The sequence below is a fragment of the Sphaerodactylus townsendi genome, linkage group LG06, assembly GCF_021028975.2.
Source record: "Sphaerodactylus townsendi isolate TG3544 linkage group LG06, MPM_Stown_v2.3, whole genome shotgun sequence".
NCBI lineage: Eukaryota > Metazoa > Chordata > Lepidosauria > Squamata > Sphaerodactylidae > Sphaerodactylus > Sphaerodactylus townsendi.
This window is the reverse complement of record NC_059430.1, coordinates 4,111,379-4,182,243: the sequence shown is the minus strand read 5'-3', so window position 1 is coordinate 4,182,243 and position 70,865 is coordinate 4,111,379. Positions and strand designations below refer to the sequence as shown.

Genomic DNA, 70,865 nt, shown 5'->3' with positions numbered 1-70,865 from the left:
TCACCAGGGTGGGATTCAAGGTGGTTATTTTATTTTAAGTGTATAAGAAGTTGTTTTAAAAGGTAGGTCCGGCCTGCCTGGGAACGATCAACTTGGGTGTTATTGCACTCCATTCTCAGCATTTGGCTTTTCAATTGTGTTGTTGTTGTTGTTGTTGTTGTTGTTGTTGTTGTTGTTGTTGTTGTTGTTGTTGTTGATGATGATGATGATGATGATGATGATGATGATGATGATGATGATAATAATAATAATAATAATAATAATAATAATAATAATAATAATAATAATAATAATAATAATAATTACAATTTAATAAACCCCCTATCCCCGAAGGGCTCAGGGCGGTTCACAAACCAATCAACATTTGAATACAACAAATAGTTTCAGTTAAAACAATAAATAAATTAAACATTAAAGCACTAGCAGCAGTGATCTGTTAGATTAACTGAAAACAATCAAAACATCTAGAACAGGGGTAGGGAACATAGGCTCTCAGATGTTCCAGAGACCCCACAGCTCCCATCAGCCCCTCTCTGTCAGCATGGCCAATTGGCCATGCTGGTGAAACTAAGTGAGAATGCCTGTTCTGTTTTAATAAGGATTCAATCTAAAGCATCATTTTCACTTCATTCTGTTATTTTAATCATGTTTGCTTTGCATTTGTGGCAAACTGTACTAGTTTGAATTATAACAAAGATCCCGGTGGCCTCAGATCACCGTGTGTGGGGTCAAATTAAAACCAACCCTCGCCCTACAAAAGTGCCCCCTTTAAATTCTGGATGTGGGTTTTCTACAGGGCCTGCTTTGTTTTCAGTGTGCCAGAGTAGCCAGGATTTGGGCAGGGAATGTTTGTTCTTGGATTTATTTTTGAGTACAGTTTTTAGGTTCCAGAAAAACATGCTTTGTAGAAAAAAACTCACCAAGGGCGTTTTCCCACTTACCTTTTGCTGCGCGCAAGTAGCGCGGGGTCCCCTGCGCCTCCCCACTACAGGGGTGGCGACAACACAGCCGCCCCGACGCTGCTGCTGTCACGCCCCCTCAGCGCGCGTCATTCCAGGCGCTCTTTGCAACGGCGCCTTTTGATGGTCGTGGGGAAGCCGGGGCGCGCGCCTGGAATGATGCGCGCTGAGAGACGCATGCAGCAAAGCGGAGGCGAGGTAAGTGGGAAAACACCCCCTGAACATGAGCAGGAAATCCCCCCTCAAACTCTTTTAAGGGAAAAGGAAGCATGATTTCCAGGCCTTCTGTGGCCACGTGGCAGCTGGGGGCGGAGACTTGGGGAGAGTGAAATTTGGGAAGGGAAAGGACCTCACTGGGGAATGATGCTATACTGCCTACCTTTGTGGTGGCGAACCTTTGGCACTCCAGGTGTTATGGACTACAATTCCCATCTGCCCCTGCCAGCATGGCCAATGGACTATGCTGGCAAGGGCTGATGGGAATTGTAGTCCATAACATCTGAAGTGCCAAAAGTTCGCCACCACTGGCCTACCTTCTGAAGATGCCGTTTCCCCGATTTTCCTTTTCCTAATCAAAATTCCTTTCCTGTTTTAACAGTATGACAGCTATAAGCAACCGTGGTGGTGGATTGATGATTCAGCGTATGATTTTTCCGCATGGGGACCCGGACAACCTGACTTTTCAGCCGGCTACAGTTACTTCTGTGTCAAGAGTTATTACAGCAAAGGTGAGCCCAATCAAGGTGAAGTTGCAGGGCGGAACAGGCATGCGTATCATCTCGTACGGGGACCCTCAACTTGGAGCTCAGGGGCATCACTGTGCCTGCTGTCACCTTTCCTGGTGCCCACAAAGTGTTTTTTAAGTGGGTGGAGCTTGTGCCCAGGAAGGCTTCTGATTGGCCCCTGCAAATTTGATTGACTGTGTGTCACCTCAGCTTGTGGGTTCTGTGGGGCAGAACTTGGAATGAGTTTGCAACAACAAATTTAAAAAACAAAATGGTTTACTTTCAGGAGCAGCAGTGGCGTAGGAGGTTAAGAGCTCGTGTATCTAATCTGGAGGAACCGGGTTTGATTCCCAGCTCTGCCGCCTGAGCTGTGGAGGCTTCTTTGGGGAATTCAAATTAGCCTGGGCACTCCCACACACGCCAGCTGGGTGACCTTGGGCTAGTCACAGCTTCTTGGAGCTCTCTCAGCCCCACCTACCTCACAGGGTGTTTGTTGTGAGGGGGGAAGGGCAAGGAGATTGTAAGCCCCCTTGAGTCTCCTACAGGAGAGAAAGGGGGATATAAATCCAAACTACTCCTCCTCCTCCTCCTCCTCCTCCTCCTCCTCCTGTTCAGGTCCTGTTCAGGTTGCATTTCAAGTCCTTCTAGTTACAGTCTACTGATACAGCCAAGTCCAATTCTTCTTTGCAAGTGGGTTGGCACCTGAAGACTCCAAGGGCTTGATGAACAGGATTCAACATGATGAAGGTTTCCAGGAGAACTCTCACCCATTACAACCACAAAAAGAAACCCTGAAACAACAAACTCCAATATTTACAACATAGCAAAAACAAACAACTACCTTCCCACTAGTTCCCAACAACATTGCAGTTACCTTAACAAGGTGTTCAGGGCTTATACAAACCAAGGTCCGAGTCTGGTAGCCTCGTCTCCTCCAAACTACATGAGCTCTGCAGCCTCTTGCTGCTTTGAGTCTCCACCCCTTACTGGGTCAACCCATTCTGAGCATGGGGGTTACATGTGCACATTTCTTTGGCAGTAGCCACCACAGCACAAGGGTCTTCCCTGTGTGGGCTGAAGGCAAGGGAACAGCCATTTTGTGCTTGTTCCGCCTTCTTCAGGAGCCATTTTGTGGCTTTGGCCACTATTCTGTGTCAGAATTTCCCAAAGTGCTCATAAGCTTGAAAAGGTTGGGGAGCCCTGATCTGTCTCAAAGCTGCCGAGATCTAGTCCAGAGTGGGAAAATCAGACCGTTTCTCTGTTTTTGTTCTAGGGATGTGGTTGTGGGACGACACAGACTGCGACGTTTCCCATCCATACGTCTGCAAATATACGCCTTAGTGCATGCAGATGATTTTCCTGGTTCCCCGAAGGAACTCCACAGTTGAGAAGAACCCACAAAAGAGGAACCCTTTAAGCAAGAGAATCTGCGCAGAGATGGCCTCCTTCCATCAAAAACCCCAAATCAACTCTCCTATACCGGAATTCCCCCACCCTATAGATTGCCTGTGTGTCCGTTTGCTTAGGCCTTCTGGATGTACAATTAGCTGAACCCCAATAAATTCTGTCCTTATCCCTTGGCTCTTGGAGTGAACTTCCTGGTCATATTTCATGGGCACAGCCAACATCCTGTTCGCTGTGCAGACTCAGGGTATGGGACGGGATCGTGAGATCTTCCAGTCTCTCTTCTTTCCCAGAGGCAGCGTGGTCTGCCCATCACTCTCCGCCCTGTTCAGCACTACATAACCCAGAATACTGTGTGGCTGAAGCAGATGGTGTGAGTGTAACCTCTATCTGTGGGTTCTGTGGGGCAGAACTTGGAATGAGTTTGCAACAACAAATTTTAAAAACAAAATGGTTTACTTTCTTAACATATAATATATAACATCAACATTTAACATCACACTTCAAGGTCCTGTTCAGGTTGCATTTTCAAGTCCTTATATTTACAGTCTACTGATACTGCCAAGTCCAATTCTTCTTTGCAAGTGGGTTGGCTCCTGAAGACTCCAAGGGCTGGGTGAACAGGATTCAACATGATGAAGGTTTCCAGGAGAACTCTCACCCATTACAACATAAAACACTTATAAGAACATAAGAACATAAGAAAGAGCCTGCTGGATCAGACCAGAGTCCATCTTAGTCAATAGCACTCTAAGCTATCTCGTAGTGGCCCACTCAAGGTGCCTTTTGGGAGTGCACGTGCAGGATGGGAAAGCAATGGCCGTCTACTTCTGCTGTTGCTCCCGAGCACCTGGACTGTTAAGGCATTTGCAATCTCAGATCAAGGAGGATCAAGACTGGTAGCCATAAATCGACTTCTCCTCCGGCTAAATCTGTCCAAGCCCCTTTTAAAGCTCTCTCTCCCAGGTTGAAGTGGCCATCACCCCTCCTGTGCTTGGCAGCATATTCCAAACACCTCAATCACACGCTAAGTGAAGAAGTGTTTCCTTTTATTAGTCCTAATTCTTCCCATAGCATTTTCAATGAATGCCCCTGGTTCTAGTATTGTGAGAAAGAGAGAAAAAATTTCTCTCATCATTTTTTCTACCCCGTGCATATCCCCCCTCAGACGTCTCCTCTCCAAACTAAAGAGTCCCAAACGCTGCAGCCTCTCCTCATAAGGAAGGTGCTCCAGTCTCTCAATCATCCTCGTTGCCTTGCTGCACTTTTCTGTCTGCCAATATCAGCATTGAGATGTGGCGACCAGAACTGACCAGAACTTATAGAAACTTATAGAAACTTATAGAAATAAGCTTATAGAAATCAAGGTCCGAGTCTGGTAGCCTTGTCTCCTCCAAACTACATGAGGTCTGCTGCAGCCTCTTGCTGCTATGAGTCTCCACCCCTTACTGTGTCAACCCATTCTGAGCATGGGGGTTACATGAACATCACGTTTAGATTCTTTTGCAGCAGGTCCAGACCAGGAATTCTGGACTTCATGGCAGGACATTCGGACGACATCTCTGCTTCCATGAATTAGCAATTTGAAGGCAAGCTGGGCAGAAATATGGTTGGGAAATTACGCTAACATACCAGTTTGAGACTCGATTCCCCTGCCATGCCCTTCAGAAATTTCTCCAGCACAAAGCCTGAAGAGGCGAAGGGAAGCAAGGGAGCTGATGGGGAGGATGAAAAAGCTTCTACCCTGTTTCCCTGAATATAAGACATCCCCTGAAAATAAGACATGGTAGAGGTTTTGCTGAAGTGCGAAATATAAGGCATCCCGAAGGTAAGGCGTAGCTTAGCGTTTTTTGTTTGGAAGCATGCCAGCCGAACAGAACACGAAAATAAGACATCCCTGAAAATAAGGCGTAAGCGCATCTTTGGGAGCAAAAATTAATATAAGACACTGCCTTATTTTCGGGGAAACCCGGTAGTCGTGCCAGTGAACATTTAAAATGAGCCCTTAGTTGTTTTATTCTGGCTACGCAAGGGGGATAAGATTTCTCACATAATGTAGGGAGGTTGCGGGCGGGAGCTTCTTGTTCTGTTCCCCATTATGCCCGAATGCTCATTATTCTCAACTACTTAGGAACACTGACTTAGAAATCATAGGTGTCAAACTCGCGGCCCCCCAGATGTTATGGACTACAGTTCCCATCATCCCCTGCCAGCATCATGCTGGCAGGGGATGATGGGAACTGTAGTCCATTGCTTTATCTCGGAACTGTAGTCCATAGCATCTGGAGGGCGAGTTTGACACCTGAGACTTAGATGGACGGTTACAACAGTTACATGTGAGTTACATCCTTTGCCTATGGCAAGGGTCTCCCATGTAACAAACACGAATGGCAATACCACAAGAAAGTAAGAAGAAAGCGTCAGGCCCCTGGGGCGAGGGCTGGCACAGGGCAGTCTGAGGGCGGCAGGAGGGACAGAGGCTGGATTGGAGGTGGGGATGAAAAGGCAGGAGGAAATACCAAGACATATAGGAAATATTGCAGCGGCCTGGGGCCCTCGTATCTTCCGAGAGACATCTTACTCGTCCCTGTATGCACGGCCTCTTACCGGTTCCAGTGGAAGCCAGCAGGCTGGCCCCTCCATGATCGCGGCTGGCCTCCCGCTGGGGCCAGGGCCTTTACAGCTCTGGCCCCGGCCTGAGGCGCTCTCCACCAGCTGTCCGGGCCCTCGCGGGGACAGAATCCCGCAGGGCCTGTAAGATGGAGTTGTTCCCACTTTGAGGGCCTTTGGAGGGACCAGCCGCTGATGGTGGCCCGTCCTTACCTCTGGGCCTCTTGCCATCTTGGGACTTGCCGCTCCTCCCTCTTGGGAGAGGATTTTTTAAAAAATGGTGTCGCTGGACGCCACTTCGCTTCATAATAATTAGTTGTCATGTTTAACCTTCATTTTATAAGCTGCTTTGAAAGGTTTTAGCTGTTTTTTATTTTTATATGTGACTGTTTGTTTGTACACCGCTGGAAACCCCTTTGGGAATAAGGGGCGTCAAGTTGAAAGAATAAAATAAGTAAGAGCCAAGTAAGTAAGTAAGTAAGTAGTAAGTAAGTAAGTAAGTAAGTAAGTAAGTATTAAGAGTAAGAAAATTAAAGTAAGTAGAAGTAAGTAGTAGTAAATAAATAAATAAATAAATGAAAGGCGTAATAGATGGGTCAAAGCAGGGGTGTAGCTCTGGCTAACTAGAGATGTTCATGGACTACAATTCCCATCAGCTGGTGTACGAACATCTGAAGCGCGGGGTCGCCACCCCTGATCTAAGAGATGAAGCCAATCTGAGACAGAGAACAGGAGTTTGAAAGTTCAGACACGCCTTTTCCCTCCTGTAGAGAGTCTCAACGCTGACGTCCCGTCTTCAACCCGACAGACACCTTGTGAAGTTGGTGGGACCGAGAAGTTCTAGAGAGAACTGTGACTGGCCCAAGAAGTCACCCAGCAGGCTTCATTTGGAAACAGGAAACAAAACCAGTTCGCAGATAGAGTCCGCTGCTCAGGTGGAGGGAGTGGGGGGGATCAAGCCCAGTTCTCCAAGATTAGAGTCTACCTGCTCTTAACCACCACACCACACTGTAGAGGAGGCGATGGACAGGATTGGTTCTGAAAAGGTAGAGGCAATCCAGAAGGAGGCAGCGGATGGAGATGAGAGTTGAGAAAAAGGAGAAGGCAGTCCACGAGAAGAGGAAGCATCGATGGAGATGGTCCAAAGGGATGGGAGGAGGCCATCAAAATGGTCCCAAAGGGATGGAATCCCATCAAAGGGATGGGAGGCCAACTGAGATGATGAAATGGATGGAGATGGGTCTAAAGGGATAAAGACAGTATAAGAAGGAGAGATGGAAAAAATGAATTTATTTATTTATTTTATTTGTTATTTGTTTGTTTATTTATTTATTAATTAGGTTTATATACGCCCTCCCGGAGGGCTCAGGGCAGTTCACAAAGGTGGAGTGAAGGTGGGTATGAACGGGTAGAAGGGATTAACAAACAGGTGAGGACAGAATGATGAGAGGAATTTTGGAATTTGAAGGTTCTTGTAATACTAAAAGTAAAAAAAGACAAAACTGGGGCTATCAGAGCTTTGGCCACAGTATGAGAAGAGAAGAAGTACTGGAAAAGGGAATAATGGTAGGAAAAGCTGAAGGCAGCAGGAAAAAAATGCATCAATGAGATGTATTGACTCCTATAAGCAAATACAGGACCTCTGCTTTAAAGAACTGAGCAAGGTTGTTAATGATAGATGCGTTTGGGAGGACATTGATTCATAGAGGGTCACCATGAGTTGACCCCCTAATCTGTGCACAATGATGCCCCCTCCTTCTTCACCCACAACAAGTGGACCTCACCTGCTGCCTCCAGCAACTGTGAGAGGATCAGCTGCTGGACAGATCTGCATATCCAGCTATGCTGTTTCAAAACTTGGTGTGGTTGCTGCTTCTCTCATGTTACTTTTTCAAGCTAGTGAGGAGGGGACAATCTGTCACTCACAATGTCACGATACTGTGCTATGGCGAGCTTATCTGTTGACCTCCTTCACGACTACTATACAGATAGCAAGATCATATAGGTGTGTATGTTTCCAGATATTAGGCTTAGAGCATTCACAATCTAAGAACACTGTATAAGTAAAAAAAAACCCTTCATGTTTCCTTCCTTCCTTCCTTCCTTCCTTCCTTCCTTCCTTCCTTCCTTCCTTCCTTCCTTCCTTCCTTCCTTCCTTCCTTCCTTCCTTCCTTCCTTCCTTCCTTCCTTCCTTCCTTCCTTCCTCCCTCCCTCCCTCCCTCCCTCCCTCCCTCCCTCCCTCTCTCTCTCTCTCTCTTTCTTTTCTCTTGGGATCTCTTGCTTAATTGCTTATAAATGATTGTATTATGAATTGTATGATAATGAACTACCAATAAACTTTAAATTAAAAATAAATAAATAAGCTGATCAAGGATACAAAAGAAAATGTGAAAACATGTCTTCTTTTCACCATGGGTTCCAAGTTTAGGGAAATGACATAGGAAAGCTTGATGTTCCGGTATTAAAAATCCACCATTACCTTAGACCTCAGAACTGGGACTTCTCCCCACTGTCCCCCCCCCCCCCCCCCCCCTGGACAAGATGGAGGCCCTGTGGAAAGATTCATAAGAACATAAGAACTAGCCTGCTGGATCAGACCAGAGTCCATCTAGTCCAGCACTCTGCTACTCGCAGTGGCCCACCAGGTGCCTTTGGGAGCTCACGTGCAGGATGTGAAAGCAATGGCCTTCTACTGCTGCTGTTGCTCCCGAGCACCTGGACTGTTAAGGCATTTGCAATCTCAGATCAAGGAGGATCAAGACTGGTAGCCATAAATTGACTTCTCCTCCATAAATCTGTCCAAGCCCCTTTTAAAGCTCTCCAGGTTAGTGGCCATCACCCCCTCCTGTGGCAGCATATTCCAAACACCAATCACACGTTGCGTGAAGAAGTGTTTCCTTTTATTAGTCCTAATTCTTCCCCACAGCATTTTCAATGTAACTGTAGTCCATAGCATCTGGAGGGCCGCGAGTTTGACACCTGAGACTTAGATGGACGGTTACAACAGTTACATGTGAGTTACATCCTTTGCCTATGGCAGGGGTCTCCCATGTAACAAACACGAATGGCAATACAAGAAAGTAAGAAGAAAGCGTCAGGCCTAGGGCGGGGGCTGGCACAGGGCAGTCTGAGGACGGCAGGAGGACAGAATGGATGGAGGTGGGGATAGAAAGGCAGGAGGAAATACAAGACATATAGGAAATGTGCCTTACGCGGCCTGGGGCCCTCGTATCTTCGAGACCGCATCACCCCATACGTCCCTGTACGGCCTCTTCGTTCAGTGGAGGCCAATTTACTGGAGGTCCCTGGCCCCTCCATGATGCGGCTGGCCTCCACGCGGGCCAGGGCCTTTACAGCTCTGGCCCCGGCCTGGGGGAACGCTCTCCCACCAGCTGTCCGGGCCCTGCGGGACCTTACAGAATTCCGCAGGGCCTGTAAGATGGAGTTGTTCCAACGGGCCTTTGGAGGGACCAGCCGCTGATGGTGGCCCCCCCCCCGTCCTTTACCTCTGGGCCTCTTGCCATCTTGGGACTTGCCGCTCCTCCCTCTTGGGAGAGGATTTTTTAAAAAATGGTGTCGCTGGACGCCACTTCGATTCATAATAATTAGTTGTCATGTTTAACCTTCATTTTTATCGCTGCTTTGAAAGGTTTTAGCTGTTTTATTTTTATATGTGACTGTTTGTTGTACACCGCCCAGAGCCCTTTGGGAATGGGGCGATATCAAAGTTGAAAGAATAAAATAAGTAAGTAAGTAAGTAAGTAAGTAAGTAAGTAAGTAAGTAAGTAAGTAAGTAAGTAAGTAAGTAAATAAATAAATAAATGAAAGGCATGTAGATGGGTCTAAAGCAGGGGTGGCCAACTCTGGCCTTCAGATGTTCATGGACTACAATTCCCATCAGCCCCAATTGGCCACGAACATCTGAAGCACCAGAGTTAGCCACCCTGGTCTAAAGAGATCGAAGCCAATCTGAGACAGAGAGAACAGGAGTTTGGATTCAGACACCGCCTTTCCCTCCTGTAAGGAGTCTCAACGCGACGTCCCCGTCTTCAACCCGACAGCAGACACCTTGTGAAGTTGGTGGGACCGAGAGAGTTCTGAGAGAACTGTGACTGGCCCAAAGTCACCCAGCAGGCTTCATTTGGAAACAGGGAAACAAAACCAGTTCACCAGATAAGAGTCCGCTGCTCAGGTGGAGGAGTGGGGGATCAAACCCAGTTCTCCAGATTAGAGTCTACCTGCTCTTAACCACCACACCACACTGTAGAGAGGAGGCGATGGACAGAGTTGGTTCTGAAAAGGTAGAGGGCAATCCAGAGAGAAGAGGAGAGGCAGCGGATGGAGATGAGTTGAAAAAGGGAGAAGGCAGTCCACAGAGAAGAGAGGAAGCATCGATGGAGATGGTCCAAAAGGGATGGGAGGCCATCAAAATGGTCCAAAAGGGATGGAATCCCATCAAAAGGGATGGGAGGCCAACTGAGATGATGGAAATGGATGGAGATGGGTCTAAAAGGGATAAGACAGTATAAGAAGGAGAGATGGAAAAATGAATTTATTTATTTATTTATTTATTTGTTTATTTATTTATTAATTAGGTTTATATACCGCCCTCCCCCGGAGGGCTCAGGGCGGTTCACAAGGTGGGTGAAGGTGGGTATGAACAGGTAGAAGGGATAACAAACAGGTGAGGACAGAATGATGAGAGGAATTTTGGAATTTGAAGGTTCTTATGTCCCTAAAAGCTAAAAAGACAAAACTGGGGCTATCAAACTTTGGCCACACTATGAGAAGAGAAGAATTACTGGAAAAGGCAATAATGCTAGGAAAAGTTGAAGGCAGCAGGAAAAAATACATCAATGAGATGTATTGACTCTATAAAGCAAGCCACGGACCTCTGCTTGCAAGAACTGAGCAAGGTTGTTAATGATAGATCGTTTGGGAGGACATTGATTCATAGGGTCACCATGAGTTGACCCCCCTAATCTGTGCACAATGATGCCCCCCCTTTCCTTCTTCACCCACAACAAAGTGGACCTCACCTGCTGCCTCCAGCAACTGTGAGAGGATCAGCTGCTGGACAGATCTGCATATCCAGCTATGCTGTTTCAAAACTTGGTGTGGTTGCTGCTTCTCTCATGTTACTTTTTCAAGCTAGTGAGGAGGGGACAATCTGTCACTCACAATGTCACGATACTGTGCTATGGCGAGCTTATCTGTTGACCTCCTTCACGACTACTATACAGATAGCAAGATCATATAGGTGTGTATGTTTCCAGATATTAGGCTTAGAGCATTCACAATCTAAGAACACTGTATAAGTAAAAAAAACCCCTTCATGTTTCCTTCCTTCCTTCCTTCCTTCCTTCCTTCCTTCCTTCCTTCCTTCCTTCCTTCCTTCCTTCCTTCCTTCCTTCCTTCCTTCCTTCCTTCCTTCCTTCCTTCCTTCCTTCCTTCCTTCCTTCCTTCCTTCCTTCCTTCCTTCCTTTCTTTCTTTCTTTCTTTCTTTCTTTCTTTCTTTCTTTCTTTCTTTCTTTCTTTCTTTCTTTCTTTCTTTCTTTCTTTCTTTCTTTCCTCTTGGGATCTCTTGCTTAATTGCTTATAAATGATTGTATTATGAATTGTATGATAATGAACTACCAATAAACTTTAAATTAAAAATAAATAAATAAGCTGATCAAGGATACAAAAGAAAATGTGAAAACATGTCTTCTTTTCACCATGGGTTCCAAGTTTAGGGAAATGACATAGGAAAGCTTGATGTTCCGGTATTAAAAATCCACCATTACCTTAGACCTCAGAACTGGGACTTCTCCCCACTGTCCCCCCCCGCTGCGGGACAAGGAGATGGGAGGCCCTGTGGAAAGATTCATAAGAACATAAGAACTAGCCTGCTGGATCAGACCAGAGTCCATCTAGTCCAGCTCTCTGCTACTCGCAGTGGCCCACCAGGTGCCTTTGGGAGCTCATGTGCAGGATGTGAAAGCAATGGCCTTCTGCTGCTGCTGCTCCTGAGCACCTGGTCTGCTAAGGCATTTGCAATCTCAGATCAAAGAGGATCAAGATTGGTAGCCATAGATCGATTTCATAAATCTGTCCAAGCCCCTTTTAAAACTATCCAGGTGAGTGGCCATCACCACCTCCCATGGCAGCATATTCCAAACACCAATCACACGTTGCGTGAAGAAGTTTTTCCTTTTATTAGTCCTAATTCTTCCCCTCAGCATTTTCATTTTCAGCATTTTCAATTTTCAATCTTGCCATAAGACAAGAGAGAGTTTTGTTCTCATGTCCTGATCTCCCCTTGGGAGTCCTTCCCCCCTCCTCTGGGGTTGATCTGGCCTTCCTGCCTCCAGAGGAAGAAATTACTATCTAGCCATGTGATGCCCAAATCTCAGTCCCTTGATGCTCTAGCAAGGAGAATCTTCCGCTCTACTTTGGCCACAACCACTAGCTTCTGTAGGATCTAAAGGACTCAGTGTTTGTGGTTTGGCAGCTAATTCTCCTCCACCTTTCTGCCAACTTCAAATTTGCAGTTGGGTTCCAACTCATAAACAGAGTGTAGTCCCAGTGGCTGAGTTACTGTGGTGAATCCTAGAGCCGAGGATATTTTTCCACAAGTACCATCATAGCTAGCCAAATCAAGGTCCAAACAGAGAGAAAGTATGGGTGAGCATTTGAAGTCCCTTTGGGTGCCTGGGCAATCCAGGACACTCCCAGTTGTATTTATGGTCAGACGGCCTTTCCCCACTTACCTTAAGCCCCGCGCTACTCTCCTCAAGTAGCACGGGGTCCCCCGGCACTCCCCATGACAGGGGCGGCGACAATGCAACCGTCCCGACACTGCCACTGTTGCGCCCCCTCAGTGCGCATCATTCCTGGCGCTCTTGTAAACAGCGCCTTTTGATGACCCCGTGCAGAGCATGGGGTCGTGGGGACGCCTGGGCGCGTGCCAGAAATGACGCACGCTGAGAGCAGCGTACGGCATAGGGGGGGTCGTGGTGAGTGGGGAAACGCCCAGAGGTTCTTTTGCCAGGAAACATCTCATGGTTTCAACCAGCTTTCAACAGCAAAACACCTTTCTCCTTTCATTTCTCTCTTCATTCATTTCACCGGTGGCTACGAAAACAATCGTTTTCATGAAACAATAGAGGAGCAATTAGTGTTGCCACCTAATAAAGCGGCAATTAGTATTGCCGCCTAACTCTGTTGCTTAGCAGACAATCGGGCCTTTGTCTCTTGATATAAACACCAACGTCCAATGCTTTACTCACAGGTCCGGAAAGTTCCTTGTTGTTGCAAAATTATAATCTGGCACTACTCCCCCATCCCACTTAGTGTTGTTTAAAGAAAGGGTGTGTAGGTGTTTTTTTGAGTGTGTCCAGGAATGCAGGTGGCAGTAGGTTCTGGGTAGTGTGCGTAGGAAGGGGGGGGGGCTGGGACACGTTGGTTTGTGGGGGCATGAGGGCGGCCAAGACCTCTCAAGACCTGGCCCTGGCCATGTTTTTTTAAAAATAAATACTCTTTATTAAACTCCACAAATAACATTATAAACATCATAGCGATAAACCATAATCACATAATACAAAAGATAATACTATCAACTTCTTGCTAGAACTTAAACTCATTTTCACCCACTTTATGTCTCTGATATGAAGTGAAATAATTTTTACTTGCATCCTACTATATAAAAGACTAGCCATGGTGGTGACGACTCACTTCTAGCCAATCGCCATGCACACGCAGCTTGGGGGGTGGGGCTTACACAGAATGGGTAAAAACCACACAAACAAAACAGCAGAATGTTGCAATTATTCATACTCTTGCACACTCACCCTTCTCCCCCACTGCTGAACAATTACAGTCAACAACACAAGCCTTTATTGGCATACAAAACAGGACAAAATTTTAAAACAAAACAAGGTTAAGAAATGCAGTGAAAATTACTAATTTCCAGTATAAAATTTGCAATGGTTTCACAAAAGAGCACATCAGAGCTGTTCAGGAGATTGGGTATCTTATCACACTCATGCCACTGAGAACATTGCAAGAGAATGGAATTCATGTATTTCATGCGTATCTTATTGTATTTAGGGCATAGAAACAAAGAATGGTCAATTGTTTCAACCATAGTCCTATCACATGAACAAACCCTTTTAGAACGTTCCATATTCTTAAATCTTCCCTCCAGCAGAGCTGATGGCAGCACATGACATCTTGCAGTAGCCGAGGCTCTCCTCTGGGTGGGATTAATCAGCAGGCGAAGATATGCTGCCATAATTCCACGCTCGCATGGGATTAATAATGTAGTCGGAGAACAGGTCGTCTTGGCAGCAAGAGTCAAATTATGAAAAATCAAGATCCAAGAGCCTATTCTTAACTAGTCTGAAGGCTTCCACCTTTGTGAGCATAAGGAGTGATTCCAAGGGGTGAACAATTACAGTCGCTGTACTGTCTGCAGCTCCTCCAGTCTGGCTTTCTTTGCCCTTGTGACTCTGAACCAGGTCAAAGCAGGTGAGTTTTGGGAGGGGCTTTGAATCTGGAGCTCCGATTGATAAGAGGAGGAGCAGGTGCAAGTGTTGGCCACACCCCATGGGACGGTTGTGACTGCTAGTGGCTGCAACTGTGCCGTTAACTGTTGCATGGAGATACAGGTGTCTGGGAAGGGGAGGAGAAAGAGGAGGGAGCTGGTGATGCAGGCCCAAGGAGGGAGGAAAGGCAGGAGGGTGCCATTAACCCGTAAACAGTTTTCTAGAGCCTGTTGTAATTGTTTATACAACAAGCTTTACTGCTTGTCTATATATATAAAAATCTATCAGTTCGTTTTTCTGCTGACAGGTAATCTCCCAAACTACTGGACCGATTGCTTTGAAATTTCCACACAACGTCACATTCACGTGCGGCCAGGTTTTCATGCTGTTTCCACACCTCCTGTTGTGTACATGTCACAACTGTGACAGTTATTGTGTACATGCCACACTTGTGACAGTTGGAACCACAGTTCTGTTCCACAACAGCGCCATCTGCTGGCCATCAAAGCAACACCCTCTGATACAAGGGAACCAACAATGCTTTCCTTGAAAACCACTGCCTTATGGAGTGAAAAGGATGGGGCGGGCTATCTGCACATGGCGGAGGAAGGGGAAGGTGAGGGAGGGTCCAGGGGTTTGCTAGACCAAACACTCTGAAATTTGAACACAACGTAGCTCATGCCTCCCAGTGTGTTTTACGCTACATAATTCGCCTGCAAGGGAAGGGAGTGAAAGGGACAGGACCAGCCCACTTGGACATGGCCCACCCACCCTACCAGAGGAAAGGGAACGTTAGGGAGGGACCTGCAGGGTTCCCATGCAAGGGAACAGGAGAGAGGGAGGGGAGCGAGGGGCCCCTTGCCTCTCTCCTCCCTTGCAATCATTGTGCAATGACACATGTTTGAACCATTCGCTTCCCCTTTTCTTCCTTTTCCACTTCACCAGACTCAGCCACAGCAACACGTGGCCGGGCACGCTAGTTAGCTATAAAAGGCTGCAAGGACCAATGGTCATACTTCAGCACAAGGCATATGTGAACATTGTTTGAACAGTAAGATCTTCAAATGTGAGCTAATACTTTGTGGGCTGGTAGGGAAACCTGCCCTTTTAGTACCCCTTAGACCCCACCCCAAGAACCTTTTGTGTGTACCTGGCAAATCTCTTTGAACTGTCGATGTCCAAGCAAAATGACGTCTGATTCCTACACCTGAGAAAGTTTGTTTTGGAATGATGTCAGTGGACAGCTTGTGTAAACACAGCCGCAAAAACACAGCTTTGCCTAGCCTATAAATGATACACCACCCACCACCGTGGTCACTTTGACAGGTGGCAGAATGTGACCTGCCAGCACACCCAGTCAACCGCCCAGCTGGAAAGACACAAAGGTGAGTTCCTCGCACGTGCTAACTTCCCTTTCCATCTGCACTGGGACTCCCCTTGCAACTGGGGTTCCCAGCTGGGGTGCTCCCTGTCCAGGAGGTATCCTTTCGGTATGATGGACACAGTGGTGGGATCCTAAAACTTTTGTAACAGGTTCCCATGGAGGTGGGATTCAAACAGTGGCGTAACGCCAATGGGGCTGGGCGGGGCACGACGGGGGCGTGGCATTAATAATTTCTCTGTTACTGTAAAAAACTCTTACTGTAAAAAAAAGTTCCTAATTTCCAGCTGGCATCTTTCTGTCCATAATTTAAACTCATTCTAGCAAGTCCTATCATCTCCTGCCAACAGAAACAACGACTTCTCCTCTAACTGACTGCCTGTCAAATACTTAATACTTTCAAATACTTAATTTTGTTTCTAGAAATCAAAAGAAGGATACTTTCCTTAAACAAGGAACTTCACCATATTTCTAAAACATGTTTTTGAAACAGCCCAACAGGGAGAATTATCCCGTTTTCTACCTTCGCTCACCAGCCACATAGGAAACGACAGGACTTTATGATTGTTGGACCTAATGGAATGTCTAACGGAAAAGCAGAGCCAATTAGTAACCCCCTCTCGGCACACACAAATAATTAGTAACCCCCTCTCGGGAACTGGTGAGAACCTGCTGGATCCCACCTCTGGACACCATACTGGTTGTACGGTTCAAGTCAGGGAAAAGTCCATGAACCAGGGATATTGTGGCAAGGGACAGCTTTGACTGGTTGAGTCAGTCTCGGTAACAGGTATGACAACAAATAGTGTTTGTATGTGTGTGCCATCAACTCACAGTAGATCTATGGGGACCCTGTAGGGTTTTCAAGGCAGGAGACATTTGGAGGTGGTTTGCCATTGCTTGCATCTGTGTGGGCTGAGAGAGTTTGGAGATGTGAGCTCCCAATGGCACCTGGTGGGCCACTGCGAGTAGCAGAGAGCTGGACTAGATGGACTCTGGTCTGATCCAGCTGGCTTGTTCTTATGTTCTTATGTTCTTATGACTGGCCCAAGGTGGCCCAGCAGACTTCATGCGGAGGAGTGGAGAAACAAATCCAGTCCTCCAGATCTGAGTCCACTACTCTTAACCGCTACATGATGCTGGCTCCTTATGACAAACAGAGGAAACTGTAGAGAAGAGAGCAGGAGACAGAGTGGCAAGGGCAGGGGACGGTTTGCAGACAAAGTCTCTCTGATGGGAATTATCACAATGGGAAAAGATACCCTCAACTCATTGGGCTGGGCTGGTTTGCCTTTCACCTTGACCTCTTTTGGATTGCAGTGTTTATCCACTAGGGTAGAATTCAGTGTTCATAACACTATTCTTCTTTATCCATTATTATTATTATTATTATTATTATTATTATTATTATTATTATTATTATTATTAGTAGTAGTAGTAGTAGTAGTAGTAGTAGTAGTAGTAGTAGTAGTAGTAGTAGTAGTAGTATTAGTATTAGTATTAGTATTAGTATTAGTATTAGTATTATTATTAAAATGGGGATTAGAGGGGTTCAGAGATGTCCATCAATGGCTACAGGCCAGGGTGAGCAAACAGAACCTCTGAATAATGGTGCTAGGAGGCAAAGTCATGAGAAGACCTTAGTCTCTAAACCAGTGGTGGTGAACCTTTGGCACTCCAGATGTTATGGACTACAATTCCCATCAGCATTGGCCATGCTGGCAGGGGCTGATGGGAAGTGTAGTCCATAACATCTGGAGTGCCAAAGGTTCACCACCACGGCTCTAAATCCTAGTTGTGTTGGTTGTCTGGGGTGATTGATAGGCCACTGTGTGAGATGGGATATGGGACGAGATGGACCACTGGTCTGATCTGAGAGGGCTCCTTTGATTTTCTTAACACTTCATAAGGCCATTAGCTAAATATCCAACTTGGAAGACAGAGGGCCACTGAGGGCAACAGCAGTTGAGATCCCTTTTGAGGAGATGCATCTTATCAGTGACGGGACCATATTTAACTTGTGAGGCTCCTGCAGAATTTGTATAGACTGATTTTTCCCCATAAGGGATTATAGCACTGGCCAGTTACTCACAGTGTTGCCCAAATCCAACACTTCTATCTAAACCAAGTGGAGGCACCAAGCATTTTCCCTAACTGAGCGTGGGAGCTGTGAATGATGTGGTCACTCCCAAGGGGACGTTTCTCTGCCTGACCCATCCTGACCTCCTCTAATTGACTCTCTTTCCTTTCTGCAGGACACAGGAAACAGAGATGGGTTTTTTCTCTTCCAGTCTGGCTTTCCTTGTCCTTGTGACCCTGAACCAGGTTCAAGCAGGTGAGTTTCGAGATGCATAAGAAAAAACTAATTGCACAAGAGTTTCGAGAAGCATAAGAAAAAACTAATAGAAGCATAAGAAAAAATTAATTGCTGTCCTCCTTGATTATAAGCACTATTGTACTTTTGAAAAACATTGACCTGCCTTTAACAGCCTTGAAGTAGTTTACAACAACAACCACAACCACCACCACCTTTATTTGGCATTTAAAAATAGGTTCTAGAGCATTGCCAGACATTTTTGAAATACAAATCAAGAGTACATTCAAAGCGCAGACAGGAAGACTGTATTTAGCAGTATACATTACTTAGAAAGTTCTGTTACTTGTAAAATAAATTTGGCTACTTTTTCCAAGAGCACGACGTCTGTGTTGTTTAACAGAAGCTCCACAACAGAGCAGTCAGAGTCACTTTCAGATTTGTCTAGGGCCAGCCTGGGAGAGAAATTCCTGATGCCCACATATCTCTGACAGTCAAGAATAATGTGAGCAAGAGTCTCCCCTTGATTTTTACAGTGTGGACAAATCCGATCCCGGAGAGGGATGGATAAGTAACGACCCTTTGTAGTGGCCGATGGGAAGGTATTGGATCTGGCCCTTGTGATAATCCATTTCTGTTGGGGTTCAGTTAATAATTTAAGATATTTGGCTATGTGCCCTCCTTGAAGTAGTACAAGGCCAGTTACTTATCTAGAATCTGGCTAGCTGTTATCTTTGTGTTAAGATCATACTGCTGTGCCATTCTAAACTGTATACAAAAAGTTTTTTTTCATTACTCCAGTGGGAGAGATGTAATAATTGTTCCAAAACATCTTGTTATTGTGTTGTAAAATTATTTTGGTTACTTATAAGTAAATTTGGTTACTTATAAGTAAACAGCCGCAGAAGGCCCTTGCTTTGACATCCTGCACGGGAGCTCCCAAAGGCACCTGGTGGGCCACTGCGAGTAGCAGAGAGCTGAACTAAATGGACTCTGGTCTGATCCAGCTGGCTTGTTCTTATGTTCTTATGTTCTTATGCTATTCCAGTGGGAAACACAATTTTTGAAGTAATTATTGTAGCCTGGTTGGTACAAGTTTTTTTCTTTTCACAAATCCAAAACTTCTACATAAACAAGTGGAAGCCCCAAGCATTTCCCCTAACTGAGCATGGGAGCTCTTTCCTTTCTGCAGGACACAGGAAACAGAGATGGTTTTTTTTTCTCTTCCCAGTCTGGTTTTCCTTGTCCTTGTGACCCTGAACCAGGTTCAAGCAGCTGAGTTTCTGGAGGTGCTTTGAATCTGGAGCTACGAGTCAGAAGAGCCTTGGCAAACTTACACAAAGCGCTTCAGAAATGACTCCCAGGAAAGCACATACATGGAAACCATCACATACAAACAAATCAGGCCCCTTCCGCACACGCAAAATAATGTGTTTTCAAACCACTTTCACAACTGTTTGCAAGTGGATTTTGCCATTCCGCACAGCTTCAAAGAGCACTGAAAGCAGTTTGAAAGTGCATTATTTTGCATGCGCGGAATGAGCCTCAGTTTTTTCTGTGACGATCCAGAATACGAGTCTGCTGCGCTCCCGGGCATTCCAGAAAACCACCCTAACCTGATGTAGAGTTTTGTTTTTACCCACTTGAATATGTCTACGCAGGAATTATTCTCAAGAGAAACTTCTGGGTAAGAACATAAGAACATAAGAACATGCCAGCTGGATCAGACCAGAGTCTATCTAGTCCAGCTCTCTGCTACTCGCAGTGGCCCCCCAGGTGCCTTTGGGAGCTCACATGCAGGAGGTGAAAGCAATGGCCTTCTGCTGCTGCTGCTCCTGAGCACCTGGTCTGCTAAGGCCTCTGCAATCTCAGATCAAAGAGGATCAAGATTGGTAGCCATAAATCGACTTCTCCTCCATAAATCTGTCCAAGCCCCTTTTAAAGCTCTCCAGGTGAGTGGCCATCACCCCCTCCTGTGGCAGCATAATTCTTAATTCTTCCCCCCAGCATTTTCAATGTATGCCCCGGGTACAGCTACTAAAACTGGAGTGACAGCTTGTATCTTCATAGAAAGAAGATCTATAGCCATTTCCTGGGTGCTGGTTTTCCGTCTTATATCCTGTGTGTGTGTGTTTCATGGGCCACCTATGAATCAGTCACCTCCAGGTTATGGCAGGCCTATGAATTAAGAGCTCTGGAATGTCCAGCATTAGGGACCTTCCTCTGTTCTTGCAGACTTCAGGCTGTGGTTTCGTTGATTGAGCCAATCCACCTGATGTTGAGTCTTATTCTTCCGCTGCCTTCAACTTCCTCGAGCATTATTGTCTTTCCCAATTAGTCTTGACGTCTCATCATGCAACCCAAGTATGACGGCCTTGGCTTAATCATTTTAAGCTTCTAGGGAGAGTTCAGGTTTGATTTGACCTAGAACTCACTGATGTGTGGTTCTCGTTTTTGCTTTTTTGGGTTGTCCATGGCATCCAAAAAAACTTCCCTCCAATACCATAGTTCAGTACCAGAGCCCTTTGGGGATAGGGTGGTATATCAAATTAAATAAATACATACATACAAAATCAACCATCAACCATCAACCACCAACCACCAACCACCAACCACCAACCACCAATAACTAATAACTAATAACTAATAACTAATAACTAATAACTAATAACAAACAACTAATAAGTAATAAGTAATAAGTAATAAGTAATAAGTAATAATTAATAATTAATAATTAATAATTAATAATTAATAATTAATAATTAATAATTAATAATTAATAATTAATAATTAGTTAACAGTTAATGATTAATGATTAATGATTAATGATTAATGATTAATGATTAATAATAATATGAACAATCAAACAAACAAACAAACAAACAAATAAATAAAGGGATTCAACTCTCGTCCTGTCGGCTTTCTGCATTGCCCAGCTTTCACACCCAGACACAGTAATGGGGAATACTATGACATGAATTGCCCTGATCTGGATAGTCCCAGGTAGCCAGCATGGTATAGTGGTTAAGAGCAGGTGGATTCTAATCTGGAGAACCGGGTTTGATTCCCCACTCCTCCACCTGAGTGGCAGAGGCTTATCTGGTGAACCGGATGCGTTTCCGCACTCCTACATTCCGGCTGGGTGACCTTGGACCAGTCCCAGTTCTCTCAGGACTCTCTCAGCCCCACCTGCCTCACCAGGTGTCTGTTGTGGGGAGAGGAAGGGAAAGGAACTTGGAAACCACCTTGAGTCTCCTTACAGGAGAGAAAGGTGGGGTATGAATCCAAACTCTTCCTCCTCTTTTTATTAGCCGGATCCCATCAGAATTCTGAAAGTGCACAGGTTGGGACCTGGTTAATATTTGGATGGCCAACCTCCAAGGAAAACCAGGGTCAGGAGGAGGAGAGGAGGCAGGCAATGCCAACCATCTCTGAAGTCTCTTGCCTTGAAAACCCATAATCAGCTGTGACCTGACGGCACAAAAAGGGCAGGTATCATCTTGACCATGGGTCTTCAAACTATGGCCCCCAGATGTTCATGAACTACAATTCCCATCAGCATTGCCACTTGACCATGCTGGCAGGGGCTGGTGGGAATCTGTGAGTTCCACAATTTATCTTTGGAGGGCTCATAGTGCCTGAAACACCTCTGATTCTTGACCATCATGGTCACCAGTGAAACACCCTCACCCTCCAGGATCTTCTCTAGTTCCTTCAGGGCTGCCCTCCTCAGTTCCAAGTGCCTTCCGGTTTCTTGGCTGCCGTCTTTCCTTTGGTTGGTGACGAAGTCAAGGAAAAGAAAATCTTGAACAATTTCAATTTCTTTCTCATCAGCTTTAAAATCGTGCCATTCCCGAGCAGTCATAACTTTTACCCTCTTGATTTTTAGCTGTAATCTTTCTGTGGCGCTTTCTGCTTTATCCTTCATCAGTGGTTGTATCTTATATGCCATCCCTGCTGCTTCTGCATATTTTCGCTTATTCTTCCTCCTATAAATCACCATGGAGGCAGCTTCTAACTGATTTCTCTTTGTCTCCTTCCACAGAAGTTGCTGATACGCCTACATGTGACGAAGGCTGGGAGTACATAAGTGGTTACTGCTATTCTTTCTTTATCAAACCAGTGTCATGGCCTGAGGCAGAGGTAACTGGTGTTTCTTGGCCTCTCCGTACACAGGGATGTGGTGTTTGTGTGTGTGCATTTCCTGTGCATCCATCCATCCGTCCATCCGTTCGTTCGTCCGTCCGTCCGTCCGTCCGTCCGTCTGTCTGTCTGTCATCTATTTAATTATTGAGTTTTATATACTGCTCTACCCCCGGAAGGCTCTGGATGGTACACAACATAACTTCACAACAAAATACAACCAGAACAGATGGAGCAAACAACAAACACAGAATATAATAAAAAACACAGGCTCCATTAACTATAAAAAACTTTTAAAACCCATTAAAATGCAGCGGTCAATACAACAAAGTGGCGTCCAGCGATAAAACTCTTATTAATACCCTCCCGAGGAGGGGGGAATGGTGGGTCCCATTGATGTTAAAGGGACCCCAGATGTTAGGGGAATAAGAGGGGGCATTCCAATCAGCAGCTGGTCACTCCAAAGGCCCGGTGGAACAGCTCAGTCTTACAGGCCCTGTGGAAGTCGCCAAGATCCTGCAGGGCCCAGACAGCTGGAGGAAGAGCATTCCACCAGGCAGGCATCAGGGCCGTTCCACTTCTTGTGCCTACTGGTGAGGGAAGTTAGCATGGTCTAGCCGAGGGGTCTACAACCTGCGGCTCTCCAGATGTTCATGGACTGCAATTCCCATCAGCCCCTGCCAGCATGGCCAATTGGCCATGCTGGCAGGGGCTGATGGGATTTGTAGTCCATGAACATCTGGAGAGCTGCAGGTTGCAGACCCCTGGGCTAGACTAAAATTTTCAGATCTCAGAAGCTAAGCAGGGTGGATACTTGGAGGCTCTCCAGAGGACCCAAAAGGCAAACCAGCTTTGCTTCTCATGCCGAGCTCTTATGAACATACATGCGCCTGTTGGTGTCCAGAAGATTATACTTCCTTGTAGGGATAGCAGGAGAAGCAAGTTTCCTGGGTAATCAGTGTCAAGGAAAGGTTTTTGGGGGTGGTTCAGAGCCAGCATCGTGTAGCCAGCATGACCCTGGTGGCAGGGGCCGATGGGAATTGTAGTCCATGAACATCTGGAGAGCCACAGGTTACAGACCCCTGGTGTAGTGGTTAAGTATGGGAGGTTCTAATCCGGAGAACTGGGTTTGCTTCCCTACTTCTCCACATGAAGCCGTGCTCGGTGATTTTGGTAATCTACAGTTTCCCCATTTTTTAAAAAATTTGATGACGTGTCTTCGAAGCTACAACAAACTGGCAGGAAAGGTGGAGCTCAATCATGTACTTGATTGGCTGAAAAGGCACGCAGCCTCAATGCCTGCAAATGTCCCAGGGGGTATTCAGCAAATGGCAGGCGGCACGGAGGAGTCGAGTGGCAGAAAATGATGGGCAGAGGAAAGTAGAAAGCTTATAAGTTGGGTGGGGACAATAAAATGTTTAATGTACTGTCGAAGGTTTTCACGGCCGGACTCAACTGGTTCTGGTGGTGGGTTTTCCGGGCTGTGTGGCCGTGGTCTGGTAAATGTTGCTCCGAACGTTTTGCCTGCATCTGTGGCCGGCATCTTCAGAGGTGTATCACAGAGAGAAGTCTGTTTATACTACACCTCTGAAGATGCCAGCCACAGATGCAGGTGAAATGTTAGGAACAAGATCCACCTAGACCACAGCCACGCAGCCCGGAAAGTCCACCAGAACCAATAAAATGTTTCCTTGTTCTGCACAGGAAAGGGAAATTGGGGTGACAACTTGAGGAAAAAAGATTGCTAGTTTAGCATTTTCTGGAAAAAAGAAAAGAAACAGGTTCAACAGAAATAAAACACATTGAAGAAGTCTTGGGGGGAAAGCTGCGCAAACTTCCTCCCCAAAACATAAGAACATAAGAACAAGCCAGCTGGATCAGACCAGAGTCCATCTAGTCCAGCTCTCTGCTACTCGCAGTGGCCCACCAGGTGCCTTTGGGAGCTCACGTGCAGGATGTGAAAGCAATGGCCTTCTACTGCTGCTGTTGCTCCCGAGCACCTGGACTGTTAAGGCATTTGCAATCTCAGATCAAGGAGGATCAAGACTGGTAGCCATAAATCGACTTCTCCTCCATAAATCTGCCCAAGCCCCTTTTAAAGCCATTCCAGGTGAGTGGCCACATCCTGCCACCTCCTGTGGCAGCATATTCTCCAAACACTCAATCACACGTTGCGTGAAGAAGTGTTTCCTTTGAGTTAGTCCTAATTCTTCCCTCAGCATTTTCACTGTATGCCCCCTGGTTTCTATGTATTGTAAGAAAGAGAGAGAGAAAAAAATTTCTCTCTCTGCCTGCAACATTTTCTATCCCTTGCATAATTTTATGAGGACTTCAATCCTATCCCCCCTCAGACGCCTCTCCAAACTAAAGAGTCCCAAACGCTGCAGCCTCTCCTCATAAGGAAGGAGCTCCAGTCCCTCAATCATCCTTCTTGCCCTTCTCTGCACTTTTTCTATCTCTTCGGTATCCTTTTTGAGATGCGGCGACCAGAACTGGACACAGTACTCCAAGTGCGGTCACACCACTGCTTTATATAAGGGCATGACGATCCTTGCAGTTTTATTCTCAACTCCTTTTCTAATGATCCCCAGCATAGAGTTTGCCTTTTTCACAGCTGCCATGCATTGATTTGACGTTCCCAGGGAACTATCCACTAAGACTATCAACTAAAACACTTCTTTTAATGTCCTCAAGACAGTTTGTGTGGGCTGTGCAGAAAAGACCACGGATCCTACCATTTCCTTGTTTTTTTTCCTTTTGGTATGGACATAAGCAAAAGAGCCCCTTTTCTTGGTTTTAACTTCTCTAGCAAGCCTGAGCTCATTTGTGTATTAGCTTTTCTCCCTACACACGCTGGCTATTTGTTTGAATTCCTCTTTGGTGATTTCCCCCCCTTTTCCATTTCTTGCATGTGTCCCTTTTAAATCTTAGAGCGTTTCCCCACTTACTCATAGCCCTCTATGCGTCGTGGAAGTTACTTCCTCAGCTGCGCGTCCTTTTCTGTGCAGCACGCCTGCTTCCCCGTCAAAAGGCCGCTTTGAAGAAGCATGCCAGTGAAATGACGGGTTTCGCTGAGGGGGGCTGACAGCTGAGCAGCATCGGGGCGGCGGCGTTGTCACCGCCCCTGTAGTGGGGAGTGCCGGGGGACCCTGGGCTATTTGGCTACAGTAGCGCGGGGCAGAAGGTAAGTGGGTTAGGGTTAGGGTTAGGGTTAGGGTTAGGGTTAGGGAAATGCCCTTAGCTTGTTAGCCATCATCGTTCCCAAAACAGCCTGCAGGCACCAGTTCATGGTTTCCACATATTTCACCTATGTGTTTGCATACAAAAGAAAATTCTCTGTTGATGTCTCTCAGCTTCAGTGCCAAGATTACAGTAAAAATGGCCACCTTGTCTCACTGCATGACGAAAAAGAACAGGCGGCAGTGATTGGATTACTTTGGGATCTGCAATACTTCGGTCCGTTCTGGGTTGGGCTGTTTACTGATAGCAAGGTGAGTTCCCATTTGCCTTTTGTGCTTTATTTAAAATGTCTAAGCTGCTTTTCCAGAATTATTTGCAAAGTGATGCACCAATCTTTGGGTGGGACGGAATTCAGGGTGGGGTTTTTAAAATTTTTAAATAGATTTTAAAATTGCTTTAAAAAGTGGGTCTATGTATTATTATGTTCAGTGGTGGGATCCAAAAATTTTAGTAACAGGTTCCCACGGTGGTGGGATTCAAACAGTGGCGTAGCGCCAATGGGGCTGGGCGGGGCACGACAGGGGTGTGGCCAGGCACTCCGGGGGTGGGGCAATAATAATTTCTCTGTTACTGTAAAAAATTCTTACTGTAAACAAAAAAGTTCCTAATTTCCAGCTGGCATCTTTCTGTCCATAATTTAAACTCATTATAACAAGTCCTATCGTCTACTGCCAACAGAAACAACTACTTTTCCTCTAATTGACTGCCTGTCAAATACTTAATACTTTTAAATACTTAATTTTGTTTCTAGAAATCAAAAGAAGGATACTTTCCTTAAACAAGGAACTTTACCATATTTCCAAAACATGTTTGGCGCCTGAAAAAGAAGCTCTGTGGGCAAAAATTAAAAAGGACTGCCCCCACTTCAAACTTTTTTAAAAACAGAAGGGATGCTTGTGATGTCACTGATGCTGCCAATGTCACTACTCCGTTCTGGGTGCAAACCAGAAGTAACAAAGGATACCTCTAGGAATCACCATATGATTGTGCTCAGAAATGACACATGGAAGTATTTTTATTTTATTTTTGTCCTACTGCCACTCCTAGTCATCGAGCAAAAGTGAAGCTATTGACATTTTTAAACCGAGTATTGATGCATTTACAAACGCACTTATGTTGCACCCCAGTGAGATCCACAGGGCATGTGAGATAACCAGTAGTAAGGCACAGCCAATTAAGGAGCAAGCTTTCCTCTTCACTAGAGCAGACATGGAAAAATAAAGAAAGAGGATCGGTGAAGAATCTGTTTTCCACAATACAAAACATTAATTTTAAATTAAAAGTGTGTGTGTGTGCAGAGGTGGGATCCAGCAGGTTCTCACCAGTTCCCGAGAGTGGGTTACTAATTATCTGTGTGTGCCAAGAGGGGGTTATTAATTGGGTCTGCTTTTCCGTTAAAAATCCCATTAGGTCCAAAAATCATAAAGTCCTGTTGTTTCCTATGTGGCTGGTTAGCGAAGGTAGAAAACGGGATCATTCTCCCTGTTGGGCTGTTTTAAAAACATGTTTTAGAAATAGGGTAAAGTTCCCTGTTTAAGGAAAGTATCCTTCTTTTGATTTCTAGAAACAAAATTAAGTATTTGAAAGTATTAAGTATTTGACAGGCAGTCAATTAGAGGAGAAGTAGTTGTTTCTGTTGGCAGTAGACGATAGGACTTGCTCTAATGAGTTTAAATTATGGACAGAAAGATGCCAGCTGGAAATCAGGAACTTTTTTTTACAGTAACAGAAAAATTATTAATGCCCCGCCCCTGGGATGCCCGGCCACACCCCCGTCGTGCCCCGCCCAGCCCCATTGGTGCTACGCCACTGTTTGAATCCCACCACCATGGGAACCGGTTCTAAAATTTTTGGATCCCACCACTGTGTGTGTGTGTTTGTGTAGAGCAAAACACTGATTAAAACAAGAAAGCAATGGAGCATTTTGGGAGTCATGCCGAGACCCTTTCAACATTTTTGGGATATACCTGACCTGCTCATGAGATTTTATCCCGGCGTCAAACCCAGCCTTACAGACTCATTGACTATTTCCATGGCTCTGCACGGGAACGGGAATCAATCGAATCCCCAGCTCTGCTTTTCCTGATTGAAACCTCTTTCCCATCAATTCCCGTCAGGTGCTGTGGCTGTGGACAGATGAATCAAAATATGATTATGCAGAGTGGGCACCGGGGGAACCCGACTGCAAAGGGAGCCACAAGTTCTTCTGCGTCCAACTTTCTCCTATCGATGGTGAGGACCGACAATATGAAATCAGAGGGTGGATCACTTAGCTGGGCCAGTGGCAGTTGTGGGGCAAACACGGATTGGTCGCTGAGGCATCAAGATTCGTATAGTGCAGGGGTCTGCAACCTGCGGCTCTCCAGATGTTCACGGACTACAATTCCCATCAGCCCCTGCTGCCATGGCCAATTGGCTATGGTGGCAGGGGCTGATGGGAATTGTGGTCTGTGAACATCTGGAGAGCTGCAGGTTGCAGACCCCTAGTGGATGGTCTGAACTGCCATATTGTTTAAATTTGTACTGTGGAACCTCGGTTTTCGTTGGTAATCCGTCCGGAAAGAATCGATGAAAACCGAAACCGATGAAAACCGAGGCAAACTTTTCCATAGGAATCAATGTAAATCCAATTAATCCGTTCCAGGCACTCCAAAAAACATACCCAAATGTAGTCGTGCCCATGAGGTCAGCGCAAGAACGAGACGAGACGCGGTGATAACATCTGGTGGAGAGCGCCAGCAGCGGGAGCGCGAGTGTCCGTGCTCCTAGCGACTCTGCCGCGTGCTGGTTCTTGGCACCTTTTATTATGATTCTATCGGGGGCGTATAGAGGGGCGGAACGGGGGGGATTCCGGGAGAGCGGGAGACTGAGAGATCATCATGTGATGCATGATCTCACCTGGCTGCTACGTGTGGAGAGGAGCATCAGCGTCTGGGCCTAATCCTCACCTGGGGGCAAGACCATTGTCCCTTTGTCCGGGACACCCGGTGGTTGTGAGCCAGGTAGTTCATGACCTGTGACTCATCGGGGGATGAGGGGTGGGGGAGCGGTGCGACCAGAAGGCCGTAGGAGCGCCGGTGTTCCAGCGCTCTACTTACGGTGCTGCTGGGTCAGCAGTTCATCCCTACATCTCCTCCTTTTTTTACATTTAGAAGGGAGGCCGAATTGTTAGGGGGCGATTTAAGGGGACGCTCGCCTCCTCCACCGTTTGGCCAAGCTGGCCGAGCTGCTTGTGCAACATGAGAACTTGGTTGCGATGTAAGGGAAAGTCGAGGGGTTTCTTATACATGTTACAGGCAATATTAGATACACATTGAATGAAACAAGATCCGATGATGAGGCACACAATCAAGCCAATGCAGAGCTGTACAACAGCACTCAACCATCCCCCCGGTAGCCAGCTCCAGAGGGCTGACCACCAGTGGGGCAAAACGTCATACTTCAGGCTAGATACAACATCTTGCAGTTCACGCACTTTCATATGAATCAAATGGGAATTATCAGAAAGATTAAAACAACACATATCATGTACATTCTCACAATCTTGGTGATGTAATAACAACAAATAATCAATAGCGGCACGATTATCTAAAGTCGCTTGACGAAGTTCCTGCTGCTTGGAGGCCAGGGCATCCAGAGCAATGGATGTGGAGTTGATGGACTTCGCAAGGGCACAGGCCAGCCGGCCAATGGTCTTGGCGTTGTAAGAAGCGAGTCCGGGGACTCCTACTAGGGAGGTCGCGAGGGAGACGAACTCTGCTTCGGAGAGGGCAACCGCATCGCTCCGGCAAGAAGGGTCGAGGGGCAGAGTGGAGCGGTGGCGGCGGCGTCCGGGCTCCCGGGGTGGAGCCTGAGGCAGGACGATGGTGAGGCGGCTAAGGCAACAGAGAGTCCCGGCAGAAAGCCGAGCAGGGATGTAATTGAAAGTTCTCTCCCCGCAAGTCCAGAACCAACCCTTGGGGAGCAAGATATTTCCGTAACGGGGAATGTCCTCCGTGTGCATTCAGTTCCAGTTGGCCGGAGCGGTGAATGGGCCCGAATTAGGTTTCTGCAAATCTTGCCGCGCCCGGCAATGCGGGCGCAGGTGTTGGACTTGTGATTAGCGACAGTCTTGGTGACAAGGGAGAGAGCGCCGGCCCGGGAGGGTTTGGACGACGGGTCCCCAGTCAGCGCTCATAGAGTACTTGATGGACGAAGCATTCATAAAGGGGAGCTTAAACCAGACTCCGCTAGGAAGTCTCCAGGGGCTTTGCAAACGGGGAGCAGGCAGGAGCTTAGCAGGCTCCCGACTCCTAGGTACTGGCCCAGGCAGAAGGACAAAACGTTGGCAGCGGCAGCAAATTTGTCTCCCAGATGTTGGTTTTTTTTGAATTCAAAGCTTCGTCCAGGGGGTGGCCGACTCGCCACTGGCAGGAGGCAGGCAGACTCAGGCAAAGGATGGTGGCCGCCCGAGGTTGGCAGTGATGATGATTGCAAGAGAGAGGCGGCACAGAGATTCTTCAGGCATCCTCGGGGAGGTGGCCTTATGCTGGCGCCAGCTTGGCTCTTGAGAAAGCTTGGCTGGCCCTGGTCGCCTTGGACATCTCCCCAGGTCATCCGGGTCTTTGGACCGTCTAGGCGTCCCAGGTGGCGGCGTTTCCGTTGAGGCCGCTGGGTGGGATCCTCCAGAGAGATGCGTTCCATCTCTGGGATAGGGGTTAGTTTCCTCCTGGCGCCATTCCATGGGCTGTGCCTGTCATGGCGAAGTCCGGGATCCACAGGAGATCTGTAGGAAGAAGGATCTGTTACACCCCTTCCCCAGGTTATAGGAGGGGGCCGGTCCCTGCCAGGGTTGAGAGAGCCCGATGGCCCGGGGAGGTCAGGATCCAGGATTTTTGTTGGGTTTTAGTGTTTGATATAAAGAAGACTATATCACGAGGAAGCTTATCCTGCAGCCTGCGTAAGGGTTGCTTTTAATGCGCTCTGTTGGGGGTGGCCTACTCCTCTTTCTTTAAGTTGTTTGACAGGGGAGGGCAGAGGTAGTGATGCGATCCCGATGGAAGCTGGCTTCCAGCGCCCGGCGTCATCAGGCGTGCCCCAGAGTCGCAGAGTCCGAGCCTCCAAAGGGAGGAGGAGGCGAGCGGATCCTATGGGGAATTGTAGGGTATGCATGCTAATTTGCAACACAAAGGGGACTTTGGGAGCCGCTTTTGGGGGTGACGAATACTAATCAGGGAGGTAAGGCGATTAGGCAATAGGGGTGGATTTCCACACACAAAAGGACAAAGGGTTTTCTTTACAGGGGAAGATGTACTTACCGTGATCTTGGTGGATTAACGCAGGAAGGCTGGAGTGGTGCTAAATTTGCTGACCGAATTACCTCCCAAGGTGGAGATGCTGCTTTGCCGAGACTGCTCCCTTAAGGGCTACGGCTGGCTTTGGCCAAGCGCATGGGCCCTGCACGCTTCGAATTCCCTTTACAGCTTCCCTGCGCTTTGTAAACACCACCCACCCAAATCCATGGGTGGATCTGTGTTGCAGCAACCCCTTGAGTTGGGGCCTGTCCTGGCAGTGCTGCGGGTACTGCAGGATGGGCCCAGATTTTTACCCCAATCCAGGGAGGAGCCAGTCAATTGCACAAAATTGGCCCTCCTGCCTTTGCTGGAGAGTCGGAAGAATAGAAGCGAGAGAAACGGGAGGGAAAAACAGTAGTAGTTTCTTTGCGGGGAATTGTGAATGTGAATTTCAAGAAGGCAACAATCAGGAGCAATGCCCTATGTGATGGGTTTATCCATCCCAGACTAAAGGTCGATTTTGACCTGACTCATGAGGTCCCTTCCCAGAGGTTGACATGGATGTCCAGAGCGATGGGAAGGCCCGGACAGTGAGCGGCTGCCCGCTCAAGTCCTGGAGCTGTGGACCGTGAAGTGGGCGGATGCTCCGTCTCGCATGAGTTTGTTTTCCCCACCCCAGATGTGCGGACAGGTCACCGGTTGGCCATTGGTCCAGGCCACTTTCGGCTGCTCCTGATGACCAGTCACATCAGCCGCCCGGTGTCCACCAGGCCCTTGAACAGACACCCCTCTATAGTGAGCTCCAGGTGCGGGCGGGAGCTTCGATGGACAGTGTTTCCACCTTGCTTGATGGTGGTGTTAGCTGCGCCCTGATGGGCTGCGAGGGGCTCGTGGGTCTCTTTATTGCATTGGTGGCGGAGCAGCGCATGGGGCAGGAGAGGATCAGCTGTCGTAGCTGGTTCCGCTAGGGTAGCTCCCTGCGGGGATGTTTGCATCCAGACTTGAGTAGTGGATGGAGTCCCCTGGTGTGTGGGAGTCGATGACTCCGGGGATGATGAACAATCCCTGCTCAGCTGCTGAGGCCTTTGGCTTGGCACCAGCCCAATGGTCCCCGTTGGGATGGGAATTGCATGCTATACTGGAGTTGGGAGCAACGGTGACCTACGTGGGGAACTTAAAGGAGATGGGCTACAGGTGCATGTGAGCGAGATGCCACGAGGAGAGGGGGGAATGGTTTTGGGTGTGGGTCTTGGTGTTCGGGGCTGCTCTAGGTACCCTCCCCCTTGGTCCTGGGCTGGGGGAGATGCCCGGCCGCGAAGTTTCCCGACGGCAACTGTCAGCTTTTCCAGTGGGAAGCCTTTCTGGCACTAGGGGCACGAGGAGTTTTGGCCCGGCCCTCGAGGGGTCTTAAGTCTCCTGGGGGGGGGATCCTCCTCCGCGCGCGCGCATCGGGGATTGTGCAGAGCCCCCCCGCCGGGCTGCCTACACTCCCTCTCGGAAGTGTCCTGATCTGCCGCACTGGAAGCAATCATCCTGGGGCTGTCCCTGGCGGTGGAGGAGTGCTGGCGCGAGGAGACTAGCTTGGTGGGCTTTGAGGAATCCGATGTCCTAGCAAGCCTTAAGCTATATCGGGCCAGTTTCAGGATCTTTGCCTAGGCCCGTGATTGCTCTGGCGGGCACTCAGTGGATAGCGTTCTCCTTGGCGTAGGCGCATGAGGAGCCTCGCTTTGGGCCTCCTCTTGCTATCTACCTGCCTCTTGAGAGAGCCTCCTGGAGGCTGTTCACAAATTCAGCGTAGGAGCTCTTAGGGCTTTTGCCGGATGGCATGGAGAAGCTTCTGGGTTGGCTGGCCGGCATTGGGAACCTTTGATGGTAACGCCTTGTAGTAGAAGCATTCAGAGGTGAGCCGTAGGAGTGGCCTCTAGCAGGACAATCTGATCAGCAATTGGGGTTGGCAAAGGCATCGAAGCCGTAAAGCTGGCATAAGGCCCGGTGTAGGCGCCGCCTTGCGCGGCCCGGCTCCCTCTAGCGCAAAACATTGCTGGCCGAACTTCGTTTTCCCAGACCACATATTGTTACCCGGGAGCTCAAAAGAAACATCGCGCAAAGGTGGTCTTCCAGTCATCCCGGAACCATTAGGTGATTCGCTTGCGCACTGCTTCTAGCATGCCTCTCTCTCACATAGGGGCTGGTGATTCCCACAACGTCTCGCGCTCGCTGCGAATCGGTGAGCGATATTTATAACTCTAAAGAGGCGGTACGCAATTCGACAACCACGCCCGAATAATGCCACCCTCCCCTCGGTATCCGGGTGAAGTGAACGGGGCATAGGGCGAGATTATCGGGTATCGTCTTCCTCCGTCAGGGTTCCCTTTTTTCGCAGGTCGTAGCTAATGACGCTCATGCGAGGGTTTTGAAACCCGCGCCATTACGCAATGGCTGACGGAGGTGCTGTGGCCTTCAGAAAAAAATGAAGGCCGAGTAGGGGGAGGAGGGCAGCCGAAGCGTTCGTCGCGGAGAATTTAAAAGGGAGGCGGGGCGCAGGGGGCGGCAGAAGGGAGGACAGGCGTCCAATTTAGAGGATAGAGAAAATTCCGGGTGAGTGAAACGCTGAAGCTGAAGAGATCATAAGTGAGTGCCATCTACGGCAAAGGGGAGCCATATGACCTGCAGGCAATGATGGCTTACATAACACTGTCTCCATCGCTGCAGTAGCAGTGACATCGGCGCCCGAGGCTCTGTCGCGAAGAGAGTCGCCCGATGTTTTCCCAATCCTTAAGATTCCACGTCATACCCCCTCCGGGTACCATGGACATTGAGCTTCCAAATCTCCTCAACCAATTTGCACGAAGCTCCCCTCTCTTTATGGAGACTCCTGCGGCATTTTAGCTAACGGCACCCAGTTGCGTTAACGTGCTTGTCATAAAGCCTTCTGCTTTTGCAAAGCTCCCATACTTCGCACCGGTGGTTTTCGCCGGACGAGAGAGTGTCCTAGAACTTCGGGATTCCCTTGGATGCGCCGATTCAGCCCGGGACGGAAGAGCGATACCGACAGGTGGAGTCCCTGGATCGCGCCTTTGTATCCAGCTGATCGCCGGTAACGCTGCCCTTTCCTGCGCACGGTAAGCAGGGTGGAAGGTTTGAGGATTCCCGGGTTTCGGCACCAGCCAGTCGCGCTCCACGGAGGTCAGCGCAAGAATCGAGACGGTGACAGCCGGTGATAAACATCCTGGTGGAAGATGCCAGCAGCGGGAGCGTCGAGTGTCCGCAGGCTCCTGAAGCGACTTCTCGCGGCCGATGCGTTGGTTCTGGCACCTTTACGCGATTCTATCGGGGGCATGACAGAGGGCTGGAACGGGATTCCGGGAGAGCGGGAGACCGAGAGATCATCGCTGCGATGCATGATCTCACCTGGCCGCTGAAGGTATGGAGAGGAAGGATCAAAGCTGTTTTGGCCTAATCCTCACCTGGGGCAAGACCATTGTCCCTTCGTCCGGGGACACCCCGTGGTTGTGTAGCCAGGTAGTTCATGACCCGCGACTCATCGTGTGGGATGAGGGGTGGGGAGCCGCGCGCACCAGAAGGTCGCAGGAGTTTCGCCGGAAATTCCAGCTTCTACTCTCACGGTGCTGCTGGGTCAGCAGATCATCCCTTGCCACCCAAAAATACCAGATTTGGGTGAATAAACCTAGTGTTTAATGCTGAAAACAGTAAACAGCCAATAACACCAGGACCAGCTTCGGTATTTCAGTGGACCAACGTCAGCACCAGAAAGTTGTCCTAAGAGGTCTGTTTCTTTTAGAATTTCTTTGTCTGGAAATTGGACAAGTTATTAATGTCACAAAAAAACGTTGCAGACACGGCCTGCACCAGCCAGTCCGGGCGATTTTTCTCCACAAAACCTCTTGCACCTTTACCAAGCAAACCGAAGGAAAACTCGAGGTGTAAAATCGATGAAAATCGAGACAAATTTTTCGCTGAAAAAAATCAATGAAAACGGAAATTGATGAAAACCAAAGGCAATGAAAACCGAGGTTCCCCTGTATGCATTTGTATATAATTTTCAGTGTAACCCAGCCGGCTTAAACTCCATAGTATCGGAAGTGTGCTAGAGGTGGTACTCTAGGAGTTCTTTTTGTGCGGCATGGCGGTAAACAGAGCTCATCATGTGAGTAATAAAATCACAACTCCCCCACAATAACATCTAGGCCAGTTCTGGGCATGATCCTTCACCCAGTATAAAGCCCGGTTACTGGCAATACGTATTGCTTCTGGGTAAACCCTCCTTAGGGTCACGATTCACCCATTCAAGGTGCTGTACAGTTAAAGCTTCACCAAGCTTTGCTACACCTGAGTAACGCAGCTCCTCGGAGTCAACCATTTTTTCCTAAACGGTCCCTGGTATTCGGTGTTAAACCGTCAGGTTGGAGCAGACAATTAAGCGGGTTTTGGGTTTGTAATTCAAGCACTCGGTTCTCGGTAAGGTTCTGCCATCACTGGTGTAATCCCAGGATATCGGTTTTCCCTTGCTTCCCCCCCCTTTCCCTCCCCCTCTCCAAGCAGGTATCATAGATTCAGAGGACTTAAATAAGCCAGAGGAAGAGCTACCTGATTTAAGGGGGAAAGATAACCCAGACTGACCCTGAGAAAAGGGGGGGGGGGGTTTCCTGGAAATGGATATCACTGCTGGGAGCAAGGAGGGGAGGTCTCTTTCAGGTGAGCCATTGAAGGAAGCAGAGCTCTTGCCTGGGCTCTGGAGAGAGCATCCATTTTGGGACCATGCGCTCACCCCAGGGAACTGAGAAGGTCTTCCAGGTAATGGGAACCCTGTGAGGACTGTAACCTTCCAAAGAAAGAGAATACGAAGATAATTGTTTTTAAAAAGTCAATGTGCTCAGTGGACTCCTTGGAGTCCTTGAGCATCATCCGAGTGGGGGCCCTGAGGTGCAGATACTGAGGGTGATGCATCGCTGAAGATTTTCATGACTGGAATTCACCGGCTGCTGTGGGTTTCCTACTGTACAAGGTGACCAAGCAGTGCTTCTACTCCTATTGCTTTGCCCGCAAGATTCTACGGCTAGCCATTACAGAGGCATGTCATAGTGAGATGTGTTTTTTTGCAATCTCTACCCAGGGTTCCAGGGTTGAACTTGGAAATGAGTTTACAGCAACAAATTAATAAAAAAACACAAAATCGTTTACTCTTCTTAATGATATAAATATATAACATCAAATGATTAACATCATCACACTTTAAGGTCCCATGCCCAGGTTGCATTTTCAAGTCCCTTTTCTATTTTACAGTCTTTCTGATACTGCTAAGTCTAATTTTTCTTTTAAGGTGGGTTGGGTTCTGAAGACTCCAAGGGCTTTGCGGAATAGGATCCAATATGTAGTGAGCAATTTCCAGGAGAACTCTCACCCATTACAACCACAAAAGAAACCCTGAAACAATAAACTCCAACATTTACAACATAGCAAAAATAAACAACTACCTTCCCAGTAGTTCCCAACAACATTGCAGTTACCTTAACAAGTAACTGCAACAACATTGCAGTTACCTTAACAAGTCCGAGTCTGGTAGCCTTGTCTCCTCCAAACTACATGAGCTCTGCAGCCTCCTGCTGCTTTGAGTTCCACCCCTTTCTGGGTCAACCCATTCTGGGCATGGGGGTTACATTTTCACTGCACCATGGAAAGAAACACATCTTACCAGCGCATGAAAGTACCATAGTGGGAAGCTGGCTGGACAAATAACCATGGGTATGCTGGGGCGGGGAATTCCGGAGGCATTTCGGGGCATGGTGGGGGCGTGGCCCAGGCGCAATTCCCCATCATATGCCTCTGAAGATGACAGCCACATCTATATAAAAAATATTAGGAGCTAGTACTACTAAAACCACAGCTGCTATTAGGCCTGAAAAAGCCACCAACAGCCAAAGTGCAAGAGTTGCTCTTTCTGTGCCAAACTACTAAATGAGAATCTAGAGACTATTCCCCCCTTTTTTTAGATCTTGCACCTCAGGAGAATGGATTCCCCTCTTTTTGAACATGTGTGAAGTTGTGTGGGAGACCAGCGAAGGTTAAGTTACTCAGCAGGCCCTTTATCTAATTCTAATTCTACTCCTAATTTGGCCTATTTTTTAAGGCTTCTTCTGAAGATGCCAGCCTCAGATGCAGGCAAAACATCAGGAGAAAATGCTGCTGGAACACTGCCATACAACCCAAAAAACCCGCAACACACCCGGAGGAGCTTTCCTTTATGTTCAACTGCTGTCACCACCTGACTTCTGTAGGAATTGCCCACTGGGAGAGGCAGCACTCCCAGAGACTCCCAGCATCTGGTTATACAGGGGTGGCTTACTGCCTTATGCGCCACTGAGGGAGTAACCACTTTCCAACTGACTGACCCCTCCTTCTGATGCTTCTTTTAAAACAGTGTGGTCAGTGGCCAGGCCCTTGGGCTTTCACATACTTCGGGCAGCACAGTTTATGCTTCTGCCATCACTTACCCTTTCAGTAGCCACAAGGACACCGATTGTATCAGGGTTGGGAATACACCTCAAACAAAAGCTCGACTTCGCGGGAAAAGGAAACTAACTTCATTGATATATATGTCGCCCCAGATATGATGGGTGTTTGGAACTGAGGGTTCTTTGCCCCTCAGTCCCAGTGTACATATATAGGGGCAGCATAACATATTTTCGAGTAGACCGAAAGTGCCCAAAATTGCAACCCAAAACCTACTCTATTTATCAGCAGCGCTAACGCTTCGCAAATTTTACCCGAATACTGAGGTTTTAGTTTTTGCTCCGAGGGTGTTGCCGTCAAGCCGCCAACGGCTGCCACTGGAGTTTCAGAAGTTAAGTGGTTTTGTTTCTTTGAAGCCAGCCAGCAACTCTTCCGAACGGGTGAATCACTTCATTTAGGAGGGTTTGCCTACTCAGAAGCAAATCGCATTGCCAGGAAACCCAGCTTTACTCCTATGGTAAAGGATCATGCTTTCAGTTCTTCACTACGAAAATCAGTGGGCTTAAATAGCGCTGAACAGGTTACCTACACCGCTTCCCCAAAACTATTCAAGGCTTCCAATGCCACACCGAGCTCCAGCGGCCCAGGCCAGCCTAGATGTATGGGGGGGGGGACTCTGTACGTGCCCACAGAGAGGGTTCTGAGTGCCACCTCTGGCACCCGTGCCATAGGTTCGCCACCACTGATATAGGGTGTGTGGGTGGTCCAAAGGAGAGGTGGGTTTAGGGATCAGGAGAAACGAAACTGACACTTAAAATGGAAACCGGGGTAAAAGTCTGTAGGACCTTGGTCCTGACACCGATCCCCAGTCAAAAAAAATCTGCTGACCCCTTTTCCCACTGCACAATAGTTCTTCCTTTTCTTTTCTCTTTTGAAATCCTGACCTGCGTTTGGACATGCATACGCAAGGCCAGTTAGTTGTTTCAATTTTTTTTTTATAACAACACAACCACTTTGGTTGGTCCCACGAGCTTCTGGGAACACCTAAGCGCCCCATATGATCAAGGTCAGCGACAAGACTGCATTGATTTTTCCACCAGAGGTTTAAGGTGGTTTAAGGAATCACAAATATCTTTGGTGCACCATTATGGGCAACAGCCAGTGTGGGGACAACGGTTCATTTTTTTTTTCTCTTTTCCAGGGATTTGCCTGCATTTACAGACGGCGCATACTTCAAAACCATACGTCTGTAAATATAAGCCTTAGTGCATGCCGCTGATTTTCCCAGTTCCTTGAAGGGACTCCACTGTTGAGAAGAACCCACAAAGATGAACCCTTCAAGCAAGAGAATCTGCGCAGAGATGGCCTCCTCCCATCAAAAAACCCAGATCAACTCTCCTATACTGGAATTCCTCCCATAGGATTGGCCGTGCACTGCTCGGTTTGTTTACCCTTCCTCGACGCATGCTAGTTTTGAACCTCTAACAGTTCTTGTCCTTATCCCTTGGCTCTTGGAGTGAACTTCTTGGTCGTGTTTCATGGGCACAGCCAACGTCCTGTTTACTGTGCAGACTCAGGGTATGGGAAGGTGGCGTGGCCTGCCCATCACTCTCCGCCCTGTTCAGCACTACATAACCCAGAATGCCGTGTGGCTGAAGCAGATGATGTGAACATCACATTTAGATTCTTTTGCAGCAGGTCCAGACCAGGAATTTTGGACCTCATAAGAACATAAGAACATAAAAACTAGCCTGCTGGATCAGACCAGAGTCCATCTTAGTCTTAGTGACTTCTGTTACTCTGCAGGTAGCCCACCAGGTGCCTCTCGGGAGCTCACGCAGCAGGATGGGAAAGTAATGGTTTTCATTAAGTGCATGCTGCTGCTCCTGAGCACCTGGACTATTAAGGCATTTGCAATCTCAGATCAAAGAGGATCAAGATCGGTAGCCATAAATCAACTTCTCTCTCATAAATCTGCCTAAGTCTCTTTTAAAGTTATCCAGGTGAGTGTAATACCACCTCCCCTGGGGCAAGCATATATGATTCCAAACACCAATCACATTACTAGCATGAAGAAGTGTTTCCTTTTATTAGTCCTAATTCTTCCCCCCAGCATTTTCAATGGATGCCCCCTGGTTCTAGTATTGTGAAAAAGAGATAAAAATGTCTCTCTGTTGACATTTTCTACCCCATGCATAATTTTGTAGACTTCAATCATATCCCCCCTCAGCCGTCTCCTCTCCAAACTAAAGAGTCCCAAACGCTGCAGCCTCTCTCCTCAGCAAGGAAGGTGTCTCCAACCTCAATCATCCCCGTTGCCCTTCTCTTCGCACTTTTTTTCTATCTCCCTCGGATATCCTTTGAGACGCTAATTAGAACTTGGACATAGTATCTAAATGCGCCTTCAATACCCACGGTTTATAAGAGTATGACAATCTTTAGAAGCTATGACCACCTTCCTTTCCTCACGATCCTCAGTATAGGAGTTTGCTCTTTTTCAATAGCTGCCAGATAGCATTGAGCTGATATCTTCTACGGAACTATCATCAACCAAGACTTAAATCCCTTCCTGGTCTGGGTAGACTGATAGCACTGACCCCAGAAGCGTTTGGAATGTGAAGCTTGGATTTTACCAATGTGCATCACTTTTGTATTTGCTACTGAACCGCATCAAGCCATTTCAGCCCACTACCTAATTTATCAAGGTCCCATTGGAGTTTCAGAATCCTTTCAGGTTCCTGCACCACTCCTAATTTGAGTATCATCCAAACTTGGCTACCATACTACCCACCCCACTTCCAGATTATTATGACAGTGAGCACTGGTCCCAGTTTAGTTTAGTTTTATTGTTTGTTTGTTTGTTTGTTTATTTATTTATTTAGTTTTTATTTATTTAGTTTTTTATTTATTTATTTATTGTTTAGTTTTATATAATGTCTCTTTTCTCTGTAGAAGCAATTCCACTTCACAGAAACCGGCTGTTACTGATTTTGGGAAGCAAAGAGTGACAAGACATGACTAACTTTGGAATGAGACAATGGCTACTTGACCTATGCAAAGCAAGTCCATATCTCTATTTCTCTTTCTTCTGCCTCACACGCCGAGAACTGCCTATGAACTCTGTTTGTGGATTCACAAGTAAACTCCAGGGTACGCAGACTCTTTGGCACTAATCAATCCCGGAGGGGAACAACACGCAAACGTCCGCACTGGAATAACTTCTAGGGACAGTTCTCTAGGTAAAACCTGTTCTGTAAGAAATAGGGTTCCTTTAGAGTTTCTCATAGACAGCAACCATTGGGACCCAGAAGCCCCATAATTGGTCCTCAAAGAGCACTGCCTTTGTCGAGGACCACTAATGAGAACCATTCATGACAAACAGCTTAAACTATTTCCTTGGACTGCTGGCCCTCCTGGGGAAAGGGAGCTTTACAGGACAATCGAACAGCATTTCTTGCTAGGCATGCCTTCCAATGGCCACCTTAGCACACATTTGCTTTCCTCAGCTCTTGAAGCATTTTAAATGCTGCTTCCTCAGTAAATTCTATGCCATCACATTTTATAAGGGTAATAAACTTAATCTGATTAGGTAGAATGGTTGTTGAGGTGGGACAGAACTGGTTGGGCTTTAAAAAATGAAAAATATTTATTTATTTTGTTGTATTTAAATAGAACATACACAGAAAGGCAAAGATCCCATCTAGTCCCTCCCCCCTGTATTAATAATAAAACTAAATTAAATGAAAAGAAAAGAAAAAATATTTTACAGAAAACACCCACACACATATATGGTGACTTCCAGTTACCTCTGCCTAAGGATCCAATGACAAATTTAACTCTGTATGAGTAATTATTATCTACATTTTTTTCCCCACCGTTTGAATCCCCCATTCTGCCATATATCTAAATAATCGTGGAATACATACTATAGACTTAGTAGTTCTGTAACCTGTGTTTCCGATAGCCTTTGGATTATATCTGACAGCCCCTGCCAGCATGGCTAATATTGCTATATTGTATTTATGAGATCTTATATTGTATTTGTTTTATGTCCATTGCACAATCAGCTTCAGATTCTTCTGGGTTACGTTCATCGCTTCCAAACAAACAACAACAACAACAACAACAAACAAATAAAATAAACAACAAACAACAACAACAACAACAATGTAATTGTTCAGTTGCTGGCAGGCCGATGAATCAGGTGATGGGGCCGGCCGACAATACCAGTATTTTTCCCCTTGTTGGTGCAGGAAACAGAATTTCGAAGTTTTAATAGTTTTATTGCCAAAGTTAAAAAGTATTTATTATTTCCTTACATTTATAACTTATGCTTAAATCCAAGAAGTGGGCAAAACACACACACAGAATTCTAAGTAGTTATGATGTAGGGGACAAAGGAAGGAGACTGAAACAGCAGAGGTTGTCGCAGTGTATGGTGATATCCAGAAGAGGAAAATCAAGGAGGCACCGTCCAACATCTGTGTTTGATTAAAAGAGAAAGAGAGAAGATGATATTGGGCAGGCATAACTGGAATCGCAGATCGCTCAGGAAAGTCATCAGCATACAGTAATTATAGGTGTTCAACTACACGTGTTCTCTTAGGATAAGTTATACGTTGTCTTCTATCATCCCCGCCAGCATTGGTAGGGGAGATGGGAACGGTAGGTCCATGCACATCCGAGGGCCGCGAAGCTCTGGACACCAAGGAAATCGTCTCAAAAGGCAGTTAAGTAGCACTGAGTACAGTCTGTTATTGGCAAGCCATTACAGGAAAAATTAACCCCTGTGAGATGTGGGAGTATCACCTTCCCGGGATGAAGCTGAGTTAGTTCTAGAGAGAACAATGCCAAGGACTACAAGTCTGATGAGTTTTATTCGGATAGTCCAGGTTTATTAGATTGAGATGGAGTAGATGAATTTCCAAATCAAGGGCCATTCCACCAGAGTGGTTCTCCAGTAGTTGGATAGGAAGGGCATGATGACTAGCTGGGAAGGAAAAGACCCAGAAGCTGACCGAGTTAAGGCTGGCTGGCATTTAATATCCTTTGTAGGCTGAGAACAGGGCACGACCACCTTCCTCTGCGTCTGCGGCTTCCAGGCAATGGCTATTGTTACTCCATGGGCGATGAAGTTTTCGCAGGGAAGTTAAGCAAATGAATGAGAGCTGCCAGATCTATTCAGGCAAAGCCTTCTCATTGGTATCAAAGTCCAGAATTCAAGATCTCGGCATCCATCTTAATCTGAACTGTCCATAATCTTCCACCTCTACTGTTTTAAGAACATAAGAACATAAGAACAAGCCAGCTTGATCAGACCAAAGTCCGTCTGTAGTCCAGTGCCTCTGCATTACTCTGCAGTGGCCTACCAGCCTTTGGGGAGTTCACATGTAGGATGCGGTTCAATGGCCTTTCATGTACAAGCTGTTGTTCTTGGATCAATTTGGTCTGTTAAGGTATCAGTAAATCTCAGGATCAAAGAGATCAAGATTGGTAGCCATATATCCGACTTCTCCTCCATAATTCTGTCCAAGTCTCTTTTAAAGCTATCCAGGTGAGTGGCCAAATACCACCTCCCGTGGGCAGCATATTCCAAACACCAATCACATCGCTAGCATGCGAAGAAGTGTTTCCTTTTATTAGTCCTAATTCTTCCCTTCCAGCATTTCACCGGATGCCTCCCTTGTTCTAGGATAGTGAAGAGAGATAAAAATTTCTCTCTGTCAACATTTTCTACCCCATGCATAATTTTGTAGACTTCAATCATAACCTCCCCCCAGTCAGCCGCTCTCTCCAAACTAAAGAGTCCTAAACGCTGTAGCCTCTCTCCTCACAGGGAAGGTGTCTCCAGTCCTCAATTCATCCTCAAGCTGCCCTCTCTCGCACTTCTTTTTCTATTCTCCCTTTAATATCCTTTTTTGGAGATGCATGCGACCAGAACTGGACACAGTAACTCCAAATGCTGTCACACCAATGTTTTATATAAGGCGAGCAGACAATCTTTGCAGTTTTATGATCACTTCCTTTCCTAATGATCCCCAGCATAGAGTTTGCCTTTTTCACAGCTGCCATGCATTGAGTTGACATTCCCATGGAACTATCAACTAAGACGCCCAAATCCCTTTCCTGGTCTGTGACTGATAGCACTGACTCCGAAGTGAATGTGAAGTTTGGATTTTTTGCCCCAATGTGCATCACTTTGCATTTTGCTACATTGAACTGCATTTGCCATTTCTTAGCCCACTCACCTAATTTATCAAGGTCCGCTTGGAGCTCTTCGCAATCCTTTGTGGTTCTCACCACCCTACATAATTTGGTATCATCCGCAAACTTGGCCACCATACTACCCACCCCTACTTCCAGATCATTTATGAATAGGTTAAAGAGCACTGGTCCCAGTTTAGTTTAGTTTTATTGTTTGTTTGTTTGTTTGTTTATTTATTTATTTAGTTTTTATTTATTTAGTTTTTTATTTATTTATTTATTGTTTAGTTTTATATACCGCCCTTTCCCCTCAGAAGTAATTCCCACTGAAACCACAGCATTGATTTTGAAGCGAGAGTGACAAGACATGACTAACTTTGGGAATGAGTATTTCCACGGCCACTGGACTCAAAGCAAGTCCATCTCATTTCCTTCTTCTGCTCGTCACGCTGAGAACTGCCGCGTGAACTTGCTGTGGGACCACAAAGTAAAACTTCCAGGCAATGCTAAGACCTTGGCACTAATCAATCCCGGAGGGGAACAACACGCAAACGTCCGCACTGGAATAACTTTCGCTTGTATCAGCCTCTGAGGGGAAAATCTGCGTCTCTGCAAGAAACAGGGGTTCCCTAGAGTGCTTCTCACAGACAAAGGCACCATTGGGACCCAGAAGCCCCATAATTGGTCCTCAAAGAGAGCACTGCCTTTGTCGAGGACTAATTAATAGATAAACTAATTAATAGATAAACAAGCAACTATTTCCTTTGATTCCGTGAAGGCCCTGGGGAAAGGAGCCGTTTACAGGACAATCGAACAGCATTTCTTGCTAGGCATGTTTTCCACGGCTACCTTAGTACACATTTGCTTTCTCAGTTTTAAAGCATTTTTAAAATGCGTTCCTGTAAATTCTGCGCCATCACATTTGTATAAGGGCACAAACTTAACTGAGACAGGTAGAATGGCTGAGGTGGGACAGAACTGGTTGGGTTTTTTAAAAATGAAAATATTTATTTATTTTACACATTTAAATAGAACATACACAGAAAGGTAAAGATCCCGATCTAGTCCCCCTCCCCCTTATAATAATAATACTAAATTAAATGAAAAGAAAAGAAAAAAATATTTACAGAAACACCTACACATATATATGGTGACTTCCAGTTACCTCACTAAGGATCCACGCATAAATTTAACTCTGTGCTTATAATTAATATCTACATTTTTTCCCCACTGGGTTTGAATCCCCATTCTGCCATAGTATATTCGGGGTCAACGTGGGTCACATACTCATAGACCAGGGGTCTGCAACCTGTGGCTCGCCAGATGTTCCTGGACTACAAATCCCATCAGCCCCTGCCAGCATGGCTAATTATTGCTATATTGTATTTATGAGATCTTATATTGTATTTGTTTTATGTCTCATTGTACACCGCCCAGAGCCCTTCGGGGGTTGGGCGGTCTATCAAGCCTAAACAACAACAACAACAACAACAACAACAACAACAACAACAACAACAACAACAACAACAACAACAACAACAACAACTAGCCATGCTGGCAGGGGCTGATGGGAATTGTAGGATGGGCTACGGGATCTCTACGAATAATACCAGCATTTTCCCCCTTAGAAAGCAGCAGGAAAACAGAATTTCGAAGTTTTAATAGTTTTATTGCCAAAGTTAAAAAGTATTTATTATTTCCTTACATTTATAACTTATGCTTAAACTTATGCGCGCAAGTGGGCAAAACACATACACACAGAATTCCAAGAAGTTTAAGATTTAGACAAAAGTGAAGGATAGATGGAAACAGCAGAGGTTGTCGCAGTGTATGGTGATATCCAGAAGAGGAAAATCAAGGAGGCACCGTCCAACATCTGTGTTTGATTAAAAGAGAAAGAGAGAAGATGATATTGGGTGCAGCATAACTGAACCTAAGATCGTCCAGAAAACATTGGGCATACAGTAATTCCATAGGTGTCGGGTCTTCACGCCCTCTGATAAAGTTATCATCCCCGCCAGCATGATGCTGGTGTAAGGGGATGATGGGAACTAGAACCATAATATCCCCGGAGGCCAGCCACAACGTCGCAACCAAACCAAAGGCAGTTAAGGAAACACTGAGCAACAGTCTGTTGTTTGGGCAAGCCACATATAGGGAAAATTGACCCTGTGGAGATGTGGAGACAATTTTCCTGGATGAAGCTGAGTTTTAGTTCTCAGGAGAGAACAATGCTAAGGACGAAAGCTCAGATGAGTCGGAGCCTGGATAGTCCAGGTTTTTTTATTAGATTGAGATGGAGTAGATGAATTTCCAACTGCGGGCTATTCCAATTCAGAGTAAGGTTCTCCAGTAGTTGGATAGGAAGGGCATGATGGGATTAGCTAGGGAAGGAAAAAGACTCAGGAAAGCTGACTGAGTTAAGGCTGGCTGGCATTTGCATATCCTTTGTAGGCTGGAGAACAGGCACGACCTTCCCAGGCCTGTGGCTATTTTCCAGGGCAATGGCTATTGTTACCCATATGGAAGTGGATGAAGCTGCAGGGAAGTTGCTATGCACAATGAATGAGAGCTGGGGACGTATTCAGGCAAAGCTCTTCTATTGGTATCAAAGTCCAGAATTAAGATCTGGCATCCATCTTAATCTGAACTGTCCATGGCCCTTTCCCCACTTACTGTTTAAGAACATAAGAACATAAGAACAAGCCAGCTGGATCAGACCAAAGTCCATCTAGTCCAGCTCTCTGCTACTCGCAGTGGCCCACCAGGTGCCTTTGGGAGCTCACATGTAGGATGTGAACGCAATGGCCTTCTGCGGCTGTTGCTCCCGATCACCTGGTCTGTTAAGGCATTGCAATCTCAGATCAAAGAGGATCAAGATTGGTAGCCATAAATCGACTTCTCCTCCATAAATCTGTCCAAGCCCCTTTAAAGTTATCCAGGCTAGTGGCTATCACTCACCTGTGGTAGCACTGTACCACCACCCAATGTTGCGTGAAGAAGTTTCCTTATTAGTCCTACCTTCCCCCCAGCATTTCTAATGGATGCCCCCTTGTTCTAGTATTGTGAGAAAGAGAGAAAAATTTCTCTCTGTCAACATTTTCTACCCCATGCATAATTTTGTAGACTTCAATCATATCCCCCCTCAGCCGCCTCCTCTCCAAACTAAAGAGTCCCAAACGCTGCAGCCTCTCCTCATAGGGAAGGTGCCCAGTCCCTCAATCATCCTTGTTGCCCTTCTCTGCACTTTTTCTATCTCCTCAATATCCTTTTGGCATGTGGCGCACTATGAACTGACACAGTACTCCGGCGCGGCTCCACTCCCACCGTTTCTCTTTATATAAGGCGGGCATGACAATCTTTGCAGCTCTTATTCTCAATTCCCTTTCTTAATGATCCCCAGCATGAGTCAGCCTTCATGCCATGCATGGTTTATACCCGCAAACCACCGGCATCAAACTCTTCCTGGTCTACAGGACTGATAGCACTGACCCCCTGTAGTTTGCTGCGCAGTTACTCTTGCCCAAACAGCTGGTCCATAGCGCCCCCATCGAAGTCTGGGCTAATAACTCCCCCGCTAATTTCCTCCGCTCCTCAGCGCGAGTCATTTCTGCCGCTGATAAAATGGCACCTTTGATGACCCGCACAGAGCGCGGGGCAGTGGGGAATACGATCCCGTGCCAGAAATGACTCGCGCAGCGGGTAGCGCGCCACAAACGGTAAGTGGGGAAAGGCCCCATGACACCACAAGGCACTGTTTGAAAACATGGGGCCCTCTCTTGCCTTGGAGTTGCCTGCCAACACCATCTTGCAACCACACGGGAAGCAACATTCTCCTGGTCTCTTTCCTCCCCCCCGCCCCGCCTTGCTCTCTGTGGGCTTGAGAGCACAGAAGCGTCTCCAGGCACACTCGTAGAGTAAAACAGTCTCTCTTCCCAGTAGCTTCTCACAGCACAAACCAGACAGCAGAGATGGTCTTCTGGGTCTCGAAGGGAAATTAGGTTTGGAAGCTCAGAGCAGCCTGAACGCCTGCAGGCTTTACCCTAAACTATGCTCAGCCCGGGTAATACCCTCAATCTCAGCTGGTAGAGGCAGCTGCCGCATGAAGAACCATAGATTTTTACACTGATGATCCAGAACTGAACGGCACCTTTTCCTGGTGTGAGAAGAAATCGCTCCTTGGCAACAGCAGGTGAATATTATTCCATAAGAACATAAGAACAAGCCAGCTGGGTCAGACCAGAGTCCATCTAGTCCAGCTCTCTGCTACTTGCAGTGGCCCACCAGGTGCCTTTGGGAGCTCACATGCAGGAGGTGAAAGCAATGGCCTTCTGCTGCTGCTGCTCCCGAGCACCTGGTCTGCTAAGGCATTTGCAATCTCAGATCAAAGAGGATCAAGATTGGTAGCCATAGATCGACTTCTCCTCCATAAATCTGTCCAAGCCCCTTTTAAAGCTATCCAGGTTAGTGGCCATCACCACCTCCTGTGGCAGCATATTCCATTATGGCAAGGAAAGTTACATTAGGAGTCTCGCCTTTGTGTCGTAGGCAGCGATCATGAAGTTCTCATCTCCTTTCCACTGATGAGGTAAGCTACCTAGCTTGCCTTGGTGAAGGGGTGTGTGAGCTGTAGTAGAATAAAACTAAAGGAAATAGCCTAGGAGGGCATAGCCCTTATGGACACATTAACTCACCTTACTGGGTCCACCTGCAATAGTATTACCTGTTCTAATAGAGAGCATCTCTCTAAGGCAGTGATGGCGAACCTTTTCGAGACCGATTGCCCAAACTGCAACCCAAAACCCACTTATTTATTGCAAAGTGCCAACCTGGCAATTTAACCTGAATACTGAGGTTTTAGTTTAGAAAAAACAGTTGGCTCCGAGGCGTGCGATACTTGGGAGTAAGCTTGGTGGTAGTCGGTGGCTTTGCTTTGAAGCAACCATGCAACTTTCCAACGGGTGAATCACGACCCTAGGAGGGTTTACTCAGAAGCAAGCCCCATTGCCTTCTTGGAGTTACCGAAGCGCATTCCCAGGTAAAGGGATCGTGGCTTGTGTCTCTTTTTTCAGATGGAAAATTAGTGGGGTTTAACAGCGCTTAACAGGGTTACCTACACTGCTTCCCCAAAACTAGGTCTTAGGTTTAACACTAATAATCGAGCCCAGCAGCCCAGGCCAGCCAAGATGTTGGGGGGGGGGGGACTCTGTGCGTGCCCACAGAGAGGGCTCTGAGTGCCACCTCTGGCATCCGTGCCATAGGTTCGCCACCACTGCTCTAAGGTCTCAAGGTTACTGTAGCTATCATAGAGTATGGGAGGTGTTGGTGGAAGTCCCTCCTCAACTACAGAGCTCACTGGAACAGCGAGATTCAAGTCCAGGAGTTCCTTAGAGACAACCAGAGTTTGTGGGTATGAACTTTTGAGAAGCTCCCTTTCAAAGGTCTCCTCAAAAGCAGGTACGCCCAAAATTTTGTTTGTCTCTAAGTTGTTCTGGGGAGCAATTGCATTTGGAGCCTGTATACAGTCCCGGTCATTTGAACTTGGAAAAGATCTTGCAGAGCTGAAGTCGGCACAAAGAAGCAAAGCCGGACAGGGAAACAGGAGCACCCACCTTTGGGGGAAAAGCTAAAACCTGGGGGGCTGGGGACACAGTCAGAGTTAAGCCTGTCAGGATCTGCACTTTGATTTATTTAGGATGGTGGGATCCTGGTAGAAGGTCCATTCCAGTTAAGCTAAATGAGTAGCAAAATGGAAGATGAGGTTTTCACGACCGGAATTGTTGCCGCCCCAGGAAAATAAACAAAATATTTTCCTGAGTCAGGTTACCTGACTACACTGGCTCCATGCCCGGACGCGGAGACTTCAGTATTCCTGTGTGCTCCAAAGCCTCCATGCAAGGTTCACACAAAGAACGTGAGCATGTATGGATTGGGCCAATGCTATATGGTTCCCCTATTCGCAGGATGCCCTTTGGGTAAGATGCATTAAGCCCCTCTTTAGGGGGCTTGAATTCTATAGATGTGCCCGCTGTTTCCAGGGAATTTTAGTTGGACCAAGTTCTCCCAGCTAGTTTAAGGTTTTGTTATTGTTAATTTAGGAGTGAGCTCTTGCCTATAAGTATATGTGTTTATCCCTCTTTATAAGGTTTCCTAATGTTTAAGTTTAGGTAAATATTTTTTGAAATTTGGTGTCTGTTAAGCAAAAGCAGTAGCCTGTAGAGGCTAGATATTATGGGACAATGAAGTTGGCTCTGGAATGCAGCTTCACTCAAGCACCCAGCCTAATTTTCAGCAAAACACAAAGACCCCTTTGAATCTTCAGTGACCATCAAATCTAATGGCGAAGCAACTCCAGAGGTCCCCAGCACATTGGGAGACGTGTGGCAGGGACCACCATAGAGACAGTTTAACCGTTTCTTTGTTGCAAAGATGAAGAGCGGGAGCCTCAGGGCATTACCTCAAGGAAACAGCCATCTGATAAAGAAGAGGCTGTGGCGCGGTAGCTGAGCTCCACCCTGGGATTCTGAATGGACCTTTATCTGCTTTCCTTTCAGCACCATTGGCGTAGATCTCAAGGGACTATGTTTGACAGCGGGACTTCGTGATCCCATTCAAAGTTGTAATTGTATCTTGCTTTTGTATTGTTGTTTTCTTATTGGTGTTTGGTGAGGGACTTGCCCCCTCACCTCCCCTTTCTTCCTGCCCCTTTGCCCCTTTGAAGTTTGGGAATAAAAGTTCTTGCACTGGGTTGCAAGAGCGCGATTCTCCTGCCCAATCTGTGACCACCATCTCCGAATAAAAATCCTTTTGCTTTGAACACCACTGGCTTCCTGTGCCTCATTAAGTTGCTGACCTGAAATCATTTATTGTTACCCGAGCAGCAGCGGTAACAGAAACACTTGGGTGCTGTGTGGTTTCTGGGCTGTATGGTCGTGTTCTAGCAGCATTCTCTCCTGACATTTCGCCTGCATCTGTGGCTGGCATCTTCAGAGGATCTGAAGGATCAGATCCTCTGAAGATGCCAGCTATAGATGCAGGTGAAACATCAAGAGAGAATGCCCTAGGACCCCTAGGACTAGGGCTGCCAAGATTCCCTCCCCCCTCTGGCTCTTCCTCTGCAGAGCATGTTCTCCTCCCTCCCCCAATTTTGTCATCACAACAGCCTTGTGAGATCAGGTAGTCTGACAGTGAGTGGCCAAAACTACCCACTGGCCGACGGGTGATTTGAGCGCAGTTTTCATTTGGCCTCCAACCACTACTCCATCCTGCATCTCATGAAGTCACTTCTCAGGGAGGGGGCCATGGCTCAGTGCCTCAGGGCTTTGTACACGGGAGTTCCTGGGTTCAAATCCCAGCATCTCCAATAAAAAGGTTGAGCAGGTAGATGATGTGAAAGACCTCAGTCTTGAGCCCTGGAGAGCAGCTACAGGTCTTAGTAGACCAGGGGTCTGCAATCTGCGGCTCTCCAGATGCTCACGGACTACAAATCCCATCAACCCCTGCTGGCATGGCCAATTGGCAGGGGCTGATGGGAATTGTAGTTCACAAACATCTGGAGAGCCGTGGGTTGCAGACCCCTGGAGTAGACCATGCTCCCAGACCGATGGTCAGGCAGTTTCATGTATTCATGTGTGAACTCGTTTTTGGCTCTCCTCATGCACTACCCTTCTTTCCTCCCAGAAGCCTTTGGGAGCTGGCCAATCTTTGCCATGGCTACAGGAAATGAGACGCAGGTGAGAGAGTTCATCTTCTTGGGCTTCTTCAGCCTACCCAACAACCCAGTCGTCCTGTTTCTTGCCTTCCTGGCTGCCTACCTGGCCATCGTGACGGGCAACCTCATGATCCTAGTCCTGGTCCTGGTGGACTCCTGCCTTCACAGCCCCATGTACTTCTTCCTCAGCCACCTCTCTTGCTTGGACATTTGCATCTCCACCGTTATCCTCCCCAAGATCCTCGTCAATTTCCTACGCCGACGGAACACGATTTCCTACAAGCAGTGCCTGGCGCAGACTTTCTTCCTGATCGGCTTCGCGGGCTGCGAGCCGGCGCTGATGGCCGTCATGGCCTATGACCGCTACGCTGCGATCTGCAGGCCCCTGCACTATTCTCTCCTCATGAGCAAGAGGATGTGCATTTACTTAGCATCTGCCGCGTGGGTCTGGGGCTTCCTGGACTCAGCCATTCACGCCGCCTTGGCGTCACAGTTGTCCTTCTGCGGCGTCAACGAGATCCCGCACATCTTCTGCGACGTCCCGCCCCTGCTGAAAATTGCCTGCAGCGACACCAGCGTCAACGAGCTGGCCAATCATATCACGAGCCTCTTTGTCGGCCTGTTCCCTGTCCTCTTCATCCTCCTCTCCTACGTCTGCATCTTGGCCTCCGTTCTGCGGATCCGCTCGGGCAGTAGCAGGCGCAAAGCCTTCTCCACTTGCACTTCTCACGTAATCGTTGTCATTCTTTGTCTTGGTAATGGATTCCTGAACTACAACAGGCCAAGCGCTGGCTATTCTTTAGAGATCGACACTCTGGTCTCCGCCATGTTCTGCATCGTCGCCCCAGTGCTGAACCCCCTCATCTACAGCCTCCGCAACAAGGAAGTGAAGGGGGCCTTCCGGAAGGTTCTGAACAAGTGGACAGGTTGAGTTTCATTTCTGGAGGCCAACTGCACTGAGTTCTGCTGACGACAATGTTTCTCTGTAGCGGAGGGCGTTCAGAATTCAAATCAAGCATGCCTACATGTTATTATGATGTGGCTGGCCTCCACACGGGCCAGGGCCTTTACGGCTCTGGCCCTGGCCTGGTGGAACGCTCTTCCTCCAGCTGTCCGGGCCCTGCAGGACCTTGGTGAGTTCCGTAGGGCCTGTAAGACGGAGTTGTTCTGCCGGGCCTTTGGAGGGACCAGCCGCTGAAGGTGCCCCCCTGTTGGCTCTTAATATCTGAGCCCTTCCATCTAATGGAACTCGCTGCTCCCTCCCTCTTGGGGAGGATTTAAAATTAGGGTTGTCGGACGCCTCTTATTATCTTTACCGCTGTTTTTAATGGTTTTAATTATATTTATACTTGTTTTGTGATTTTATGTTGTACACCGCCCGGAGCCCCTTGGGGATGGGGCGGTATAAAAGTCTAAATAAATAAATAAATAAATAAATAAATAAATAAATAAATAAATAAATAAATAAATAAATACATACATACATACATACATACATACATACATACATACATACATACATACATACATACATACATAAATAAATAAATAAATAAATAAATAAATAAATAAATAAATAAATAAATAAATAAATAAAATATTACATTTGCCAACCTGTAGGTGGTGGCTAGAGATCTTCTGGGATTACAGCCGATCTCTAGGCCACAGAGATCAGTTCACCTGGAAAAAAAATGGCATTATATCCCATTGAAGTCCCTTCCTCACACTTTACCCCCAAATCTCCAGATATTTCCCAACCTGGAGCCTAGTTGTTATTCTGAGAAGGGCAACTAACATTATACTTTGGCACTAACCAGGATATCCTAGTTATATAACACAGTTTGGTTTCCGTGCTGGCCGTGGGACCGAGGCAGTACTGATTGTTGTCGTGGATGAACTCCGGCTACTCTTGGATAGAGCTGGTTCGACGCTGCTAGTGTGTTTAGACCTCACCGCAGCGTTCGATGTGGTAGATCACAATCTTTTGGTCCATTGCCTTGCCGATATCGGGGCTTGGGGGTCAGCCCCTCTGAGACTGGGGACAGCAGGTGACATTGGGGGGAGAGAACTCCCTGCATCACCCCATGGTTTGTGGGGTGCCGCAGGGGGCGATCCTCTCCCTGATGCTTTTTAACATCTACATGCCCCCCTGGCCAGTTTGGCCCGGAGTTTTGGGCTGTGGTGCCACCAATATGCAGACGACACCCAGCTCATGTTCATGACGGAGGGCAACCCGTCTTTGGCCCCTGGAGCTCTCCAGCGATGTTCAGAGGCTGTCGCTTGTTGGTCGCGAGCGAGCCAGCTGAAGTTAAATCCTACGAAGATGGAGGTGCTGTGGCTGGGCCGCAGGGGCGACCAGTGGATTTTTGTCTGCCTATGCTGGACAGCAAAGCATTGCACTTGGCCTCATCCAGGCGTCATCCCAATCACTTGGGGCCCAGGTGTCAAAAACGGCCCAGATAGCGTTTCATCACCTGCGTCAGGCATAGCCATTGGCCCCGTATCATTCCCGCATGGACTTAGCCACAGTCATCCATGCAACGCTCACCTCCAGGCTTGACTATTGTAACATGCTGTATGCTGGCCTGCCTTGGACTGTGATCCAGAAACTACAACTCGTGCAACATGCGGCAGCCAGATTCCTTATGGGGACGTCCAGTTGGGACCGGATTTCTCCTGTCCTGTACCATCTTCATTGGCTGCCGATCGAGTTCCGGGTGCTGGTTTTAGCCTTTAAGGCTATACACAGCCTTGGGCCTACATACTTGAGGGGCCGCATCTCCCGGTATTGCCCCATTAGGACCCTCCAATCCTCGGAGGAGTTCCTATTAGAGGTCCCTGGTCCGAAATATGTCTGGCTGACCACCACTAGGGCCAGGGCCTTCTCAGTCCTGGCCCCCCTCTGGTGGAAAAGACTCCCCAAAGAGATCAGGCCCCTGGGAGACTTGATGAGTTTTTGCAGGGCCTGCAAGGTAGACCTGTTCCGCCAGGCATTTGGCCAGCTGGGCTGAAGTACGATCCATCAACCTGGCTCAGGGGGGTGGGGGTGGGGGGAGGGTTTTTATCACCATCTGTATTTGTTTAAAACTATTGTATTTATTTATTTATTTATTCATTCATTCTTTGGACTTCTATACCGCCCCATCCCTAAAGGGCTCTGGGCGGTGTACAACAAATAATCACATATAAAATAAAACAACTAAAACCTTTAAAAGCAGCAATAAAATGAGCACTATAGTAACTAGAATGACTAAAAGTGGCGTCCAGCTACCCCACCTCTAGAATCCTCTCTCGGGAGGGAGAAGTGGCAGATCCCAAGATGGCAGGAGGCCCAGATGTAACGGACCAGGGAGGGGGGGCACCATCAACGGCGGGATCCTCCAAAGGCCCGGCGAAACAACTCCGTCTTGCAGGCCCTGCGGAATTCAGTAAGATCCCGCAGGCCCCGGACAGCAGGTGGAAGAGCATTCCACCAGGCCGGGGGCAGAGCCGTAAAGGCCCTGGCCCGCGTGGAGGCTAGCCGTGTCATCGAGGGGCCAGGGGCCACCAATAAATTGTACAGCAATTTTTAACTTCTATTTATTTTTTTCAATGCTGTACGTTGCCCTAAGCCCTTTGGGGGAGGGCGACTAATAAGTCGAATAAATAAATAAATAATAAAATTCTACCATCCATTTTTATGTCCCCATTTAGATTTTTTTAATGCCATCTGTTTTTAAGTCTATCATATTTATAATGTTTAAATGTCTATTTTTATATTATTTATTGTACTGTATTTTTTTAATATGCTTTTATTGTCAGCTGCCCTGAGTCCTTTGGGAGAGTGGCACGGTATAAATGCAATAAAATAGCCAGCTAAAGAACTGGCAGCTGTGAAATCAACCAATTTGACATAGAATCATGGAGGCAGCACAGATATGCACCTATTGCAGCTTCTCTAGTCATGTTGCTGTAGACAGACCCCTCAAAACATGTTCGCAGACAGACCCCTCAAAACAAAAACAGGAAAATGATACATGGGATCACTAGGCAAAAAAACCTCTTTATCTACTTTTTACAGCAAAATAGCAAACAGATGAGCAAAATAGCAAACAGATGAGCGGCAAGCGGGGAAATCTCTGTGGGGAATCTCCACGGACAGTCTCTTGCGGCACACACAATGGTGTTGCGAGCGGCGGAAACAAAACGAAGAGGTCTGGGTAGGAGAAATAAAGAATTGTCTGCCTGCTGGTGTCACCTCTAACTGTGGGTTCTGTGGGGCAGAACTTGGAATGAGTTTGCAACAACAAATTTTAAAGACAAAATGGTTTACTTTCTTAACATATAACATCAACATTTAACGTCACACTTCAAGGTCCTGTTCAGGTTGCATTTTCAAGTCCTTCTAGTTACAGTCTACTGATACTGCCAAGTCCAATTCTTCTTTGCAAGTGGGTTGGCTCCTGAAGACTCCAAGGGCTTGATGAACAGGATTCAACATGATGAAGGTTTCCAGGAGAACTCTCACCCATTACAACCACAAAAAGAAACCCTGAAACAATAAACTCCAACATTTGGCTAACATAGCAAAAAATAAACTTACCACCTTCCTAGTTCCCAACAACATTGCAGTTACCTTAACAAGGTGTTCAGGGTTTATACAAAAACTAAGGTCCTGAGTTCAGTAGCCTCTGCCTCCTCCAAACTACAAGAGCTCTGCAGCCTTCTGTTGCTTTGAGTCTCCCGCCTCTTTCTGGGTGAAAACCTATTCTGAGCATTACTGGGCCACGCTTGGCATTCACCTTCCAGCGAGGCAACAATCATCCTCAACCTGGGGTGGGGGGTGGGGAAATTGGTAGTTTAGCAATTTTTGAAAAAATCTGGGTTGAGAGAAATAAAACGGGCTGAACTTGTTTTGAAGAAGAAGAAGAGTTTGGATTTATATCCCACTTTTCTCTCCTGTAAGGAGACTCAAAGGGGCTGACAATCTCCTTTCCCTTCCCTCTCTTTTGCCGAAGATGTTCTATTTGTACTGTGTGCAATCCACAATTTAGCCTTCCTTCTCTCATGTTTTTCAGAGATATGCACACATTTGTGCAGGTCTCCTATAGACTAGTCATGAGTGAGACCTAAACTGGGCATCTTTTGTGTGTGTATGTGTGTGTGTGTAATTGTTGAATTAGGGCATACCAAAATAGATGCCTGAAGTATTTTGCATTTGCATTTTCTTGCAAGACAAGGAAGAAAAGATATTGCAGAATCAAGTTGCAGAATTCAAGTCCATATTGGAAGAACACTTTCGGAATTCAGCAAAAAAGATTGCCGGAGGTTGTGACTGTCAACGGATTTCTCAAAATTTCCCTTCTATTTTGCCTTCTATCTATCCCTTTGCACTTCATAAAAGTCAACTCTTTTAAAACAACGGTCTCGTTATGTTACGGGAAGTTGCTGCACTCATGTGCAATCCGTGTCAATAAAGGTTCATGCCTCCAAGAGGCCCAGAGTTGGGGTTCATGTGTGAAGGGCACCCCCAAGGTCTCAGAGTAACACCTCAATAGGAGAGCAATGGGAGCAGCAGTGGCGTAGTGGCTAAGAGCAGTGGCTAAGAGCAGGTGCACTCTGATCTGGAGGAACCGGGTTTGATTCCCAGCTCTGCCGCTTGAGTTGTGGAGGCTTCTCTGGGGGAATTTCCAGAGTAGCTCTGGGCACCTCCCACACACGCCAGCTTCTGGGTGAATCTTGGGCTAGTCACAGCTTTCTGGAGCTCTCTCGGCTCCCACCCACCTCACAGGGGTGTTTGTTGTGAGGGGGGAAGGGCAAGGAGATTGTCAGCCCCTTTGAGTCTCCTGCAGGAGAGAAAGGGGGGATATAAATCCAAACTCCTCCTCCTCCTCGCCACTGCCTTCTTCTTCTTCTTCTTCTTCTTCTTCTTCTTCTTCTTCTTCTTCTTCTTCTTCTTCTTCTTCTTCTTCTTCTTCTTCTTCTTCTTCTTCTTCTTCAATGCCTTCATCTTGAAGATGTTTTCCCCCCTCACAGCCCAATCTGCAAATAAGTTTTTTTCCTGCCTCTGGGACAAGGGTGTTCCAACTCAATATTAAGGGGGGCAGCAGGGAGGCCCCCTTGACTGTTGGAAATCTAGGGTTCCCATTCGCCTGCTTATGGTGGGAGACCTCCAGGCAATTTCAGCCTTTGCCCACTGATAATTGATTGGCAGGTAGAATTCCAAGGTGCCTTCTAATGGGGAGGGGGCAGTCTCCCAGTGCTTCCTGCCCCACCCGTCCCCACTCAAAACCCACCCTGTTATTTTATTCGTTTTATTTACTAGTTTCATATCCTGCCTCTCCCCTTACAGGCTCGGGGCAGCTAGCATTGGTTAAAATCAGTGGTGGGATCCAAAAATTTTAGTAACAGGTTCCCATGGTGGTGGGATTCAAACTGTGGCGTAGTGCCAATGGGGCATGGCCAGGCAGTCTGGGGGCAGGGCATTCCTGGGCGGGGCTGTGGCAAGAACGCAGCCACTGCGCCGGTCCTTGGGCAGGAAACGAATGCACGTAGGTGCAGGCTGCCACACATGCCGGTGCACCTCCTGCTAGACTGCTTCAAGCTCTGCGCGCAACTGCTGAGAGGAGGGGTGTAACTAAGGCAAAAATCACGTGGCAAAATCACCAATTAGTAACCCCCTCTCGGCACACACAAATAATTAGGAACCTACTCTCGGGAACCTGTGATAACCTGCTGGATCCCACCTCTGGTTAAAATCCATTTTACAATAAAATGTAATAATATCAACATATCAAATCCACCAGTTCCATGAATTCACTAGCCCCAGGCTGTTTAGGGCTTTGTACGTCAGTGCCAGAACCTTGAACCTAATCTGGTGCCCCACCACCAGGGTATACCAACTTCACAAAATAGATTTATCTCAAGGCACCATCCACTGTGCATGGCTCTATCAAGCCAACTAGAGGGTTGAAGCCCCACGAGAGGGACCAATTCCCTGAGCTTCCTCCAGCTGCGCCACCATCCCAATGCCTGGAGCATCCTTAAACCTCCAGGTCAAATTAAGACAACTCCCACTTCACACAATGCTGGCTGCGGAGATTTGCTCTGGGTGTTGGATATGGAGAGCGTGCTTCCAGGTGCGTTGCGCACATTACTTTGTGGAGCTGGCATTCACGACCACCCTACCAGCTCCAGGCGATGTGCTCCAGGTGGCTTTGGCAGCAAAGACAGCAAAAGGCAGTGAGATTCTCCTCCCCAAGATGAACTAGAGCTGATCGTCTGGAGAAGGAATTCATCCTGGGCAGAGGTGAGTGAGTGGCAAGAGAAAAGGTGATGAAGAGACGCATAAAGAGGTTTGTTTGTACAGTTATATGCCTGATGTGGAGAAAGGAGACAGAGACGACTTTCTCCCATGAAATTAGAATTCAGAGGCACCAGGGAAGTTGACGGGCAGGAGATTCAGGATGGACACAAGAACATAAGAACATAAGAACAAGCCAGCTGGATCAGACCAGAGTCCATCTAGTCCAGCTCTCTGCTACTCGCAGTGGCCCACCAGGTGCCTTGGGGAGCCCACATGCAGGATGTGAAAGCAATGGCCTTCTGCTGCTGCTGCTCCTGAGCACCTGGACTGTTAAGGCATTTGCAATCTCAGATCAAGGAGGATCAAGATTGGGAGCCATAAATCGACTTCTCCTCCATAAATCTGTCCAAGCCCCTTTTAAAGCTATCCAGGTTAGTGGCCATCACCACCTCCTGTGGCAGCATCTTCCAAACACCAATCTACCCCATGCATAATTTTATAGACTTCAATCATATCCCCCTCAGCCGTCTCCTCTCCAAACTAAAGAGTCCCAAACGCTGCAGCCTCCCCTCATAAGGAAGGTGCTCCAGTCCCTCAATCATCCTCGTTGCCCGTCTCTGCCCTTTTTCTATCTCTTCGATATCCTTTTTGAGATGTAGTGACCAGAACTGGACACAGTACTCCAAGTGCGGCCGCACCACTGCTTTATATAAGGGCATGACAATCTTTGCAGTTTTATTCTCAACTTCTTTCCTAATTATCCCCAGCATAGAGTCTGCCTTTTTCACAGCTGCCATGCATTGTTCACAAACATAAGGGTCTTGAAGAGGGGAAGTCATGGTTCAGTGGTAGTGGGTAAACACGTGTCACAACCACATGGGTGATGGGCTCAGACCCAGGAGACTGAGGTTCAAGTCCTACTCAGCCACAAAACGTGCTAGGCGGCTAGGTGACCTTAGGCAAGTCACTGTCTCTCAGCCTAACCTACCTAGGAGGGTCATTTTGAGGACGAACTGGAGAAGGGGAGAATGATATATACTTCTCTGAGCTCCATGAATGAAAGGGAGGAAAATGTACTGAATAAAATAAAGTTAAAATGCACAAACAAATCTTTCACCCACTGTGAGCAACAGTGGATGAACAGTTGTGGAGTCTCCTTCTTTGGAGGTTTTTAAACAGATGCTGGATGAACATATGTCAGGAATGCTTGGATTGTATGTTCTTGCTGGATGAACATATGTCAGGAATGCTTGGATTGTATGTTCTTGCTGGATGAACATATGTCAGGAATGCTTGGATTGTATGTTCTTGCTGGATGAACATATGTCAGGAATGCTTGGATTGTATGTTCTTGCTGGATGGACATATGTCAGGAATGCTTGGATTGTATGTTCTTGCTAGATGAACATATGTCAGGAATGCTTGGATTGTATGTTCTTGCTGGATGGACATATGTCAGGAATGCTTGGATTGTATGTTCTTGCTGGATGGACATATGTCAGGAATGCTTGGATTGTATGTTCTTGCTGGATGGACATATGTCAGGAATGCTTGGATTGTATGTTCTTGCTGGATGAACATATGTCAGGAATGCTTGGATTGTATGTTCTTGCTGGATGAACATATGTCAGGAATGCTTGGATTGTATGTTCTTGCTGGATGGACATATGTCAGGAATGCTTGGATTGTATGTTCTTGCTGGATGAACATATGTCAGGAATGCTTGGATTGTATGTTCTTGCTTGGCAGGTGGTTGGATTAGATGACCTTTGTGGTCTCTTCCAAGTCTATAATTCTATGATTCTACGAACAGGAGGCTGGACCAGCTGGTCTGATCCAACAAGGTAACTTTGATGTTCTTGCACTAAAGAGATACACCTAATCATGTGAATGTGCAAAGTCAAATCATTTTTATGAAATGACAAAATCATTTATCACTTTTATGAAATGATAAGAGCTGCTTCCTCGTGAAAAAGTAAAATGGAAAATGGCAGTAAAAGAAGAATTAGACTCTTTACAGAATCTGGGTGATTTCTGCAGGGCCTGCAAGACTGAGTTGTTCCACCGGGCTTTTGGAGAAACCAGCCGCTGAGTGTGCCCCCTCCCCTATATCATCGGGACCCGTTACTGGGATATATGGGTCCTTAATACTATCAGGACCCGCTACCTCTTCCTCCCCCTCCTAGGATATTATATTTCTGGAAGTATTGTATGATGTTTTTATCTGTGGTTTTATGTTGTACACCGCCCAGAGCCCTTCGGGGATGGGGCGGTATATTAAATTAAATAAATAAAATAATAATAATACAGAAGAAAATGATAGTGGACATACTGACAAAACCACTTACCCAGATGAAATGTGAGAATCTCCATCAGAAATTATGCCTGGCTGACTTCAGAAGCTGAAACATGAGAAGGGGTTTGTTAGGATTTTAGAAGCAAGAGTTAACTGCTGAAGGTACATGTCTAGAATCACCTGAGCTTCTGGGAAAGATCTCCTTTCTTCTTCCAGAGAAAGAGGAGAGGTAGACATACAGGCACAGATAGACTGCACAGACACCAAGAATGTCTTTTCTCTCTTTCTCACAATACTAGAACCAGGGGGCATCCATTGAAAATGCTGGGGGGAAGAATTAGGACTAAGAAAAGGAAACACTGCTTCACGCAACGTGTGATTGGTGTTTGGAATATGCTGCCACAGGAGGTGGTGATGGCCACTCACCTGGAGAGCTTTAAAAGGGGCTTGGACAGATTGATGGAGGAGAAGCCGATTTATGGCTACCAATCTTGATCCTCTTTGATCTGAGATTGCAAATGCCTTAGGAGACCAGGTGCTCAGGAGCAACAGCCGCAGAAGGCCCTTGCTTTCACCTCCTGCAGGTGAGCTCCCAAAGGCACCTGGTGGGCCACTGCGAGTCGCAGAGAGCTGGACTAGATGGACTCTGGTCTGATCCAGCAGGCTCGTTCTTATGTTCTTATGTTCTTAATGAGCACTTGCATAGTTTGCTGTTCCTATATTTTGTGTAAATTCATTTGTTATCTAGTAAAGTTCTATTTAAAAAAACTAGCTTGCATCTCTGCCCTATTATTTCCTCTGCTAATTCTTTGCAATACAACAAAATGGGAACAGGGAATTTGTCCAGGCAATGTCTTATTGGAACCAAAGTCCAGACTTAAGATATGGCATCCATCTTGGCCTGTACTGCCTTTTCTTTACTGTGTCTTTTCATCTTTCCACTTCCTGGCTATCTGTCTTCTTGCCGCAGTAGAGAGAGATAAAAACAGATTGGTGTTATTGACCGGCGAATTATCTTGGAAAATACCCAGCAGGTAGTTTTCTGGCATCATTTCGAATTTTTGGTTTATAATCTTTTGGGGGTTTTTTTTGTGAATTTGTTTCCAGAATTTTTTAACCTTTGGGCAACTCCACCATAGGTGGCTTCTTAATTGAGTTGATCCATTCCCAAATTGGGACCCACGACTTTGAAGGACCATCTCCTTCCTGATTTCCCTCTGTGCCAACTGTGGTCGGCAGGCAGGCCTCTGTTGACTGTCCTATCGCTTAGGCTTCTACCAGAGTTCAGGTCTTTTCCATTGTAGCTCCACCTCTGGGGAATGGACTCCCTGAAGAGAAGAGCTCCCCCCCAGCATGCGGAGATCTTCGGGGGTGCTGCAAAGTCTGCCTGCCTGCTTTGGCCATCGAGGGAGCTTAACCAGTAGGCATCTTGAGTTGGTAGGGGAAGAGGGTGGGATTTGCAACTTGCTCTTTGGTTTTAGTTGGGGATGTTTTAATTGTTGTAAGCTTCCTGGGATCAAGAGGAAGGACAGGATATAAATGTTTTCATGAATAAACGAAATAAATCAGGTAAACTCAATAGAGGTATCTGAGATCTTTATTTATTTTTTATTTATTAACCTTTAATAGGCATAGAATCTGAGATCTATTAATACATGAACCATTACAACTTTCTAGCATGTGATATTCCCTTTATGGGCTAGAATGTTAACTCACACAGCTGTTCGCCTGTTAGATTCCTCAGCTACCTAGGGTACATAAGAACATAAGAACAAGCCAGCTGGATCAGACCAGAGTCCATCTAGTCCAGCTCTCTGCTACTCGTAGTGGCCCACCAGGTGCCTTTGGGAGCTCACATGCAGGATGTGAAAGCAATGGCCTTCTGCGGCTGTTGCTCCCGATCACCTGGTCTATTAAGGCATTTGCAATCTCAGATCAAAGAGGATCAAGATTGGTAACCATAAATCGACTTCTCCTCCATCAATCTGTCCAAGCCCCTTTTAAAGCTCTCCAGGTGAGTGGCCATCACCACCTCCTGTGGCAGCATATTCCAAACACGTTGCGTGAAGAAGTGTTTCCTTTGATTAGTCCTAATTCTTCCCCCCAGCATTTTCAATGAATGCCCCCTGGTTCTAGTATTGTGAAAAAGAGAGGAAAATTTCTCTCTGTCAACATTTTTCTATTCTAAGGTATGTTCTCTCCACCCGTTATTCTCTCTTTACAGGTGAGTTCTGAGCTCTCAATGGGAGTGAGGAATCAGACGCAAGTGGTGGAATTTGTCCTCCTGGGTTTCTCAGGCATTCCGAACGGCCACCTCTACCTCTTCCTGCCATTCCTAGCCATCTACTTGGTCACTGTACTGGGGAACCTCATGATATTTACCGTGATTCAACTGGGTTCCAACCTCCATAGCCCCATGTATTTTTTCCTCAGCCACCTCTCCTGCTTAGATATTTGCATCTCCTCAGTCACCGTCCCCAAAATCCTGGTGAACTTCTTGTACCGACGACAGACCATCTCCTACAACCAATGCATAGCCCAGATGTTCTTTTTCTTGTCGTTCTCAGGGACGGAGGCTCTGCTACTTGCTGGCATGGCCTACGACCGCTACACTGCCATCTGCAAACCTTTGCATTATTCCCGCCTCATGAACACCAAGGTGTGCGTTTTACTAGCCTCTGCCGCTTGGGTGGGTGGCTTCCTGGATTCCGCTCTTCACACAGCTCTCATGTCCAGGTTGTCCTTCTGCGGAGTCAACCTGATTCATCACATTTTCTGCGATCTCTCCCCACTGATTAACATTTCTTGTAGCGACACTCACGTCAATGAAATGACGATTTACCTCACAAGTCTCATTGTGGGCGTGGCCCCCTTCCTGTTCACTGTCCTCTCGTACGTCTTCATCCTGTCCTCCATCTTGAAGATCCGTTCCACCACTGGGAAGCGCAAAGCGTTTTCCACTTGTGCTTCTCATCTCATCGTTGTCGTCATTTACTACGCGAACGGGATACTGAACTATGACAGACCAAGTGCTGGCTATTCTTTAGAGATAGACACTCTGGTCTCCACCATGTTCTGCATAATCCCCCCTATGGTGAACCCCCTCATCTACAGCCTCCGCAACAAGGAGGTGAAGGGGGCCCTGAAGAAAGTTCTGGAAAGCCAGAGCAAGTCTACATGTCACCACACTAGGAATTAAGTGCCGAGAAGGGCAACAAGGATGATTGAGGGACTGGAGCACCTTCCTTATGAGGAGAGGCTGCAGCGTTTGGGACTCTTTAGTTTGGAGAGGAGACGGCTGAGGGGGGATATGATTGAAGTCTATGAAATTATGCATGGGGTAGAAAATGTTGACAGAGAGAAATTTCTCTCTCACACAATACTAGAACCAGGGGGCATCCATGGACTTTCGGCGGTTTGAAGGTCCGAGTACCTGCCAGCAACAGGGAGGGACGTCCTGTGAAAATTTGGGGGCGATCCGTCCAGCAGCTTCTGAGGGAGACCATCAGGGACAAACACACTGTTAGATTTTTATATAGAGAGAGATACCAATTTTATGGTTGGGGGTCACCACAACACGAGGAACTGTATTAAAGGGTTGCAGCATTAGGAAGGTTGAGGACCACTGTTTTAGAAGACATCTCTCTCGTTTCTTCTGTCAGGAGCATCCGACTAGATTTGCAAAGAATTTGGGGGAAGGACTGGGTAGGCTTTCCAGCTGTGAATTGGGAATTCCCGGAGACTGGGGATGGGGGGGGGAGTCTGAGGAAGGCCGGATGTGGGGAGGGAAGGAACCTCCGCAGGTTATGATGCTGTGTGGTCCATTCTCCAAAGTGGCCGTTTGCTCCAGGAGAACTAAATTCTGCAGCATGGAGATCAGTTGTGATTCCAAGAGATTTAAACCCAGAGGCTGATTTTTTAAAAAAAGTTGGGTGCTCTACAGGAGTGGTTCCTAACCCGGGTAAGTGCCAGAGTGTTTGGGGGTACGCACACACAAAAACCACATAGGCCGTTTCCGCACGGCGGCGGAAACGGCGAGGTCGGCGCATTGCGCGCCGACCCGAAGACGCTGGGACCGTCCGCATGGATGGTCCTGGAAGCAGCCGGGCAGCCGGCGCTGCGGAGCGCCGGCGCCCGGCCGACCTGGCTTGTCCCTGGGCCTCCGGCACGTCGCTGAGGCCTGGGGACACGCCCCCCTGGCCCTGCGCGCCTGCTCCAGTGGGCAAGGGCAGGGGGGCGTTTCCCCAGGCCTCGGCGATGCACCGGAGACACAGGGACAAGGTAAATGCCGGGCGGGGGAGGCGGTGTGAAGCCGCTGCCGTTAGCTCGGCAGCGGCTTCATGGCAGCATATCCCCAGAAAGAGTGCTTCCCAGCGCTCTGGGAATACGCCGGCTTCAGGCCTGGAGGGCGGCGCGAGGGCGGTGTGGCTGCGCTGCAGCTGTGCCCCCTGTGTGAATGGCGGCCTGGAGACGGCGTTTTTACCGTCTCCAGGCCGTCATTTTATGCCCGTGCGGAAACGGCCATAATGAGTTTGCTAAGGATTCACCGGGTGCCTTTTATTATGATATTACCGCTGTTTTAACGAAATTTAGTATGTTTTAATGTTGGAGCTTTTATGGGTTGTCGTTGTTTTAATTGTATGGTTTGCCCTCTAATTTGTTTGCATTAATTTTGTTGTACACCGCCCAGAGCCCCTTGGGGATAGGGGGGTATAAAAAATCAAAATAATAAACAAACAAACAAACAAACGAACAAATGAACAAACGAACGAACAAACAAACAAACAAACAAATAAATAACATGAGGGTACAATCTTGGGGAAATGAGTTGCCAAGGGGTTAGCAGGCAGAAAAAAAGTTGGAACCCACTGCTCGACACTGCTTGTGCCTACCCTGCAGGACTTGTCACTGCATGTTTGAACGTCTGCTTCCACAGCTGTTCTCCGGAGTGTGTTTTTTCCTGATTTGGGTGCAAGCAACAAGGGTTGTGTGTTTTGCTTGTGCAGGAGTTAGCCCAGTACTTTAGACCGAGCTGTATTCTGGCCCTGGTCAACTAGCAGCCTTTGGGCTTTCCGGCACAATTCATTTAAAACATTTCGAGGCAGGAAATAAAGCATTTCCTCCATGACGTTCCGCATTGTTTTCACGCCAGGGCATTTTATTTCCAGCCTCAAAATGTTTTAGACGATTCTGTCTTCAAGGCCCTATGGCCGTGGTGGTGAACCTTTGGCACTCCAGATGTTATGGACTACAATTCCCATCAGCCATCCCAATTGGCCATGCTGGCAGGGGCTGATGGGAATTGTAGTCCATAACATCTGGAGTGCCAAAGGTTCACCACCACGGCCCTATGGAATGGCATCAGATCCCACAGGCTCTGGTCTCATTGGACAGAATGTTCCACCAGGTTGGTCGAGGCTAGCCAGAAATCTTTTGGGCCAGGGACCAACAGAAGATTTGCATTCACCAATTGAAGCGACTTTCAGGGGACGTATCAGGAAAGAGAATTCCACGAACACACCAGCTCCAGGCTGTTTAGTGCATTGGATGTCAGTGCCAGAACCTTGAACATGATCTGGTGCCCCACCTCGCCATACCTGATCTGGTGTCCCACCAAGATATACCAACTTCACTAAATAGGTTTATCTCAAGGCACCATCCATTGTGCTTAGCTCTATCAAGCCAACTAGAGAGTTGAAGCCCCATGAGAGGAACCAATTCCCTGAGTTTTCTCCAGCTGTGCCACCATCCCAATGCCTAGAGCATCCTTAAACCTCCAGGCCAAATTAAGACAACTCCCACCTCACACAACGCTGGCAGCGGAGATTTGATCTGAGTGTTGGATATGGAGAGCGTGCTTCCAGGGGCGTTGCGCACACTACTTTGTGGAGCTGGCATTCACGACCACCCTACCAGCTCCAGGCGATGCGCTCCAGGCGGCTTTGGCAGCAAAGACAGCAAAAGACAGTGAGATTCTCCTCCCCAAGATGAACTAGAGCTGATCGTCTGGAGAAGGAATTCATCCTGGGCAGAGGTGAGTGAGTGGAAAGGGAAAAGGTGATGAAAAGGTTTGTTTGTACAGTTATATGCCTGATGTGGAGAAAGGAGACAGAGACGACTTTCTCCCATAAAATTAGAATTCAGAGGCAGCCGGGAAGTTGACGGGCAGTAGATTCAGGACGGACACAAACATAAGGGTCTTGAAGAGGAGAAGTCATGGTTCAGTGGTAGTGGGTAAACACGTGACGCAACCACATGGGTGATGGACTCAGGCCTGGGAGACTGAGGTTCAAGTCCTATTCTGCCACAAAACGTGCTAGGTGGCTAGGTGACCTTAGGCAAGTCACTGTCTCTCATCCTAACCTACCTAGGAGGGTCATTTTGAGGATGAACTGGAGGAGGGGAGAATGATATAGAATTAGAATTCAGAGGCACCAGGGAAGTTGACGGGCAGGAGATTCAGGATGGACACCAACATAAAGGTCTTTTACTTGAAGAGGAGACGTCGTGGTTCAGTGGTAGAGCATTTGCTTTGCATCTGGGAGGTCCCACAGTCAATCCCACCTGGAATGACGTTTCCCTGGACAGTGCTGCCAGTCCGAGGAAACAACACTGACCTTGGTAACAATGGACTGACTCGACCTTTATATATTTATTCATGGTTTAAGGTGGGTGGCCATGTTGGTCAGGGCCAGAAGAGCAAGGTTTGACTCCAGTAGCACCTTAAAGACCAGAGCATTTCCAGGGCAGGAGTTTTTGAGCATCAAAGCGGCCTTCATTGGACACCCGATATTCATACATATACTAGCAAGCCCAGCCACGCGTTGCTGTGGCAATTGTCCTTATCACAGTCTGCAACCCACACAGATGTCCATGCAGGTCCAATGATCCCCAGCATAGCCTTTTGGGGTGATGAAGTGGAATCCCTCTTTCCCTTTTCAATTTACATCGTTATATGGTGGTACCTTGTGTTTTTAGTATAAGATAACTCTTGCCATTCCTCAACGGAACTGTCCAGAGTGCGAATCCCGCTGTCCATGAGGCTGGTTGACACGCACAGTCCTGGCTTGGGTAAGGCAGAACTGGGACGAGGAGGCTATCCCAGTCAGGCAGCTGAGGCAGGGCGGTGAGGCGCTCAGATTGAGGCCAGCTCCCTGGGTTCGTAAAGGGCCATGTGCAAAAGAAGCGGAGCCGGTAGTGTTGGTTTGCCCCCACCCCCGCAGATTTTCTTAGAAGAAAAAAAACTCCAGCTCGCTTTTAGTAAAAGAGAGCTGTGGCCAATATGGGTGAGGAAGTAAGGAAGTGGTGGTTGGATGTGAGGGAGGGCAGAGTGAGGTGTGTGAGGATGAGCTGGATGTGTGTTGTGTGTTGTGTGGTAGCAGTGGGCGAGGCTCAGAGTGAAAGTTACCTGCGTGTGAGGGGGGGAACCCCACCTGACGTCTCACACGGCAAAGTGTGTATGTGTTTCACTTCCACTCGTATTACCTAACAGTATTGCCTATTTACTGTTTTCACTGCTCATCTCTGCCCATCTGCACGAACATCCCAAGCCCTCAGGCCACAGACAGACAGGCTGCACGGACATTCTAAGGGTGACAGTTAAACAGAGGCAGCTTCATGGCCTGGTGCGCCAGGAAAAAGACATTTTACCTGGCTCAGGTATGGACTTTCGGCGGTTTGAAGGTCCGAGTACCTGCCAGCAACAGGGAGGGACGTCCTGTGAAAATTTGGGGGCGATCCGTCCACCAGCTTCTGAGGGAGACCATCAGGGACAAACACACTGGTAGATTTTTATATATATAGATAATCAGTGAGAAACTGTATTGGGGACACAGAGAGGACCTCTAGAACGGGTGGCTTCAAAAGGGAGTTAGACAGATTCCAGGAAGGCAGGTCGATGAAGGGCTCTTAGCCATGGTGATTTAAAGGAGCCTTCAGATCCAGAAACAATTAGCCTCAGAATATCAAGACTTGTAGGTAAGATCAGGGGAAGCCTTAGCTTTTATGGCCCATTGTATAATGACTAAGAGCCGTGGGTCCTAATCTGGAGAACCGGGTTTGATTCTCCACATGAGTAGCAGACTCTTATCTGGTAAACCAGATTTGTTTCTCCATTCCTACATTCCTGCTAGTTGACTGTGGGCCAGTCACAGTTCTCTACAAACTCTCTGAGCCCCACCGACCTCACAAGGTGTCTGTAGGGGGAGAGGAAGGGAAAGGAGTTTGTAAATTGCTTTCAGTCTCATTACATAACAGAAAGGTGGGGTATACATCCAAACTCTTCTTTGGATGTATTGGAGCAGCAGTGGCGTAGGAGATTAAGAGCTTGTGTATCTAATCTGGAGGAACCGGGTTTGATTCCCCGCTCTGCCGCCTGAGCCATGGAGGCTTATCTGGGGAATTCAGATAAGCCTGTACACTCCCACACACGTCAGCTGGGTGACCTTGGGCTAGTCACAGCTTCTTGGAGCTCTCTCAGCCCCACCCACCTCACAGGGTGTTTGTTGTGAGGGGGGAAGGGCAAGGAGATTGTAAGCCCCCTTTGAGTCTCCTACAGGAGAGAAAGGGGGGATATAATCCAAACTCCTCCTCCTCCTCCTCCTCCTCTCCTCCTCCCTCCCTCCTCCCTCTTCTTCTTCTTCTTCTTCTTCTTCTTCTTCTTCTTCTTCTTCTTCTTCTTCTTCTTCTTCTTCTTCTTCTTCTTCTTCTTCTTCTTCTTCTTCTTCTTCTTCTTCGTCAGTCATCTGAGAGAACTGGAACAGTAGTGATGACAGTAGACAGATTAACTAAAAAAGCCACAAACATGTGTGGTGGACTCAGAGCTGGGAGACTGAGGTTCAAGTCCTACTCTGCCACAAAATGTGCTAGGTGACCTTAGGCAAGTCACTGTCTCTCAGCCTAGCCTACCTAGGAGGGCTGCTGTAAGGATAAACCAGAGGAGGGGAGAATGATGTCCATTTCTCCGAGCTCTGTGAATGAAGGGCAGGAAAGTGCACTGAATAAAATTAATTGCTTAACAAATCTTTCGGCCGCTGTGGGCAACAGGATGCTGGTCTGATCCATCAAGGTAGTTTTCATGTTCTTGCATAGCTCTGAGGCCAGAGCATTTCCAGGTGACCTCTAACATCTCACAGAAAAAACTAGAAGGCTTCTCAGCTCTCTTGGCTGACAACAGCCACTACAAGGAAACCTTTCTGACCCAGATGGTTCAGGGATAACTCAACCTTTTGGTTTGTTCAGATCTAAACATCAGAGTAAGCAGAATGTTCATTATTTTCTCCCGTTTATCGATTGTTGTTGTGATTTTGGTATTAAACTGTACACCACCCAGAGCCCTTAGGGGATGGACCGATATATCTAATTGAAATAATAAATAAATAAATAAATATTGTTGTAAATTGCCTTGAATTGAGAAGAAAGGCGGAATATAGGTGCATTAATAAACAAATGAAAGAAATAAGGTAAATAAATAAATATTGCTGTAAATTGCCTTGAATTGAGAGGAAAGGCGGAATATAGGTGCATTAATAAACAAATGAAATAAATAAGATAAATAAATAAATATTGTTGTAAATTGCCCTGAATTGAGAGGAAAGGTGGGATATAGGTGCTTTAATCAATAAATGAAATAAGGTAAATAAATAAATATTGTTGTAAATTGCCTTGAATTGAGAGGAAAGGCGGAATATAGGTGCTTTAATCAATAAATGAAATAAATAAGGTAAATAAATAAATATTGTTGTAAATTGCCCTGAATTGAGAGGAAAGGCGGAATATAGGTGCATTAATAAACAAATGAAATAAATAAGGTAAATAAATAAATATTGCTGTAAATTGCCTTGAATTGAGAGGAAAGGTGGGATATAGGTGCATTAATAAACAAATGAAATAAATAAGGTAAATAAATAAATATTGCTGTAAATTGCCTTGAATTGAGAGGAAAGGTGGGATATAGGTGCTTTAATAAATAAATAAATAAATATTGTTGTAAATTGCCTTGAATTGAGAGGAAAGGTGGAATATAGGTGCATTAATAAACAAATGAAATAAATAAGGTAAATAAATAAATATTGCTGAATTGCTGAATTGAGAGGAAAGGCGGAATATAGGTGCATTAATAAATAAATGAAATAAATAAAGTAAATAAATAAATATTGTTGTAAATTGCCCTGAATTGAGAGGAAAGGTGGGATATAGGTGCTTTATAGGTCCTTCTACAGAGGAATCATTGAGTCTGTCATCTGCACCTCTATAACTGTGTGGTTTGGTTCTGCAACCCAACAAGATCGACACTGACTTCAGAGAATAATCAGAACTGCAG

At 47.0% G+C, this 70,865-nt stretch overlaps 3 protein-coding genes across 3 annotated transcripts; all 3 read left to right on the top strand.

The window, feature by feature from the left end:
- Positions 1 to 17,165: 17,165 nt before the first annotated feature.
- LOC125434629 (snaclec VP12 subunit B-like) lies at positions 17,166 to 31,209 on the top strand. Its single transcript, XM_048500160.1, has 6 exons — positions 17,166 to 17,191; positions 17,863 to 17,942; positions 21,967 to 22,064; positions 25,418 to 25,555; positions 27,422 to 27,536; positions 31,127 to 31,209. Exons 1-6 carry the CDS (start codon positions 17,166 to 17,168, stop codon positions 31,207 to 31,209), a joined length of 540 nt encoding a protein of 179 aa, XP_048356117.1.
- A 19,752-nt stretch (positions 31,210 to 50,961) lies between these two features.
- On the top strand, positions 50,962 to 51,894 carry LOC125434628 (olfactory receptor 5V1-like). Its single transcript, XM_048500159.1, has one exon. It carries the CDS (start codon positions 50,962 to 50,964, stop codon positions 51,892 to 51,894), a length of 933 nt encoding a protein of 310 aa, XP_048356116.1.
- Positions 51,895 to 62,786: 10,892 nt separating this feature from the next.
- On the top strand, positions 62,787 to 63,743 carry LOC125434627 (olfactory receptor 8D1-like). Its single transcript, XM_048500158.1, has one exon. The coding sequence runs from the start codon at positions 62,787 to 62,789 to the stop codon at positions 63,741 to 63,743; it is 957 nt and encodes a 318-aa protein (XP_048356115.1).
- Positions 63,744 to 70,865: the final 7,122 nt, after the last annotated feature.

Bases quoted from the DNA above. Each gene is read 5' to 3' on its own strand.
- LOC125434629 (XM_048500160.1), top strand. From the start codon at position 17,166: ATGTCCATCAATGGCTACAGGCCAGG. The intron at 17,192-17,862 runs GTGAGCAAACAG...TCCTTTCTGCAG, and splicing joins ATCAATGGCTACAGGCCAGG to GACACAGGAAACAGAGATGG. The intron at 25,556-27,421 runs GTGAGTTCCCAT...AATTCCCGTCAG, and splicing joins GGCTGTTTACTGATAGCAAG to GTGCTGTGGCTGTGGACAGA.
- LOC125434628 (XM_048500159.1), top strand. From the start codon at position 50,962: ATGGCTACAGGAAATGAGACGCAGGTGAGAGAGTTCATCTTCTTGGGC.
- LOC125434627 (XM_048500158.1), top strand. From the start codon at position 62,787: ATGGGAGTGAGGAATCAGACGCAAGTGGTGGAATTTGTCCTCCTGGGT.